Source organism: Physcomitrium patens, chromosome 7, assembly GCF_059467195.1.
Source record: "Physcomitrium patens ecotype Gransden chromosome 7, ASM5946719v1, whole genome shotgun sequence".
Classification (NCBI taxonomy): domain Eukaryota; kingdom Viridiplantae; phylum Streptophyta; class Bryopsida; order Funariales; family Funariaceae; genus Physcomitrium; species Physcomitrium patens.
In genome coordinates this window covers 16,096,358-16,155,272 of record NC_143416.1, presented here as the reverse complement: position 1 = coordinate 16,155,272, position 58,915 = coordinate 16,096,358, and the positions used below count along the sequence as shown (strand labels likewise).

At 38.0% G+C, this 58,915-nt stretch overlaps 9 protein-coding genes across 31 annotated transcripts; 3 read left to right on the top strand and 6 right to left on the bottom strand.

Moving 5' to 3' along the window:
• Positions 1-20,014: 20,014 nt before the first annotated feature.
• LOC112284230 (protein YIP4a) lies at positions 20,015-22,646 on the bottom strand. 4 transcript variants are annotated; one of them, XM_024523860.3, is made up of 4 exons: positions 22,496-22,646; positions 22,213-22,292; positions 21,001-21,330; positions 20,015-20,828 (listed from the first exon to the last, which is right to left on the bottom strand). In XM_024523860.3, the coding sequence occupies exons 3-4, from the start codon at positions 21,245-21,247 to the stop codon at positions 20,272-20,274; spliced, it is 804 nt and encodes a 267-aa protein (XP_024379628.1). In that variant the 5' UTR covers positions 21,248-21,330; positions 22,213-22,292; positions 22,496-22,646; the 3' UTR covers positions 20,015-20,271. The 4 variants fall into 4 exon arrangements, with proteins under 4 accessions (XP_024379628.1, XP_024379630.1, XP_090108293.1 ...); XM_024523862.2 differs by having other exon boundaries at positions 22,213-22,275; positions 22,496-22,600; XM_090252167.1 differs by having other exon boundaries at positions 22,213-22,314; positions 22,496-22,598.
• A 3,549-nt stretch (positions 22,647-26,195) lies between these two features.
• Positions 26,196-30,820, top strand: LOC112284564 (serine carboxypeptidase 24). Its single transcript, XM_024524462.3, has 13 exons — positions 26,196-26,636; positions 26,869-26,976; positions 27,247-27,339; positions 27,676-27,768; positions 27,978-28,063; positions 28,253-28,360; positions 28,445-28,588; positions 28,824-28,907; positions 29,114-29,179; positions 29,329-29,414; positions 29,541-29,636; positions 29,924-30,029; positions 30,322-30,820. Exons 1-13 carry the CDS (start codon positions 26,297-26,299, stop codon positions 30,454-30,456), a joined length of 1,545 nt encoding a protein of 514 aa, XP_024380230.1. The 5' UTR covers positions 26,196-26,296; the 3' UTR covers positions 30,457-30,820.
• Positions 30,821-31,737: 917 nt separating this feature from the next.
• LOC112284565 (ubiquitin-like modifier-activating enzyme 5) lies at positions 31,738-36,322 on the bottom strand. The gene is made up of 14 exons (XM_024524463.3): positions 36,190-36,322; positions 35,822-35,896; positions 35,380-35,493; positions 35,011-35,139; positions 34,769-34,837; positions 34,364-34,519; positions 34,065-34,101; positions 33,720-33,802; positions 33,494-33,568; positions 33,167-33,241; positions 32,916-33,002; positions 32,519-32,643; positions 32,194-32,255; positions 31,738-32,092 (listed from the first exon to the last, which is right to left on the bottom strand). Exons 1-14 carry the CDS (start codon positions 36,277-36,279, stop codon positions 31,938-31,940), a joined length of 1,332 nt encoding a protein of 443 aa, XP_024380231.1. The 5' UTR covers positions 36,280-36,322; the 3' UTR covers positions 31,738-31,937.
• An 800-nt stretch (positions 36,323-37,122) lies between these two features.
• On the bottom strand, positions 37,123-42,015 carry LOC112284563 (uncharacterized). Of its 11 annotated transcripts, none has more exons than XM_073535529.2 (8): positions 41,877-42,015; positions 40,734-40,955; positions 40,532-40,568; positions 40,061-40,400; positions 39,795-39,929; positions 38,773-39,411; positions 38,114-38,630; positions 37,123-37,796 (listed from the first exon to the last, which is right to left on the bottom strand). In XM_073535529.2, the coding sequence occupies exons 5-8, from the start codon at positions 39,897-39,899 to the stop codon at positions 37,381-37,383; spliced, it is 1,677 nt and encodes a 558-aa protein (XP_073391630.1). In that variant the 5' UTR covers positions 39,900-39,929; positions 40,061-40,400; positions 40,532-40,568; positions 40,734-40,955; positions 41,877-42,015; the 3' UTR covers positions 37,123-37,380. The 11 variants fall into 11 exon arrangements, with proteins under 11 accessions (XP_073391630.1, XP_024380228.1, XP_090108288.1 ...); XM_024524460.3 differs by having other exon boundaries at positions 39,822-39,929; XM_090252162.1 differs by having other exon boundaries at positions 40,117-40,400.
• Positions 42,000-44,785, bottom strand: LOC141045660 (uncharacterized). Its single transcript, XM_090252160.1, has 4 exons — positions 43,572-44,785; positions 42,567-43,439; positions 42,253-42,326; positions 42,000-42,060 (listed from the first exon to the last, which is right to left on the bottom strand). The coding sequence occupies exons 1-2, from the start codon at positions 44,424-44,426 to the stop codon at positions 42,585-42,587; spliced, it is 1,710 nt and encodes a 569-aa protein (XP_090108286.1). The 5' UTR covers positions 44,427-44,785; the 3' UTR covers positions 42,000-42,060; positions 42,253-42,326; positions 42,567-42,584.
• Positions 44,786-44,948: 163 nt separating this feature from the next.
• Positions 44,949-47,478, top strand: LOC112284567 (uncharacterized). Its single transcript, XM_024524464.3, has 2 exons — positions 44,949-45,651; positions 46,054-47,478. Exons 1-2 carry the CDS (start codon positions 45,582-45,584, stop codon positions 46,923-46,925), a joined length of 942 nt encoding a protein of 313 aa, XP_024380232.1. The 5' UTR covers positions 44,949-45,581; the 3' UTR covers positions 46,926-47,478.
• Positions 47,479-48,909: 1,431 nt separating this feature from the next.
• LOC112284754 (methionine gamma-lyase) lies at positions 48,910-52,786 on the bottom strand. 7 transcript variants are annotated; one of them, XM_024524927.3, is made up of 4 exons: positions 52,651-52,786; positions 50,912-51,326; positions 50,272-50,612; positions 48,910-50,104 (listed from the first exon to the last, which is right to left on the bottom strand). In XM_024524927.3, exons 2-4 carry the CDS (start codon positions 51,199-51,201, stop codon positions 49,380-49,382), a joined length of 1,356 nt encoding a protein of 451 aa, XP_024380695.1. In that variant the 5' UTR covers positions 51,202-51,326; positions 52,651-52,786; the 3' UTR covers positions 48,910-49,379. The 7 variants fall into 7 exon arrangements, with proteins under 7 accessions (XP_024380695.1, XP_090108284.1, XP_090108283.1 ...); XM_090252158.1 differs by having other exon boundaries at positions 50,912-51,331; positions 52,651-52,778; XM_090252157.1 differs by lacking the exon at positions 52,651-52,786 and adding an exon at positions 52,482-52,643 and having other exon boundaries at positions 50,912-51,331.
• Positions 52,787-53,672: 886 nt separating this feature from the next.
• LOC112284755 (uncharacterized) lies at positions 53,673-57,189 on the top strand. Of its 4 annotated transcripts, none has more exons than XM_024524933.3 (6): positions 53,674-55,106; positions 55,291-55,396; positions 55,508-55,674; positions 55,869-55,896; positions 56,009-56,131; positions 56,358-57,189. In XM_024524933.3, exons 1-5 carry the CDS (start codon positions 54,846-54,848, stop codon positions 56,128-56,130), a joined length of 684 nt encoding a protein of 227 aa, XP_024380701.1. In that variant the 5' UTR covers positions 53,674-54,845; the 3' UTR covers position 56,131; positions 56,358-57,189. The 4 variants fall into 4 exon arrangements, with proteins under 4 accessions (XP_024380702.1, XP_024380701.1, XP_024380700.1 ...); XM_024524932.3 differs by having other exon boundaries at positions 53,678-55,106; positions 56,044-56,131; XM_024524930.3 differs by having other exon boundaries at positions 53,678-55,106; positions 56,023-56,131.
• On the bottom strand, positions 56,294-58,422 carry LOC112284756 (uncharacterized). The gene is made up of 4 exons (XM_024524935.3): positions 57,523-58,422; positions 57,236-57,272; positions 56,907-56,990; positions 56,294-56,721 (listed from the first exon to the last, which is right to left on the bottom strand). The coding sequence occupies exons 1-4, from the start codon at positions 57,949-57,951 to the stop codon at positions 56,669-56,671; spliced, it is 603 nt and encodes a 200-aa protein (XP_024380703.1). The 5' UTR covers positions 57,952-58,422; the 3' UTR covers positions 56,294-56,668.
• Positions 58,423-58,915: the final 493 nt, after the last annotated feature.

Genomic DNA, 58,915 nt, shown 5'->3' with positions numbered 1-58,915 from the left:
CATCTCTAACTATTTTTGAAATCTTTTAATCTAAGATAGTCTGAATCTTCTTAAGATCCATCATAAGGCCATTTTTTGAAATGATATATCCTAAGAAGTCAACTTGAGTAATGTAAATTCATACTTTTTTAGCTTGTTGTATAATCTTGCATCTCTTAGTTTTCATAACATATAAAAAACATGAATTTCATACTCTTTGTATTTTTAGAATAGATTAGAATGTTGTTTAAATAATAGATGATAAAATCATCAAAAAAAACTCACAAAAGATATTATTCATTAGATATTAAATAGTAATTGGTACATTTGTAAGTTCAATAGGTATTACATTCTATTCAAAATATCCATACTTGGTTAAAAATATAGTCTTCCATTTATCTCCTTCTTTAATGTGTATTAGGTTGTATATTCTTTGAAGGTCTATTTTTGTATAGATCTTTATTTGATTTAATTCATTAAGTCTTGAAATTAAAATTAGAAGATACCTATTTTTAATAGTGATCTTAATGAGTCTTCAATAGTCTATATGTATTTATAGAGATCTATCTTTTTTTTTCACAAATAAGATAGGAACTCCAATTAAAGATTTAGAATGGCATATAAAGTTTTTAGCTAAATTCTTATCAATGTATTCTTTGAGCTTAGCCAATTCATTTTTTGATAAGCTTTAAATTCGTTCAAATGGTGAACTTGATTTGATTGCTTCTCTTAATTGCACAATTGTTTAGTGTAGACTTTGAACTTCATTGTTAATTTCTTCTATGGACATAGGAACAATGTTTCTATAATTCATGTTGGAAATATGAGAGATTTTTATTCTTAAAGTGTTGACAAACTTGTAAAGATTTATAATTATGGCAAATATATTTTTATTTTTGCTAAAAGTAGCATCCATGATCTTTTTTTCTATAGGCAATTCAAAAAAAATAAAAATAAATAAATTAGAAGAGGATAATCCACATCTTCTAATATTAAATAAAAATAAAATTAGAAGTAGGTACAAATATACTTTAAGAATAGTCTTACATAAAAGTATAATATAAATATATATATATATATATATATATATATATATAAGCACTTATTTAATATCAATTATTTTTTAAGTAAATTTTTTATTTTTATTTTTATTTTTTTATATTTTATTTTTAAAAAAATATATTTTAATATCACATATTTTGCAATTTATGGCCATTAACTATAAGGGGGTGCTGATTGCTTTGATTCTTTTTTGATTATTACTTATGTATTGTTGGAGATAAAGATTTAATGAGGATTTTTGGATTTTGTTTTTGGTATCTTCTCTTAGGTGCGGAGACTTAGGTTTCAACCATTATTGTGTAAAAATATAACTACATGGTAAAAAATAAAAACATGGATGTTATTATAAAAGAGCCTAGTAGAAAGATGAGATAGAAAAATAAGGATAAATTATAGGAAGATAATAAAAAGTTTAGTTTTAATATTATCTTTTAAAAAAAGAACTTTTATTTTCTTTGTAGGAATATAAATGCTTCAAATTAAAATAAATAAGATAAATAATTAATATATAAATATTTAGAAAGAAATTACAATTAGATACAAGTAAAAAATACCTCAAATTATCAAAAATTAATATCCAAAGAGATGTGATTGTCAACTTGAATTGAAATCATACCTTGAGACACAAAAAACCACATACCTATGGCAATTTTGAGATTCTATAATAGATTTAAAAGTGAGATATGAGAGTAGACTGGCAAAGAGATTTTTAAGCATTGACTTTATATCAAAAAAGTTAATATTCAATTTTTTGGAAGATTTTTAAAGTTAATAATATTCTTAATTGAATTAGATTTTAGAAAATAAAATTATATTTATAAAATTAAGGATTTCTTGAATTTTGTAATATGTGTGTAGGTGAATTTTAGGCAATTTGTTGGTATTTTAGTTATTCGTATGTATAAAGACTCTGTAGTCAATAAAATAGTTAGATCAAAGCATGTAAAGGTTTTAATAGATTGTGGTCTTAGAAATTAGAATTTGAGGATAAGTGAGTATTTTTAAGATCTTTAGCAATTGATTAATTGGATTGAAGTAAATTTTTTTTATATAGAAACTAAACTTGATTTTCTACAATTTGAATATATTTTGAAGGAAATTCAATGGTTTAAGAAGGAAATATTGACAATAGAAGTTCAACATTTAGATTGGAGTAGGAGGCTAACAAATACTTGAGTGGAATTTAAGGTTGATCTTCTATTTGGTAATTTGATCTTCTTCAAATTTTATTTTCTTATTGCTAATTTAGTTGTTGAAAGGTGTCTAAAATCTTAAGCAAGATTAATGATACAATTGATAGATATTGAGGTTTTAAACTATTCAAAGGTTAGATTAATTGTTTAGAATTTGATTTATGATTTAATTAGGATTTGACTTGGAATTTAATTAAAAACTATTAGGATTTTAACTAGAATTAAAATAAGATTTTATTAGAATTTATTTAAGATATATTTTAGATATTATTTTAATACATCCTTTGAATTTCTTTAGGATTTGTTTATGTTTCTTTTGTAATTTTTTTGAGTTTTTTTTGGATTGATTAAATTTTAATTAGTATTTTTAAGATTTAATTAGAATTATTTAAGATTCTATTAGAATTAGAATCTTGATTTTGAAATACTCCTTCTACCTTCTACAGCCAAGTGTTCAGTGCATTCTCAAGCAAGGCTTCACATAATATGACAACATGTTATATCTTACTATATATTCAAGGAAGAACATGTCATTCTTGAAAGTCTTCATTCCTGTTACATTCTCTTGAAGGCTATGATAATTAGAATGTCTCATCCAATAAATTAGTAAATGATGGCTTTTTAGTTGAATCCACTAGCTATTGGTTCTCCATCTCTTTAATACTACAATTATACAAAAACTACAAACAAGGATAGAAGATAGAATGCAATCTTTCCTAAATTGTATTTCTTTTATAGCAAAGATTTGTTATCCTTCATCTTAGTTTTGATAAATGTTGCTGATGAAAAGCTTTGATCTTCTTTGTTATATTTACAAGATTTTTTGCTTGCTCCTATATACGTTTACGAATATTGTATCCATGCCAATGAATAAGATATTCTAATCTATGTTGACACCATATTGAGTCTAAGACTTCTTCCTCCTCGAATTCTTCATTATTATCGACTTCTGTAGGAGGCAGTGGTATTTGTCTTCTTCTCGAGATATTTATTATATTCTATGGTTCTAAAAGAGACACATAAAATACAAGATGGATTTTCATAGATTCTAGTAGATATAATCAATAAGCGACTGAATTGACTTGTTCACAAATAGAAATGGTCAAATTTTACAATAATCTAACTTCTTTTAAAGACAAATAGTTTTAATATTACAACAAAGTAACTATATTTTATTATCAATATAAAAATGAGGTTATTCCTTGTGATAAGCATCCGTGTTGTACTATTGTTGTATTTGAGCTTCTTTTAGTTGCACCTTCATTATTGTATATAACTCAAAAAAATGATTTATCAAATCTTTTACTATAGAATTATGAACTTTTAAAAAATCAAAAACATCAAATCATAAATAATTGTCAAGGACAAGAACATGATAAAGACAAATAAACAAGTGAGACTTCTCTCATAGAAAGATGAAAAAATAGAAATAACTTGATATATATATATTAAGAAAGAAATTGGAATAGCTATTGCCAAAAGTCAAGAAAATTAGAGACCCTTGAAACTAGACTAGAAGCAAGAAAGGAGTTGACAAGAGTGAAGAAGGCTTCACTCTTGTCTCTAAATATACTATCTAACTAAGGGCTATGTGGCGACGTTCTATAGGACCTTCAATATGTATTGACTTTGTAGGACACATGTCTTGACTTACAAGACAAGTTTTTTTACATGTGGGCTACATAGTTAGCTTGATCTTCAAGCTAACAACATGTGTGGTACATGGCCAACTTGTTGACCACGTTTCTAATCCCAAAAGGTCAATTAAAGACACCTATAAAGTCAAAGCAGCATTTATGAAGCTTCCATACCAAATACTATAGAATTAACTTATTTTTATGTATTTTTACTTACTTCTAGCTATTTATACATGTAATTATTGGCTTACATGCTTATGTCCATGATATTACCCCCCCTTCTAGGGACGAGTTCCACAAGGAGTGATAATCATATGTTGAAGAAATATATGATGTGACAAATTGTATTTGCCACATACTCTGATCTTTGTTCTCTTTGAAGATGATTGATAGGGCCTCTCAACCATCGGTAGTGTCCTATACTAGGGCAGAAAGATCATCCAGTTATTTGATCGTTCCTGAAGCTTTCATAACTTCCTTGAAATAAAATATTTCGAACACCATCAAGAGTTGTTCCTATCTCTAGTAAAATCACCAAACATCGAGAGTCACTTCCAAGCTTGTGATATCAAATGTATTGTATCTCGCCATCTATTCGAGGAAGAACATGTCATTCTTGAAGATCTTCATCTCGATTGCGTCATCTTAAAGGTTGTGACAATTGTAATGTCTTGTCCGATAGATCAACAAACGAAGGCTCTTGAGTCGAATATGTTGGTTGTTGGTTCTCCATTTCTTGAGCATCACAACTACAAAGAAGCTACAAACAAGGATTGGAAGTAAAATGTTATCTTGCATAGATCTTGTTTTTTTTATAAAGAAGATTTTCATCTTCATTTTGATGGATGTCATTGATGAAAAGCCTCCATCACCTTTGCTGTATTTGCAAGATTTTTTATTGGCTCCTATGTATGTTCACTAATATCATATCTGTGCCAATGGACAAGATATTCTAATTTATTTTGGCATCGCCTTGAATCTAAGATTTCTTCTACTTCAAACTCTTCATTATTGTCCACTTCTATAGGAAGAGGTGGAGCTTGTCTTCTTCTTGATATGTCTACTATCTTGTATGGTTCAAGAAGAGACACGTAGAATACTGGATGGATTTTCATTGACTCCGATAGATATAAATGATATGCAACTAGATTGATTTGTACAAAAATAAAAAAAATAGTCCAAACCTTCGATTGTCTAACTTGTCATAAGAACAAGTAGTCTTGATATTGCGACAAAGTAACCATACCTTATCACCCATATAAAATGGTGGTTGTTCCTTTCGATAGACATCCGCATTGATCTTTTGTTGTTCTTGAGCTTCTTTTAACTATGCCTTCATCGTTGCATGTAGCTCTGACAAATGAATTACTAAATCTTTCGTGGCATGATTATCAACTTTTGAAAAGTCAAAAGTACCAAGTCGTGGATGATAACCATAATTAATAAAGAAAGGTGTTTGTTTTGTAGAAGAATGTACCGTGTTATTGTAAGCAAACTTTGCCAATGGCAAAAGAGTTGTACAATCATCTTGTTGATAATTAATGATATATCTTAAATATTGCTCCAAAACTTGATTAACATGCTCCGTTTGTCCATCAGTTTGAGGATAGAATGTCGAAGATAGTTTTATATCCACTTTTAGAATCTTGAAAAGAGTCCACTAAAATCTTGATACAAATTGAGTTCTCCTATCTAATATAATATCCTTGTCTAATCCATGATAGTGATAGATATTACCAAGAAAGAGCTTAGCTATTTCTTCACTTGTGATAGATTTTGTACATGGTACAAAATGTGCCATCTTGGTAAAACGATCTACTATCACGAATATAGAGTCATAAGAACATGAGATTGGAAGATCCGTGATGAAATCCATAGAAATAGAAGACTATGGTTGTTCTGGAATGGATAATGGCTGAAGAAGTCCATAAGGTCGATGACGAGGAGTTTTTGATCTTGAACAAACATCATAAGTTTGTACAAAATCTTTGACTACTTTCCACATTTGTGGCCATCAAAAGTCCCTAGATATTAGTTCCAAAGTTTTATTGTACCCAAAATGTCCTGTTGCTGGAAAGTCATAACAAGCTTGAAGAACACATAATCGAGCTTCACCTTCTCTAACATATACGTGTCTCTCAAAATATACTAGATTCTTCTTGAATTCAAACTTGTAAGTATCATGAGACTTTGAAGGATTTCTCTTCATATCACGAATAAGAGGATCAGAAGACATACTTGAGTGAACTTGCTTAATGAAAGTTCAATCAACAATTAGTATTGATTTCATTGCTTGATGATAAAGATGCTTTGGCTTCAAGAGAATTATTCATTGTTGATCAAAAGCAGCATTTCTTTCCTTTGGTATAAGATAAGATTGTCTAGAGAGTGCATCTGACAAACCCTGTTGTTTTCCTGGTCAATAAGTGATCTTGAATTCGAATCTTGACAAAGACATACTCCAACAGGCTTCGCGACGATTCAAAATACATATTCATATAAAATATTCAAGATTCTTATAATCTATATACATTGTGATTGGGCTAGAAGTACCTTATAGATAATGGCACCATTCTTGAAATGAATCCACGATTGCAAGAAGTTCTTTATCTTGGATCTCGTAGTTGATCTCGGCTGCTAAAAAATTTTTGGAATGAAAAGCTATTAAGTGAAGTTTATCATCTGTTCCCATTTCTGACAATATGGCACCCAAAGCAAATTTTAATGCATCTGTTTCCATAAAAAATGGCTTAGAAAAATCGACGCAATACAAGATTGGTACAGAAACAAAGGCTGTCTTCAAAGCTTCAAATGCTACTTCTACTTCTTAATTCCATTGAAGTTTGTCTTTGTAAGTCAAACATGTAAGTGGAGCTGCAACTTGAGAGAATTCTTTGATGAAGATCCGATAGTAGTTGGCAAATCTCAAAAAGCATTGGACATCTCTTATCGTTTTTGGAATCTTCCAATCCATAATAATTTGAACTTTCTTAGGATCCATCATAAGTCCATTATTTAAAATGATATATCCTAAGAAGTCGACTTGAGTAGTATGAAATACACACTTTTCTATCTTGGCATAAAGTCCTGTATCGCTTAGTTTTTGTAATACTTGGTGAACATAAAGTTTATGTTCTTCTGGGTTCTTAGAATAGATTAAGATGTCGTTTTGGTAACAGACAACAAAATCATCTAAAAACTCTGGAAAGATATCATTCATTAGATGTTGAAATGTTGCTGGTGCATTTGTAAGTCCAAAAGGCATGACGTTATATTCAAAATGTCCATACCTTGTTCGAAACGTAATCTTCCAATCATCTCCTTCTTTGATGTATACCAAATTGTATGCTCTGTATAGATCTATTTTTGTATAGATCTTAGCTTGATTCAACTGATCAAGGAGTCTAGATATCAAAGGTAGCGGATACTTGTTTTTAATAGTGATTTTTTTGAGTCCTCGATAATCAACACACATCTGCAATGATCCATCTTTTTTCTTTACAAATAAAATTGGACCTCCTACTGGAGATTTGGAATGGCGTATGAAGTTCTTGGCCAAATTCTCTTCAATATACTCCTTGAGTTTAGCTAACTCATTTTGAGATAAATTGTAGATTGGTCCAAATGGCGATTGTGCTCCTTTTTGAAGGTGAATTGAACAGTCATAGGAATGATGTTCTAGAAGAGTATCCGCATTCTTTTTTTCAAATACATCTTGAAAATCTTGATATTGGCTTGAAATGCCACTTGAAGTCTTTCCACTAATAGAAACAAGTGTGGCATAAATGGCACAAGGTGATCCTTCTTTTGTAGCATACAAGAAAGCACTTGCACCTACAAATATAGGTTTAATTATACTAGACTTATGACTTTCTACTTGATTAACTACACTCTTAGTTATACTTTTAGAAAAGTCAAGACTACGAGAAGTTTAATCTATTTTAGGATTATATTTTTTTAGCCATGATAAACCTAAAATGATTGGATTAGAAGGAGATCTAATGATATTAAATATTATAAAGCTACTATGATCATTAGTTGCTATTTCTATAGGAAGGATTTCATGAGTAACATCTCCTAAAGACAATGGACGACCATCTATGACTTCTACATGAACAGGTTTAGTTTTCTTTACTAAAAATATGTTATGTCTTTTAGCAAATTTTTCATCTAAAAAATATGTTGAGGCTCCTGAATCTAACAAGACAGAGGCTTTGAGATATTTAGGTCCTAGAATAACATTTATTGTAAAACATAGAAAGGGTTCTGATGAGAGGATAGGATCTTCATTAGGCGTTGTGTAAGGTTCCAGCCCCGCGGTCCCTATTGTAGCTGGACAAATTCGTTTTGTGACATGCTATCTTCTTTGATCGCCATACTCCTCATTTTATGGTTGCGTCGCTTCTTTGAAAAATGTTGAGGATTGTACTTAGATTCTCTACAATATAAGCATAATCCTTCTTAACGAGGACGCGACTTTTCTGGTTCACTAAGAGGTTTGAAATGTACTTCATCAATTTGCATATCCTCTACTTCCGAATGTATGTGTTGAAGAGGTGTTGGTATTGCCATTGAATTATTATAATGTTGAGGTCCACTTGTATGGTTCTCAAATCGAAATTCAAAAAGGTGATTGTCACACTTCACAAAAAAGTCAATTGCTTGACTCAATGTTTGAGGATCAAGTAAGTTGGGCATTAATTTTTTTTACCTCATATTATAATCCGTAGAAAAATTGGCTGATAAGTGCAGCATCATCCCACTTGATATGAGTTGCAAGTTGTCAAAATTATGAAGCATACAACGTTATTGATCGATTATCTTGTCGTAAAATATGAATCTTATTGGTTGTAATACGAAAGCATCATGTTCTCCATATATTGATAGAAACTTCACCAGAAAAGCCTCTAGATTATCCAATATTGGATCTCGTCATTTAAGAAAAGATGAAAACTATGATAGTACTGAATCTGAAAGAAGTATACCAATGCATTTAACTTGCGATCTTGGAGTTGGATAGCTTTGGGGTTGAAGTTCAATCACAAGTTGCACTTGATTGATAAATCCTCAAAACTTGGATTTGATGCCATCAAACTTCTTGGATAGGATAATTCTTGGTTCTCTAATACTGGAAGGGTGTTCCACCATAGGAGAAGGGACATGATTTGGTGCAGATATTAAAGGAGCTCCAATCATTTCTATATCTTCACTTCCTGCCAATCTTGTTGCTCCCTGTGGTGGTAAATTGAGTTGATGCATCATAAGCATTAACTTCCTCAATTGCTCTTGCATTTAAGCCATTGCACTCTTCATTTCAGTAAGTTTTGCCATGATAATACTTAAAAAAAAAAAGATGTCAAATATCGCTCAAGACAAATAAAAGAGAAGACTTAAAAACAAACAAAATACTAAGGACAATATCAGATTAGAAGAGGGTAATCCGCAACTTCTAATATGCTTTTGTCTTATCAAGAAAAAGGATTAATCCACTCTTAATCAAGATTAGACAAAGCTCTGATACTGTAGGTGTATTCTTGTCAATCTCTCAAGGACAAGACCATAATAAAGACAAATAAACAAGTGAGACTTCTCTCATAGAAAGATGAAAAAATAGAAATAACTTGATATATATATATTAAGAAAGAAATTGGAATAGCTATTGCCAAAAGCCAAGAAAATTAGAGACCCTTGAAACTAGACTAGAAGCAAGAAAGGAGTTGACAAGAGTGAAGAAGGCTTCACTCTTGTCTCTAAATATACTATCTAACTAAGGGCTATGTGGCGACGTTCTATAGGACCTTCAATATGTATTGACTTTGTAGGACACATGTCTTGACTTACAAGACAAGTTTTTTTACATGTGGGCTACATAGTTAGCTTGATCTTCAAGCTAACAACATTTGTGGTACATGGCCAACTTGTTGACCACGTTTCTAATCCCAAAAGGTCAATTAAAGACATCTATAAAGTCAAAGCAACGTCTATGAAGCTTCTAAAAAGCTTCCATATCAAATATTATAGAATTAACTTATTTTTATCTATTTTTATCTATTTTTACTTATTTCTACTTATTTATACATGTAATTATTGGCTTACATGCATATATTCATGATAATAATAACTACAATTAATAAAAAAAGATATTTATTATATAGAAGAATATATTATATTATTATAAGAAAACTTTGCCAATGGCAAAAGAGTTATTCAATCATCTTATTGGTAATTGTTGGTAAACCTCAAATACTACTTCAAATTTTGATTTACATGCTCTATTTGTTCATCAGTTTGAAGTTGAAAAATTGAAGATAATTTTATGTCGACTTTTAGAATCTTAAAAAACATTCTCCAAAATCTTGATACAAACTGAATTCTTCTATTTGATATAATATCCTTAAGCAATCTATGATAGCAATAAATATTACCAAGAAAAAGCTTGGTTATTTTTTCACTTGTAATAGCTTTTATACATGGTACAAAATGTGCCATCTTAGTAAAAAAAATCTACTATCATGAATATAAAATCATAAGAACCTGAGTGTAGAAGATCTATGATAAAATCCATAGAAACAATAGACTACGATTGTTTTGGAATAGGTAATGGTTGAAGAAGTCCATAGGATCGATAACAAAGAGTTTTTTTATTTTGAACAAACATCACATGATTGGACAAAGTCTTTCACTGCCTTCTACATTTGTGACTACCAAAAATCTCTAGATATAAGTTCTAAAGTCTTACTATATCCAAAATATCCAACCATTAGAAAGTAATTACGTACTTGAAGAATACATAAACGTGCTTCTTCTTTTGAAATATATAAGTGTGCTTTGAAATAGAGTAGGCTGTTTTTTAACTCAAACTTGAAAGCATTATGAGACTTAAAAAAAAGATTCTTGATATCATAAATAAGAAGATCAATATATTTGATTGAATTTGTTTAACTAAAGTTGATTCAATAGTCAATGTTGATTTTATTGCTCAAAGATAGAAATGCTTCAAATTTAAGAAAATTATTCTTTGTTGATCAAAAGATGTATTTTCTTCTTTTAATACAAAATAAAAATATCGAGAAAGGACATCTAACAAACTTTGTTATTTTTTGAATTGATAAGTGATCTTTAAATCAAATTGAGATAAAAACATGCTCTAACGGGCTTGGCAATGATTTAAAACATATATTGACATAAAGTATTTAAGAAACTTATATTTGATACAAAATAATGACTAGATTAGAAGTATTTTTTAGATAATAGCGCCATTCTTGAAACAAATCCACAATTGCAAGAAGTTCTTTGTTGTAAATCTCATAGTTGGTCTTAGCTAATGAAAATTTTCTTGAATAAAAAGCTATTAGATGAAGTTTATTATTTTTTTCCATTTGTGATAATATAACATGTAAAATAAAATTTGATACTTTATTTTCATAAAAAATGACTTAAAAAAATTAATATAATATAATATTAGTATAAAAATAAAGAATGTCTTTACAACTTCAAGTGTTGGTTCCTCTTCTTGATTCTATTGAAGTTTGTCTTCATAAGTCAAATGTATAAATAGAACTGCAACTTGAAAGTAGTCTTTGATGAAGATCCAATAGTAGTTGGCAAATCCTAAAAAAAATTAGACATCTCTTATTGTTTTTAAGATCTTTGAATCTATAATAATTTGAACTTTTTTAAGATCCATCATAAGTTCATCATTTGAAATGATATATTTTAAGAAGTTAACCCAAATAGTATAGAATATATATTTTTTTATCTTGGTATAGAATCTTACATCTCTTAATTTTTATAATACATGATGTACATGAAATTCATATTCTTCTATGTTTTTAGAATAGATTAAGATGTTGTCTAAGTAATAAACAAAAAAATCATTTAAAAATTCTAAAAATAAATCATTTATTAGATGTTAAAATTTTTTTGATGTATTTGTAAGTCCAAAAGGCATGACATTGTATTCAAAATGTCCATACTTTGTGCAAAACGTAGTCTTTCATTCATCTCTTTTTTTGATGCATACTAAATTCTATGTTCTTTGTAGATCAATTTCTGTATAGATCTTAGCTTGATTCAATTAATCAAGAAGTCTAGATAATAAAAGTAAAAGGTACTTATTCTTGATGGTGATTTTATTAAGCCCTTAATAATCAATACTCATCTATAATAATCTATTTTTTTTCTTTACAAATAAAATTGGAGCTCATGTTGGAAATTTGGAATGGTGTATGAAGTTCTTAGCCAAATTTTCTTCAATATACTCCTTGAATTTAGCCAACTCAATTTGTGATAAATTCTAAATTGGTTAAAATGGCGATTGAGCTCTTTCTTGAAGGTCAATTAAGCAGTCATAGGAACTATTTTGTATTAAAATATTTATATTTTTTTTCTCAAATATATCTTTAAAATCTTGATATTGACTTAAAATGTTACTTGAAGTCTTTTCACTATTAAAAACAAGTGCAATATAAATGACACAAGATAATTTTTCTTTTGTACCATAGAAGAAAGTTCTTATATCTATAAATATAAGTTTAATTATACTAGATTTATGACTTTTTATTTAATCAACTATATTCTTAGTTATACTTTTAAAAAATTCAAGACTATAAGAAACCAATCTATTTATGGATTATATTTTTTTAGCCATGATAAACATTTTTTATTAGTGATAATAAACATTTTGTTACCATCTATGACTTCTACATGAATAAGTTTAATTTTCTTTACTAAAAGAATGGTATATTTTTTAACAAACTATTCATCTAAAAAACATGCTAAGACTCCTAAATCTAATGAGACTAAGGTGTTGTGATATTTAGATCCTAAAATGACATCTATTATAAAACAAAGAAAGGATTGTGAAGAGAAAATAGGACCTTCACTAGATGTTGTACATGGTTTTAGTTGTATGGTCTTTAATGTAGCTAAATAAACTTATTTTCTAACATTCTATCTTTTTTGACGATCGTATTCTTCTTTTTGTAGTTGCATTTTTTTTTTGGATAATGTTGAACAATGTGTTTAGGTTCTCTATAATACAAGCATAATCCTTTTTCACGATGACAAATCTTTTCTTACTTAGTAAGAAGCTTAAAACATATCACATCAATTTGCATACTTTCTAGTTCCAAATGTATGTGTTGAGAAGACGTTGGTATTACCATTAAATTATAATAATGTTGGGATACACTTGTGTGACATTCAGCTCAAAATTCAAAAAATTGATTGTCACACTTCATAGCAAAGTCAATTTTTTGAGTCAATATTTGAAGATCAAGTAAGTTGAATATCAATTTCTTTACTTCATATTATAATCCGTAGAAAAATTGGCTAACAATTGTAACATCATCCTAATTGATATCAGTTACAAGTTGTGAAAATTGTGAAACATATAATATTATTAAATAATTATCTTGTTGAAAAATACAAATCTTATTGGTTGCAATACAAATTGGATCATATTCTCCATATATGGATCAAATTTGTGCCAAAAAAATCTCTAGATTATCCAAAATTAGATCTTAACATTCAAAAAAAGATAAATACTATATTAATGTTGAATCTAAAAAGAGCATATTAATGAATCTAACTTGCAATCTTGAAGTTGAATAGCTTTAGGATTGAAGTTCAATCACAAATTTTACGTGATTGATAAATCCTTAAAACTTAAATCTTATACTATCAAACTTCTCGAGCAGTGTAATTCTTAGTTTTCTAATAGTAAAAGGATATTCTACCATAGGAGAAGAAATAGGATTTGGTACAGATGTTGAAGCAGCTTCAATCATCTCTATATCTTCACTCTCTACTATTCTTGTTGCTCTTTTTGGTGGCAAATTGATTTCATGCATCGTAAGTATTAACTTCTTCAATTGTTTTTTTATTTATGCCATTGTATTCTTTATTTTGAAAAGTTGTGCCATGATAATATATAAAAAATAGAAGATGTTTGATATTTCTCAAGACAAATAAAAAAGAAGACTTGAAAACAAAGAAAAAAAATGCTAAGGACAATATCAATTTACAAGAGGATAATTTGGAACTCCAAGTATGCTTAAGTCTTATAAAAAAAAAAGGAATAATCTATTTTTAATCAAAAATAAATAAAGCTCTAATATTGTAACTATACTCTTGTCAATCTGTTAAAGATAAGAATTTAATGAAAGCAAATAAACAAATGAGGCTCTCTCAAAGATATATAAAAAAATAGAAATAATAAAGTATATATATTAAAAAAAAAAATTGGAATGGCTATTGCCAAAAGACAAGGAAACTAAAGACTCTTAAAACTAGACTAGAAGCAAGAAAGGAATTGACAAGAGTAAAGAAGGCTTCACTCTTGTTTCTATATATACTGTCTATAGGATATATGTAACAACATTCTATAAGACTTCCAAAAATGTGTTGACTTTACATGGCTTATATCTTAACTTGCAAAGCAAGTTTTCTATATGGATGCTACATAGTTAGCTTGTTTTGTAAGCTACAAATACATGTGGCATGTGGTTAGCTTATTAACTAAGTTTCTAACCTATCTATCAAGTATAAATACATGTAAAGTCAAAACGGTGTCTTAGAAGCTTTTAAGAAGCTTTTCTATAAGATATTATAAAATTAATCTATTTTTATCTACTTTTACCTATTCATATTACTTACATAATATTTATAGTAAATATATATCTATGACAATAGCCACATACTTGATTTTAATATGTGCTTCTACAATCAAGGTTCTTGATTAGAATTCAAATGAGAAATTGCACAAGAATCAAGTCATAGTGATTTGTTAGAAGATCTTATAATCTTATACAAACTTCAACAAAGAACATTTCTTTCAACTATCTCTTAAATAGAAAGAGATTGGATTAGTCACCAAATAATAAGATATTATTGAAAAAATAATTTTTTATTTTGTATGTGGCTTAATGGAAGTAGATACATAGTTCCAAGGCCAAATCAAAGAGTCTCCTTAATATATCAAGTAGATGAAGAATTTGGACATTTTGAGGAGTATAAGTTACATTCTATGTTGCATAATTAATATTCGTGGAATGGCATGTATCAACATGTGGCTATATATGTTTCTTAGTATAAAGTGTGTGATTGCATTAGATCAAGCTTTAATACCTTATCACCTTAATTGAAGCCATTACCTATCATGAGTTTTTATTATCATTGATCTTTCAACTTTGTTTGACCACTTATTATTATTTCATATAGAATTAAATATACATTGGTGATGGTAGAAGATTTTAGCAAGTAAATTGAACTTGTGGCTTTACCAAAAATCTCTTTAGAATTGGTAACTACAACTTTTTTTGTTTGAATACTAGTTTATTTTGGAATACTTGTTGAAGTCTTAATGGATTAAAGAAAAAAGTTTTTTTGGATATTTGAAGCTTTATATACTAAAGCTTTGATAGATCATTATATCATATCTAAAAAACATCTTGAGGCAGATGGCCTAGTTGAGCAGATTATTCATAGTATCAAATATGATTTATGGATGTATGAATTACTTCATGGCAACTATCGTAGTTGAAATTTGATATTGCAATGGATTGCAATGGCTTATCGCTTTAGTAGATAAGCATCTTTGGCATCTTATTATCTTCATCAATTATTATAAGGATGACAATTAATTCTATATAATATAATACATGAGAAGTTAGTTCTAATTGTAGACATAGATGAACTTGAAGTTTGAGCTCAACATCTACATAATCAAACAAAGTTCTTTAAATAAGTTATATTCATGGTTGTAGAGAACTTATCTATTCTTCAACATTGTGACACTTTATAATATGCTTACATTTATAGTAGAGCTTATTGACTTCAGTTGTGAAAATTTTCTAAAAAAACTTATGTGTATTTTCAACTTGAAGTACCTAGAGCACTTGATGTTAAGGCAAGGTTCACAATTATACATATAAAAGATGTGTTGTCTAGTGATATTTTGTTGTTGGAAGACAAGGATGGAAAAGAATGTTAGAAGAATTCAAAGAATTGTGCTCCTTGTCATCTCTCTATTGATGATTCTATACATCATGAATTCGCAATTGTGCCAATTGGTCTTTTTTGTTTTATATGTGGTGAAAAGAAAGAAATCGCTATCCTGCTTTTATGTGATCAATGCCAATATAGGTAATATATGGCATATTTGACACCTTCTATTTTGACTCTCCCTTAAGGAGATTAGATTTGTCCTTGTTGTAAGAAGTCTTTTGGCTATGCCTCATCTCTTAATAAGGATTGAAGATTTCTTCTATTGTGTTTGTCACACACTTTGGTAGTCTAGCTAATATAATATAAGTTTGGACGAGTATAATTTGGCAATAACATCATTGTGGCATTTATCTTCAATGATGTATATTTTGTGATCCTAGTTGATTAGAGAGACTCCTAATCAACTAAGGGAAGGGAAGAGGGTCACTTGAAAGTAATTTGGATGTGCATTTGTATTTGGTTTAAATTACATACTTTGTGATTGGTTTGTAGCATTTAATGTGTTATATATAATGATCTTTGTTTATATGACAATTATCATGTGATATGGCATTGGGTGCCAAATCTTGTTGAATGTATGTAGTTTAGTTTGGTTAATAGTTTTTTATCCATTGATAGTTTTTTTGTTAGTTGATTTTATTCATATTAAATAGGGTTTGAATACTTAAGTAGAGAAAAATGCTGAACTTAATATTCTTATCTAGTCAAGTCTTATGAGTGATTTTGAGAGTGAAAAAACTTGTTATAAGGGTTTGTTTGGCTATGGTGATTTAGCCATTTTAGTAAAGCTTTAGGATTTCTCTTATTTTTACACTTGTACTCTTCAATTTCTCCTTTGTGGTATGAAAGCTTACTTGATTTAGTTTTTTGTAGATTTCTAATTTTTCACTTGAGAGTGTGTTGGATGTGCATTTGTATTTGGTTTAAATTACATTCTTTGTGATTGGTTTGTAATGATGGAAGCATTCAAAGAATTGGTTTGCCTAATTGTCGTTGTCTAATTGTAGTTGTCTTGATTGATCTATTTACAGATGGGAAATTAATGCATGCACCTCTAATTGTTAATTCTGCCCCATCAAGTCTCTTACAGAACTGCGATTGTTGCTTGCTCCTGCTCTCACACCAATCAACTCATTCTTTCGCTCCCTGCAAAGCAGCCAATAATCACTAAACGCTTCACAAAATGAACAATAAAAAAGAGACGTCTCTACTTGGCACTCAATCCTCCTCCCAATTTTCTCAAAACTTTTGCTCAAATGTTTGATAGAGTTGTTGCACTTGAAGCACGACCTACCCCAGTTCAGCTTCTTGCTTGAATAGTTCCTATGAGATGCCGAAACATTTAACTAACTCTCACAAAAATTGTACTGCTATGCAAAGATGGTCAATGTTAGAGGTGTATTTGTGAAGTTCAATAGCTAGAGGCGGTTGAGTGCAAATCGTCAAAAAATTATACATGAGCTATCTATGCCTCCTAACAATGACTTCAAGAACCGAGTCCCTCTCATGAACATTAGGAAAAAACTCAGAGCTTCCAATTTGAGCTCGACGTCCACCAAGAACCCATGCGACAATCCTCATCTTAATTTTTTTGACCCTTTTGCGCCTCACCGCAAGCCTCTGCGATTACTGGTCATGCCCGACTATAACCGCCCTTGCAATGGAGGAAGTATCCTGGTGTGGTGGCAACTTACCCGCGCATCCAACTACAGACTGCATATAAGCCCTATCTGGTCGAATTCAATGTTCTAATCCCTCAAGAATTATTTGTCTTGGATTTCAGTTAGCTAGGTCTAGCTCTCTGCAGAGGCATTCAGCTGAAACTCCGCCTCTTGGGTTACCAAAACACAAAAGCTTGAAAAACGAATTTAAAACAGGAATCAGTAGGTGGATACAATTGTGATTGTTGATTGGATCGGGTGAAAGAAGCTGTGTTTTTCTTTCTGCGAATTGGGTAGAGAGGAATCGGTAGCTAGATTCATTCGCATCGTAGTGGTAGTTGCTGAGTGACGATAGGAAGTAATTGGAGATTTGTTGGGACAAGTGGATTTTCTGTTTTGGATTTAAACAGGTTTGGTGATATTTGAGTGTGAAAGATTGAATTGAATTGTTGGTGGGTTTTTAATGGAAATTGAGAATTTCGAGTCTATGTTCTTGGTTGCACTTGCGATCAGTTGTGAGTGAATTGTGAGAGACACGCTAGTTGGCAAAGAACTGCTTGTGAGTTTGCTAAGGGGTGTAGATTTGTTCAAAGAGTTAGTTGATTCTCGGTGGAGATGAAGTTTTGAGACAATTGAGAGGAGGATTGAGTGCCAAATAGCGCCGTCTCTTTTTTATTGTTCATTTACAAGATTTTGTGAAGCGTTTTGTAATTACTGTCTAATTTGCGGGGAACGAAAGAACGCGCCGATTGGTGCAAGAGCAGGAGCAAGCAAAAATCGCAGGTCTGTAACTTAGAGACTTGATGGAAGCAGAATTATCAATTAGAGAACCAAGCATTAATTTCACATATGTAAACAGGGAGGCAATCAAGATGACGACAATTAGGCGAATCAACATGCATTAGGGCAACCAGGGGAATGCCAGGCTGAGTCCAAGTTTCGGCCACATCAAGAATCCTCCTTGTAAACTCGGAAAGAAATGGAAGGGACCAAAAAGTCGTAAACCCGGAAAGAGATGGAAGAAAGGGCCGAAAAGTGGGCCACACTTTATGCAAATTGGGCCCATTTGAACCTAGAAACAGAGCATTGGTGATAACATTTCAGAGTGAAGGGTTAATTTGATATTATCACAAAAGTGAGGTATGTGTGCTAATGTCAAAAATACACGGGTATTCTTGATATTTCAGCAAATTACAGGGGCGATATTTTCCCTATATATAATTGAAAAACAGAAACAAAAAAACATATTTACATCAAATAATGTGTACCAATACTCCATTTTCTGTATTATTTTACCAAGTCACTTTTGTGGTGGTGTGTATGTTATTTTAACCAGAATTGGGACCAAGTGTCAAGCTTTCCTCACTGCTCAAAGATTTGGTCTGTATTCATACCTTCATAAATGCCTTCCAACATGGAACCTTGTTCAGTTCTTATCACAAAATATCAATCATCTAATCCAATGTCATGATTCTTCAAGTTTGTTGTATGTTTGAATTTGATAGAAGAGTCGCTTCAGGAACTTATCCCCTTTGAGTACACCACCACAAGTTTGTAGGTTCAGCAAATCATACCTTGAACTTTTGCAACAAATTCCAACAACTTTTCACAAACAAAAGGAAGAGACAACGAGGGACAAGAAGCAGAAAAAAAATTGAGTAAATCCAACCAAAACTCTTCGTTTTCTTCGTCAATGCATGGCCCGTGGCCTGGTGCATCAATTCGGTAACTGTCTCACATTCATCAATGTTTCATCAAAATCAGGTTGGCAATTCAGATTCTTCTCTGAGGGATCGGCACTAAATCAGGAATTCTCACGTTTTTCATTGACTAGTTACACAAACTTGCTGGTTCAGCCCCATTAATATGCCGGGAGCTGGGATGAAATTTGTCGCGTGAGCGCCATTCACAAACACGCAACCCATGAACCACGTCAGAGGAGTTGCTGCATGATGACAGTGGTCATGAAATTTGCAGGGGCATGGCAGAGACCTCACGAGCTATTCGCAGGAACAGATCCAATTGTATCATCTCGCATTGCCGTTTTTGTGACTCAGACCTGACACGAGACGCGCAGCGTGCTGCAAACAAGCTAGAAATTTTGCCAAGAGGAAGAGTGTTGGGTTGTACACACTTCATCACAGACCAGCGAAACGAGGAGACTAAAGCCTAGTAAGCAGGTGGATGTATGTCGACAGTGGCTCCCCATGAAACTCTAATCCTCGCTGAAAATGCGAACTGTCTCGTGCGCAGCATTGTTGCCACTATTTGAGCTGAACACTAATGTCAGGCATTTGAGAGTCTACGAATCCTTGGTACTCCGACAATTTTTGGGACACTTTTGAGAGCAGCATGCAGCTACGGAAAAACAAATTCGTCCGCGAAAAACAGGCTCGCCAGTAGAATACACGTTGCAATGTATCCGAAAACACCAGACAGGAACAGATTCTGCTCAGTACCGCAGATCACGGGATACTCTCAGCGAAAAGGTGAATGTCACCATAAAATTAAAATTAAAAAATTAAAAAAATTAAAAAAATCGAGGATTAGTGCGTAAATGTGCCCTCAAGAATGCCATACGCTGAATTCCACTCTACATTACCCGATCAAGCTAAAGCTGAAACCGAACGTACATTAAATACCTCCCATGCTCCCTATCACCAACCGCTACACAATGTCCTACGTCTCTGCTCCAACTCCTGCACACCACCCAAAATGTCCCCTCCTCTTTCAGTTGTTCGCCAACACAAGAAACCCCACTGTGATGTACAGCAACAGCACCGGGTACACGGCCAGCGCCTTCCGACTCGACGGTACTGCTGTGCTCACGAACGGGTATGCCGCCCACGAGCTCCACGCCAACGCCACAAGCACCACCAGGCTCCGAAACAACTTTGTGTTGTTCACCTGGCACACCAGCGCGCTTACGTCCAGCGGAAACAGGCAGTACCCCAACACGCTCAAGCTCTGGAAGAAGATGATGCTCCCTCCCAGAAGCTGCACATTCAGCGTCAGCACTATCGCCCCCGCCGACAGTGTCGCAAACACCACCGCGAACACCTTCGACTTGTTCTCCGACGCCGAGTACGACAGCGTCAATGCTAGAAATATGATGAAGAAGAACGGGCCCCACAGATCCCAGTCCCTCAACGCTTTCCCGGGGTCCTCACGGTACGGGTTCGGAAGCACCACGTCCTTCAGGTTGTTCGACACCCTCACCAAGTCTCTCTTCAGCGTCTCCCATACTGGTTCCGTCAGCGTGTTGTACTGAGGGCCTCCGCCGAAACCTGCACCCACAACCGCTCAGCCTCAGCACCACCACACTCACCAATAATCTCCCAAAACCATCTTCTCCCAACACTTCCTGCCCCGCTTTCCTACGTACCCACTTCAACTCTTCCTCCCCACCCACACCACCATCCCATCCTCTCTCACCACCTCCTCATCCCTTTCACGCACCTGTAGAAAGCGTAGGCCCAGCCGGTGCTGGGGTGGAGAATGCCTGGCTGCTGCTGGAAACCGACGAAGGAGGCAGCAGAGGTGCGGACACAGGAATCGTCGGGGGACTGGACGGCTTTCGAGCGGGAGGAACCGACTGGGGCACCTCTAGGGTTGCAGGCTGCACGCTAATGTTGAACAAACTCTCGATCTCATCGATATCCGATTGCGATGACGTGTTCAGATTCATCCTGTCAATTCCGGACATTGTAACATGCAACACCCCCCACCTACTTCACCAGAGGAAGCAGGAAACAGCTATTCAGATGCTTGAGATCACTCCATCAACCCCTGAGAACACCAAAACAACAGAACAGGACGTGTGTCAATCTACAGAGAGTCATTAACATGGAAGAATCTATGAATAGTTTTTCAGGTAACGCATACAAATAAGTTATTAGTATATTCACTAGGTCACGGCCTGCAATAGTACTTTTTCATTCGTAGTAAGCAGGGTTTTCTGCTCTCCAAGGATAGGAAAACGTGGAGTGTATTCAGAACAGGGGATTATGTGAACCATTGCGAAGTTCAACACTAAGATACATGAAGTTGCCATTAACGGGCCTCTCCCAGTGGTAATGGCAATCGAGGATTTTCGACCAGGGTCATGCAGCTAAAAAACATCACAGAAGAAACCCCCATGCTTTTACTAAACCAGTACATCCAATGATTCCACAGGATGTGCGTCGTGCGGTAAGCTCAAAAACCCCGTGTGGAAACCATACCGACAGCTTAATCATGCCATAGGTGGAAGAAATATAATCTTAAAAATTAATACGAACTTCCGCATAAGAACCGGTGCAGTGTCAGAATCTGACATGGCTCAGGACAATTGGCACCCACATTGCCCCATTGGACAGCGGAGGATCTTGATCCTAAAAAGCTTTCGTGGTCGATAGTCAAGCACCTCCATGAGCAACATAGTCTTAAAATGGATATGTGTTGGATGTTGCACCAGGGCAACAGTGGATCGAGCGGAAGCGAGATTTCCCCTACCTTACGCAACTGAGAATAGCCACACTAGGACCTAAAACCTAACGAACATCATCACCTAGAGTACCCACTTCGACGACAGCCATCACAAATTTGAGGGAAAGTCTTTCAGCTCCTTGGAGACAAAACGAGTCAGAAGAAACAATGACAAAATCTCAAAAGTGTTCCTGAATGACATACCAGGTTGAAAATAAGTTCACGACTTCCCACCGTACCACGCTTCACGATTGCCACCACCAAGACCTGGATTTCACCTAAGACTGTACAAATATCAAGAAGCCACTACAGAAACCCAAAATACTCACTCTCAATGCACTTGTTGTCCAAATCCGAAACCTAAAATATGTAATCCGTTAAGAAGAGCAGATCCAAGGCAAATCAGAACCAAATGAGACAAAGAAAAAATAAATATATATATATATATATATATCAACCAGGGGCCAGTGCGAGGAATTCAACTTACAGAACCCGCATCACCGATTTCGCGATCCAATGCGAAAGCTGCTAGACGTGGCTGTAGCGCCCACGTCTGAGAAAACACAACAAAGCATTAGCGCGGCGACGATGTTGACGAAGCATTCGCTTGGCCTGAAGCTCCAGAGGCGCTAGGGGCTCTCAAACTGACGATCATCATCCAACTTTGACGAATGTGGTCAAGTATTAACATCCATAAAGGACCCCAGCATCGCACAAGTCAATCATTTGAGTTCATGGGCACCCGCCCGATCACCGACTTCCCCGATTGTTGTGCCATCCGTTCCCAACTCGTTCCCTATGGCTATCTTACGACTTAAAACATGAATTATGTAGGTAACGAATTTGCAAGGCAAGATGAGAAATATATGAATAGTATTATTATGTTATATATAAGAGAATGTTAAATAGATCCATGCTTTAAATCAACCCACCGTTGATGAAGAATATGGTAATCATGATGAATGTAGTTAGTTTTTGTTGGTTGCAGATCCAATAGTGGAGAAATGAAACTAAAGGTTGCTTATTTTATTCATGATACATAGGATAAATAGGTCAATTTAGTGGAAACTTGGGTTCATTTAAAAATATCATATATATATATATATATATATATATATTTTTTGTTTCAAAACTTTATTATTTAAAATATAATGGAATATGGTTATTATTAAGCTTGATTTCTATAAATTTTATAATAAAATGTATAAATGTGTGTTTTAAAAAATTAATTAGTATTATTTTAAAAATATATAATATTATAGAATTATGTCTATTTGGTAAAACACTTCAGAATGAAAGAGTAGTTCTAATTAAGTGACTTAACTACAATATTTATGTACAATTCAAACAAGTAAGTAATTCTTATTATAAAACTTATTTGTAATTCAATTGAGAAGGCAGTTCTAATTATGTTTTAATTATATTCTAATTGTGTAACTCAATTGCAATATTAAAGTTATTATAAGATTTGTACAAAAAAAACCTTGCTCAATACCATCTCTTCACTTTCTACACTTCAACATGAGAATGCAAACTCTTTGTTGTTATGACAATACAATGGTTTTTACTAGTTTATTATATAAAAAAGATCACTTCAAATAAATCAATCTCTAGACCAACATAATATATATATATATATATATATATATATATAATATTAATATTAAACATAAAAAATATTTTATTTAAGTTCAATAAGTTTTATACTTAACTTTAAGTATGTATTTTGATGATATGTTTATGTGTTATAAATTATGAGAATGATATAATATATATATATATATTCTATCAAAAAAATATTTTAAAATATTCTATACATGTGATTAATATTTCCTAATCTTTATTTCATAATTTTAGTTAAATTTTACCATATATAATACTAATAATAGTTCCATAAGTTTTACTATTATTTATAAGTAAAAAATAATAAATTATAAAATACATATCATTAAATATATTTTTATTTTTTATTTTTTTGTATTAAATATTTTTCATAGTTTCTTCATAATTTTTTATTGTTACTAAGTAAATCCTCATTTAATTTGATTGCAAATTTTACTTCTTTATATGAAATAGAAAAAGAAAAAAAAATTAAGTATAATTTATCTTTGTATCTTGTTAAATTCTTCAATATGTCATATCCTCATGTTAGATAAGTATTCTTTAATTTAAAAGAGAAATTTGATACAAATTCTCTATTTTTTGAATTATTATTATTAAAAATTAAAATAATAAAAAATTAAAATACTTATATAAAAAATATATAAATATTTATATAAAATATATACTTTACAATAGTTAATTTGAATATATTGAGTATGTTTTTACATGATGTTAATACTATAATATATATAACTATATATATAGTTATACAATATCATCTTGTTACATTTGATTATAAAAATAAATAAATACACATACATGTATTTTCTTTGTTGTTTTGAACTCCTTCATTTCTTTTTCTTTTTATTTATTTTAAAAAGAAAATAGTGGAAATTATAAAAATATATGTATTAAGCTTACTACTTCACACATTACTACTATTTAAATTTTGTTTCAGATTAACTAGATTAAGATGCTCTTGTTAATATACAACTATCAAATTGTAAAATAAATAACTTATAATGTCTACATTTTTTGCTAATGAAGATATTGAATAATTCATATGATTTCATTATCTAATATAACACATTCAAGATTAATAGTTAATATGTTACCTTAAAACATATAACTTTTACAATACATTAGATTTGTACAAGGCAATTTCAATCAATGAAGAATGACAAAAAATTAATAATATTTCTTATATTAAACACTCTTACCAACAAATAATATAATATGAGTGTCATATTTTTAAAAATTCATTACTTTATAAATTTATTTTCTAAAGATTTAACAACATCTTATTTTTCTAAAATTATCTAATTCTAAAAGCTTTGGTAATACTGACACTTAATATATATATATATATATATATATATAGTGTTCTGATACATCATTACATTTTCAAATTGCAATTCAACTTCTTTTTTCTTTTTTTTTTTCTTTTTTTTTTTCCCTTTTAATTCCTAGAATAATCTTCAATCTAACGTCTTAAAACTTACAACCATTTTATCTAATCATTCTTGCAACTAAGTGTAATTAAAAAAAAAAAAAATTATTTAGCCAATAAACAATATATTTCATAGTTGTACACTAACTTTTACTTTGTTAAAGATGAAGCTTTAAAATAAGATTCACTTAAATAATTCTTGATGTTTATAAACTTAATTTAAAACATACCCATATTATCACTTTGTAGTCTCCACACATAGATACACATACATACATACACATACATAGACATATATATATATATATATATATATATATCCAAGCAGAAGCCTATGTTGTTGGGCATTATAATCTCTTGCATTGCCATCCATCCATTCTTTCAATCATCCATGTTTCCATGTTTGACCAATGAGATGGCTTCTTTGTCTCTTTATCTTATATCTAAGTTGCTCATGTTTCATTCTTCATGACCAATCAAAAACCTTCTTTATCTCTTTTATGTTATATGCAAGCTGGCTTATATAATAAATTTATTACAATTAATATGTTACATTTTTTCTTTTAAATCATCTTTGGACAATAAAAATAGCATAAATATTAAAACTTTTGTTACACAAATTCTACAATACATTTTTAATGTTAATAAAGTGTTGGATTTCAATTCTATTGATAAATATAGAATATTAGAAACATCTTTGATTTAGATATATTTGTGTCAAATATTTTTATTTACTCTTAGATCTATATATGGACATTATGTTTTATTATTAATATTATAAAATAAAGATTGTTACATCTATATATGGACCTTGATACTAAAATGCAATCCTCTATCTAATAACACTTCATTAAATGCCCAACACATGTTGGAAATTTCTTTAACAAATAAGGGTAAAATTGATAAATCATATTTATACAACTATTGAAGTTATTTTCCATAGCCCACGACATGATACCACTTGATGCGACGCAAACCAACCCACGTTTGAAATTCTCCAAGAAAAAAGCAACTCTGCTAATTACCCATATCCTATGACCGAGTAGCGTGCAAGACCGTGAACCGATCAGCGTGGTAGCCGCGAGACGGTCTTAGGGTGTGGCCGTGCTAAGGTCCGTGAGCTGCACACGGACGTTACGGCATAGCGTGAAGCTCGCTTGAGGACGGAGACAAACACTTCACCACCCTGCTTAAATTTCCACTCTCGCCTTCCCGATTGCAGCGCAGTTTGGAGAAATGGCGACAATTCCCATGAGAGTTGGTGGGTTTTTGGCAATTTGGGCTTTTCTCTGCAGTGGGGTGTTTGTGGGTGTTGATGGGTTTCAGTGGAGGGACGGGGATTCTTCCTCGTTAATTCGACCTGCGACAGAGAGGCAGGGAGAATTAGCCGAAGGGAAGCTGGATGTCGACCCGCATTTCATTGAGAGCCTGCCTGGGGCGCCCCCAGTGCCATTCGCCATGCGCTCGGGGTACATTACAGTGGACGAGAAGGCGGGACGTGCCTTGTTTTATTGGTTTGTGGAAGCGGATGTGGCGGATTCTGCCTCGGCGCCCCTCACCTTGTGGCTTAATGGAGGTGGGGAGAGGTGTTTTGAATAATTCTGATTGCCTTGTCGCACATTGTAATGTCAGTATTGTGTTGATTGTGGGTTACCAGGCACTGTTGGAATCAGTCTCCGAGCTGCAGCCTCTCCTCTCCGAAACTGCTGGGTTGCTAGATTCATTTCTATGTCTATTTGACGTCCAGCATTTTTTGATTGTCGAAAAAGAACCTGCGTGGGTGTTGATCAGTGGTGAAACTTGTACAGGCCCTGGATGCTCGTCTGTCGGTGGAGGAATGCTGAGTGAGCTGGGACCGTTTTATCCAACGCCCAATGGACGTCATCTGCTTAAGAATCCGTATTCATGGAATAAAGGTAGGTGCTTCATTTTTCTCAGGGTTATTTCAATTGTCCTTGTTTCTGATCATGATGGGTCGTTGTTTCGAAGCTTGATGCTAGCTGTTGTGGATTTTAGTCCTTTTTACCAATTCGTAAATAGGAGACTGTTCACATCTTCAATTCAAGAGTTATCCCTCTTTGTTAGGTGCACCCCGCTGTTCTAGAGAGAGAAGGCATATATGATGTTTAATCAACTCGTTAACGCTGAAGTTCGTGTTGGATGGTGCTTTATTCGCTTGTTTGCAGTTTCGAACATGCTTTTTCTGGAGTCTCCAGCCGGAGTAGGGTTTTCTTATTCAAATACCACAGATGATTATCGTACTGGTGACCAGCAGACTGGTATGATTCGTGTGGTCTTTGGTTTACCAATCTCTATTACACGTCTAAATCCTTAGAAAACCTACTAGATCCTCAATTAAATCTGTCAGTACCTTAGTTTATGCCAATTCTTTTTAATGTGCAACAAAGCACTGGTAATGAACTCAGATGCCTAAGGTGCACGAGATTCTCACACTGCAGTTTGGATAGGTGGTTTTTGGTTTTCACTTGAGAGCCGTTCGGATTTATGAACTATAGCTGCTTAGATGGGTTAATATGTATCAACTCTTGCATGCAACGAATTCCACCTGTTTTGGTGCCTAACGATACATCTTGTGCTCTTTGGTAATTTCCCAGCTCAGGATTCCTACATTTTCTTGCTTCGTTTTTTTGAGCAGTATCCTCAATATTCCTCGAATAAGTTCTACATCTCAGGCGAAAGCTATGCAGGTAACGAAATTTTTGAGAGGATGTAGATGCGTTAGAAATTACTTCACTCTACATGCAATGCTCTTTAGTTTTAGAGAAACACCTCATTTCATGCAGCGCTCTATTCAGCATCCCCTTAAGTTCTTTTCTAAGTGCTGATAATGGAATCAAGCTCTTAGAATTTTGTGTCGAACGTGTGTTCTTTTGCTAAGAGAAAGTGCGTTGCGTAGGTCATTACGTTCCCCAGCTGGCTGTTGCTATTTTGGAGGGCAACAAGGTTGTCTCAAACAAGAAGATCAACTTTAGGGGGATGGCAGTAAGTGGACTTGAACTGAATTTTAACATCTTCGTATTTTCATTAAAATCAAGCGTGTTGGTACTAGAATGACGTGTTCTAAACACTGATAAGGTACAGACTTGACGATGCTTGTCGCCTACGTACACATCAGCCATTGTTTGTTTTAGAGATTTGTGCTTCAGCTAATATGTCAAGACTTCGTCGCAGGTTGGCAATGCATGGACAGATGCAGCTGCAGATAACTTTGGAGCAATATTTTACCAGTGGACGCATGCTCTAATTTCTGATGCGTCATTCAACGGCGTCGTAAACAAAGTGAGTGTTATCTCTTTCTTTGCCACGTTCTTAGTCTGGTTGCTTCCACTGCCCATGCCATTAAAACAAGTTTGACGTTTGCAGTGCAATCTTTCGGCTATGCTAGTTGATGATGACGCATTTCATGGCGTTTTAAAAACTGTGGGCACTGGTTCATCTGTCGAACCCCTTGGAAGTAACTCAGTCGATGAGTGTAACAAATATGTGAGAGATGCGAACAATGATATGGTAAGTTTTCTGAATTTAGATAATGTAATTATGGTACATGTTTAAGTTTTTGTTGCTCACCTGTTTCATACATTGCCACAAAAGCCTGACATTTTGAACTAAGTTTGTCTATAAGCTGGAGTTATTGATGCAGGGTTGGATGTTTTGGGTGTGATGAATAAGGTTCGTTATATTCCTAGTTTCACATGTACTCAGTCTTTGAAGTAATTCTTATGTCAACGCTTGTGACCTGTAGGGTGACATCAACATCTACGACATATATGCAGATATTTGTGTATCTGCTCATGCTCAGGCTGAAATACGTCAACTTGCCAAAAAGGTAAATCATTAACGACTGGTGATGTGATTTTCTTTGTTCAACACCTTTTCTGTTGTCAGTTTTGAGAATGTAAACGCTTTCGGCAAAGCTTGAGTTCTATTTTTTCACTTGAATGTAGATAAGCATTTTGTTCTGGAGCAAATTGGTCGAGAATCTGAACGGTATCTATCATAGAATGTCTGAAGAATTGCCTGTTTGATTTGCAGTTGAGCCAAAGTCCTTCTAGTAGACCTCTACTGAAGACCTCATATGACCCATGTGTTGATGATGAGGTGGGCATTCTTGTTAAGTTAAGAAAGAAAAGTAGCGAATTTGACTCCTTGCCCATGTGCTGTGGTCCAATGAAATTGGCCTATTCTTTTACATTTTCTTTCGCTTTACCATTTATTATTCCCTTATGATTGTTGGTTATGTATGATAGGTGGAGGTTTATTTAAACAGACCGGAAGTACAGAAGGCCTTGCATGCCAACACTACACTACTTCCTTGGCGGTGGACTGACTGCAGGTGTACCTCAAATTCATTCAGTGTTGTTTTTACCATCGTTGCACGTGGCCCTAGAGCTCAGCGCGATCAATTGGAATTTAAATAACGAACATATGTTCAATAATGGGTTTCTGTTTCCTGTTGCAGTGACGTATTGAATTACTCGGATGACGACGTTTTGTTGAGTATCCTCCCCCTTTACCATACTTTGCTGGAATCTGGCATTGAAATATTGATCTTCAGGTACTGCTCCTTACCTTCATATCCATACTCTGACCACCAGGTGGAAGTTGGAGTTCTCCACTAGAGTTTGGGTCTTGAAGGCCTTATGTGTGAACTTGTACTTCCTTTGCTTTATCAGGATACCGACTAGATTGTATGTATGCTTATAAAGAAGAATCTGTTGGTTGACAGAATTCGCTTCTCCTTTGGTAGTTGATAGCTGTAGCTGTGGGCTTGACCTCTACTCAGTGTGTTCACGTGTCAGCCTACCAGTGATATTTCTGACCTTATGAGTTCTTTGCATTCAGTGGCGATATTGACGCCATTGTACCCGTCGCTGGCACCCGCGTCTGGATCAACACGCTGCCATTGAACATCACGGAGGTTTGGAGACCATGGACTTTCGAAAATCAGGTATGCTGTTTTTCCACGAGGCTTCTATCTTCTCATTTTGTTTTGACATGTTTTTCAATAGAAGAACGGAGCGGGCAACTGATACCATTTCCGGAGACGATTTGCACTTACTTGTAGGCTTTTGTTATTTTTTCTCCTGATTATTTTGACGCTCAGTAGGCACTTGGTGATTTCACTAGCTATGAGGTGTAACTCCCATGCTTCACCGTTTCTGCTTGGTATAGCCTAAGTTGACCTCAAGTTTCGTTCTCTTTCAGAATAATTTCTGATAGTCGATTTCGTGGCTCTACAGGTCGGAGGTTACGTTACTGTATATGATAAACTTACATTTTCGACGGTTAGAGGCGCAGGGCATATGGTGCCGTACACACAACCAGCCCGTGCTCTGCATCTGTTCCAGTCTTTTATCAACAACAAGCCCTTATAAATTCAAGATTATGAATATCTCTATAAAGATGTAGATGACCTCAGGTTTGGCGTCACGCCAAGTTTGTGCTTGTGTAGAAAGGACTAGTATGCTGACGGTGAAAAGGTTTTTTCATCTCCGCTGGGAGCCTGGTCGTTCGTTTTTGTTGTAGAAATATTCTATAGTTGCATATCATTTGACGACAGACCAAGCATCCCAGCTAAGAATTGGTTTTCTGTAGTTTCAGCTCTCTTCGCTTTCCACCGAAGAATTGCTAAGATTAATGATAGATGACGCAGATAATCTTAATTGTGTAGTGGATGCCTGCCATTGTATCCGATTCTCCAAAAACAAATTAACCAAGAAAGCAAGTTGATTTTGATAATGATTACTTTATACTGCCCTAACATACAGTAGTTGGGTACCTCGTATGAATGGCTACTAGTCCCAGAAGCAATCTGGTGAGCGGAAGCAAATTCTTAAGTGCATTCAGTACAAAGATGTGTAGATGAAAAATCGGACCTACTATGTCTATGAATTGAATGTGCTCTACTGTAAGAGTATCATACCAAATGGAACATGTTCGTGGCTATTTTAACTTCCAGGATACTTACAAGGAAACATCTAGGAACAAATTTCACAACAGAAAGAAATTAAAAAAATCAAACCTCAATTCGATCAATTTTTGAGGTTGAAAAGGGCCAAATCAAAGAATTATTAGCTAAGTTGATTGTGCTCTTCAAGACAAGGTATAACACGCAAACTGAAAGAAAAGTCTCAAACATCTGTTTAACTAGAAATCACCATCCACTATCACTTCGATATCGCTGAACAGGTACCCAGCGCGCATTCTGACCTTTTTGCTTAAAACACCCACCATCCATGCATGTCGGTAGATATGGATGCCGGGTGCTGCCACAGATTTTGGGCAGCTGGGCAACCAATTATTGGCCTGTCTTAAAATATTGGCAGCAAGGGTTCAGGGTTCCTAAATAAAAACATAAAATAATTTTTGGGCAATCAAACAGGATTAAAGGTTTAGGATTTATTAAAATGTTAAGGGGAGCCATTTAGATTTTCAGAACAGTACCAGGTACCAGCTGGGTACCTATCACTTTGGAATAAAGTAGACGGTGGAAATTACTGAGATTTAATCCAGAATGTATGACTGGTAAATGATAGCAAGCAGGGACCGCTACTTTCCAATGTTACTTCGTTTTCTACCATGAAATCTGATGGAAACAGCCAAATCCTTCAGAAATAGCATCAGCAACTACCAAACATTACCTTTACAAACATACATTAGATGAAATGCGCACTACAATTGCCACACTATTGTGTGGAATTGCACGGGATCTTTAAAAACGTGTAATTTTTCGCAGACATATTCCTAGTACGATTGTAACACACATGGACACTGAATTTCTGGATTAACAATCGTTCAAGCACCTCACCAGAGGAGCAGAGAAGTTGAGGATTATCATAAGGAAAAATAATTCCTTCTACATTGCATTAAGTGCTTCAAGCTGTTTTTGAAGCTCATCTAAGTCATCCAAGTCACCTCCAGATTGCACGAAGTCATTCCCTGTAATCTCGGTATTGTGCAAGTGGTCCGACTCTGGAAGCTCCCGCCGCAATCCATCAGGCAAACTGTTTGCTGGGAACTCAGAAACACCCAGTTAGGATTGCTAAGATACAACAAACCAGTCGACAATTAGCAGATTGCTCAGAAGCTGAAAATGTAAAGCAATTTCTTACCTACTGATGAAGTTCCACCGGCCGACTCGCTGAAAATCACTGGATCATCGTCATCCACTAAACTGTTGGAAAAAAGAGTAAGCACTTCTTAGTCATCTGCCCGGTTGTGAGGACACCTCAAACCAAGAACGTGAGAACTGGCGGCTACAGAAACCACGTGCATCAGTTGCCAAAGAAAGTGAATTTAGATAATCACAACGATTCAAAAATGTGAATTGTGTCCTTCCTAACGATGCAAAGTGCATTATGAAATTCGACATCGCTTCACTTAATTTCTGTTGTTCCAACTTGGCACGTGAAATGAAGAGGGTCATTTGCAACTGACCAGATATTCCACTCATTCTCTGTATGTAGTGGCACTTGCGCTGCAAGACTTGCCTCTTCAGCTTCTGCTTCAGCCTTGGCCTTTGCAGCAGCATCTCGTACTGGTTTTTTTGCTGCATATTCACGCTGCAAACTCAGGCAAGTCACGAATCAATATTATGCGATTAAACAAATGCTTGATATAACAGATGAAATGTTCGTCATGTGTAGGGGAGAGCATTCACAACTGAATAGGACCACGCAACCGCTGCAACCTACTTCAGAACTGAAGAAAGTCATGCCAAATAGGATTTGAAACGGCAAAGTACATGAATGCATATAACTTGCCAGATTCTCAATGATGTAGAAATAGAGGCGATTCTAGCCACTAATGCATTCTTTGATAACATGGTGCTTACCTGACATTCTAAACAAGCTGTATTAGAACACTGAGGGTTAGGCCTCATCTCCATAGTTGGAAAAAAGTCCTTCAGCGCGCTGTAACCCTGTTATGAAGAGCAAATGAAACAGACTGAGTCAACAGCCAATGTAAATATACTTATGAACAAAGATATCCACATTCATTCGACTAACCTTATGAATAAAATAATTGAATTTGCAGTTGAGTATGCCAAAGAAGATATGAAAAGCATGAATGATGAAAATATACCAAGTATCTAGAGACAAGCCCAAACTGAAGTAGATACTTCAGAGTGTTCTGTACTAACAGTCCTGCAACAATGCCCTGCCCCACGTTCAACGTCAGCGGAATGCTGTGCAATAACAACAAAAATGTCTTCTCTTACTACATTACAGACAAGAACACAGTCAATTACGGCTGATTTTTAATCTCAAACTACTCTTCAGCTGGTACAAAGTCTAATGTCCAAGCCGGACCCAGTTCCTCGATCTTGCAGTCCTTATTCTGTGACCTTTCGATCAACCGAAATAAACTAGGATCAGTCCATTAGAGTCCATATTAAGAGGTGATTCATACCATCGTAGTTGGTAAAGATGCTGCACATACTCCTTCCCGCTTGAGTGTCTTCTCATCAACTCCCGATGCCACCACCTGCCATGTACCATCAATCAGAGATTTATATTGCATTACTGTTCGAAGATGATGAGAGTACGTTACGGGTTTTCTAGTATAACATAATGAGCGCTCAAAGGGCATAGTAAGGTCCATTTAACACGATTAAACAGGTTTGGAGTAATCGTACCAGGGGTGGAGCACACGCAAAACAAGCAGTTTCTCCAGGAATCAATAACTGAATGTGACCAGACACTGCATCCTCAGATACACCTGCAAGATTGATGGAAGCAGTTACATGTTATATTCTCATTAGTTCACGAAGATCTTGCGTGTGCTTTTCCAACTAAATCCAAATGGAAACGTACTGGCATTCATATGTGAACTAGATTCAGCTAACGCTCAAGCATAAGACATCACATTGTCCATAGATGCCATCATATGAAATTGAACTTACACACAGTTTAACAACAAAGTTATCCACGTACACTACAATAGTGTCGACTTGAAACAAAGCACATCAATATGCATGTACCTGATTCCATCCAAGTTTGGCGTAGTTCATTGCAAGCCTGCATGACAACAACACAAGAGCATGAAATATTTGGAACTCAAAACTTGGTTCTGTATATTCTGAGGAATTAAGGAATCAAATCTATCAGGGCATGTCATTGTCACCGAAACGTTCCAAGCCCGATTTAATATGGAACCAATGCCTCCATATGAGGGTTGCCAATTAGAACGAACTCATCGACAGCACAACCCACTCATTAGCAAGCTACAAAATATGAGTTTGATTCCAATAAAGATTGAGAATCACAAGATATAATGTACCTGATTAACAACCATACGGGCTTCGTAGTTATCGACACAGCTAAGTACTAGATCGACTCCGCTTTTACCTCCAGTGCTGTTTCCTTTCATATCTCGAGTCAAGCTGTCGGTAAATTTTTTGAAACCATCCACGGTAGTTATATTCTGTGTGTAACTCTGCGCAGAAGATCATACCCCATAAAACATCAGAATATTTGCTAAAGATCTTGTGGCACTAATATAACACACACTAAAACGTTGATAGGTGATGTGCTGAGGTAATGGTAAGCCATACCTCCCAACAAAAATAATTACAGCTAATTAGCCCTTGTAGCTCACTTTTCTAAGTGGCACTGTAGTAGGACAGGGTTCCATTTCGATAACCAAATAAAAGATGGAAACTTTCACAGACACGGTGATGCCCACCTCAAGAATGACGTCAGGGTTGATTTCTGCTAGGGTTTGTACAGCTGCATCTGTCTTAGTCATGCCAGCCTGTAGACGCACGAACCATATTGAGCAAGTCAATTACATCATAAACAGTTAACAAAGACAACATTGGTTTAAAACTCTTATCTACTCTGATCCTTTCGTAAAATTGTTGATCCCAATAATCTCGTAAACAAGACTAAATTAAATAACTCGAAAGGCGAAATTGCAGTACATGCCTGATCGGGCTTGAAGAAAAGTCGGTTCATGTTAGCCAACTCAACAGTGTCGTAGTCGTAAAGCAGCAACCTACCAATGCCGCATCGTGTGAGCATCTCTGCTGCAACACTACCCACGCCTCCAATACCCTACCACAACCACCGGTATTTATCAAGCCTACAGGTTCACAGTGCTATTTTTACATTGGATTTGCATGGTTAACTTCCACTAAGAAAACTTAGTTGTTCCTGAAGAGGGTTATTGAGGGAGTAATGTGAATACTTATCTCTTGCAAGATCTTATGACTATTTCACTGCAACAACATTCACAACTGACTCTTGTTAATGCAACGTGCATACGCAGAATTAGAAAGTGGTATGAGGGATCACCACAATTGCAACAGAAAACTTGCGAATCTCTTCATAATTGTTCACAATGCCCATACGCTTCAGAGCCATGAGACGGCTGTAAGGGTTGCTATCCACAACCTCTCCACTCATTTCCTGTAATATTTTGATCACTTCCAACATGAGACTCACAGCAGCATTTCGTGCAGGCAAAAACAAAAAAAAAATGTAGAGTCGATTGTGCCAAGATGAAGCTAGGATGCAGAGAAGCTTGAACTAGAGCTTCAAATGCGGCGGAAAGCAGAAACTATATATCAGAAACAACACTCAGCTGCACCGATTATGTAAAAGTCTATTAAAAAAATGCTCCAATTTTAACATCGACGATCTATATACAATCCATCGAAAGATAACAACGACATCATGCTTTTCCCAAAATTTGACTGGTCGTGATAGCGAAACTGCATAGGATGTTGGTGAATACCTTGATTTTAGGGCGTACATTGGATCCCGTGTGTGAATTTGTCAAAGCTGCAATCCTCTCAGCATGATCCTTCAGCTGCACGGCGGATCACCCAGGAAAAGTCCAAGAGATCAAACCCCGAAAACAAAAACCAAAAGAAACACTGTCATAGAAAACCATGCGTCTCCCCGTAAGCTCATCGCAATTTCGATTTAACGAAATCCACAAAAAGCAAGCTGCAGCTGGAGATAGCGCAAACTAGAACTAAGTGGGTCATGATTTTCTAGAGAACGACAGATATCTTATCAATGCCAAAAGCCCTAATCAGCACCCACAAGCCAGAAACGGCATGATATCAACAACCAAAGACGAATCATACAAAAACTCACCTTTTTGAACTGTGAAGAGTGCACAGGATCCGCGACGGACGGCTGCAACTTGTTAACGAGGTCCAAGAGTGCCTTTACCTCGTCCTCCATGGTGGTCCGAACGCACAAAACCTGCGACGAAACACAAAATGGAAGCTATGGCAATGAAATGGAGAAGTCAATTACGAGCTCGAAGAAGGAGCAATAGACATTTGCGAACAGGTCTACGTATTCGTAGACGAGTAAAACTCTGTTCACGCATTCACATAACATACGATCTTCGTGAATCGTGGCTTGAACTACTTTTCGCTGACGTCAAACCCCACAAGATGCGGTGATTTCACCCATTTTCAACAAACTTGGTTTTTCTCTTCAATGAAAGGCGATTGTGGTGTATTTGGTTTCCGAATAGCTTTGAATTTTGCCCATCTACTCTGCACCCTTCATTCAAGTGGCCAACACGCATGTCGCATTATTCCTACACTTCTGTGATCAGGGTATGATTTTGATAGCAACGAATTTAACATTCTCTGTGTCAAGTGGTAAATATACCTTCCGTGTTTTCGTTTTTAGAGGTGTAGAAGGAGAAAATTTCGTGGTAAATTCGTAGGGCTGGTGTACTTTGATGCATTAAAACCTCCGTTTATCACAACCCACATTTACTTTTTTATGGATTTTCCTTAATGTTTTTAATCGATGGAAGGTATTAAATTTTGGGCATGGTTAGCAGAATTGTAACAGGTTGGGTATGCAATCCATTGTCATGGAGCAATACCAACTTAGTAAAATATGACGATTCCATCGCCTTCTTCCGATTCTCACAAGTCAGTGTTGAGAAGATGCATTCTCTTCATTAAAGATCAATGGTATGCATCTGCATAAACCATGCTCTGTCTCCAAGATTTCATGTCTAAGGAAAGAGAGACGGTGCTAATCGAATTTCTGCACATGATGGATTGTTGGAAAGATTGTATTTATCAATAAAGGGTGTTTCACTTCTTGCGCTGGTTATATTATTAACAATCCTCACTATTCACCAATGCTTTGTCCTGCTATATTGCAGAGCATACACAGTTTCACAATGTGGGTTAGCAACAAGTTATTGAACTCTAGTCCTACTTCTTTTTACCGCCATTATCATTCCTCCACATTAGAGTCTTCGTTCATTAAAACTGCTGCCTTTCAACGGCAAAAACTGGATATATTCACACGTCAACCACTCTTGTCCTTCTTCAAAGACTCTCCAATGGCTTTCAAGGCATCTGCAATGCTCAGCATGGCAGCAATGTACCCTTGACCTAGGGCTGCGCTTTGTTGAAGCCGTTCCTTCTCAATGATTAACTTGTCCTGGTGTATCCTTGCTTTGAGCTCCAACGTCTCGCGGTGTTTCTTTGCATTCATCTCTAACAGCAACTTGTGGCGAGCGTCTTCACGGTCTTGTACCACGAACATGGAGTTAACGTTTAAGCTTTCTTTTTGGTTGTTCGCAATGGTTGAGAATGCACCTTCGGAAGCTTTAGTGGAGAGCCGACGCCGCTTGGTCAAATGAGGGCTGTTTGAGTCACCTATACCATCTTCTTGTACAGGTCGGTGTTCTTCTGAAGCCGGGGCATCATTTGTAAGATTTCCTAGATACATGTGGGAGAGGATTTATTAGACCACCAGCAGCAGCAATATTTTCTTTATTTGTTCCCACACATAGCACAGCTATAATCTACATCGCCAATAAGGTCGATGAATCTGGTGATCTATCAACACAATGTAGAATGCGGAAGTAGCCATGTATTAGAGTAGTTGGGAGTTCTGACATGACTTTAGAAATGAGAACCAGATGAGTTAACTCAAAGTCTCAGGATCAGATACTGACAGCCAACAGATAATCAAGAGACGAGAAGGAATACAAACCAATACAAGAGTAAAAGAGGACTAAAATTAAGTCAGCCACCTCTGGATACTGCTGCAACATCATCGGAAATGTTGTCTGGAAGCTCTCCGAGGCTTGAGACTTGGGAGCTTCTAGGGTACCATTCGCACAGTGCGTTGTACACGGCCTCGTCAAGCTGAGCTTTGGGAAATCTTAGCATGCGCTCTTTCCTCTCTGCTGAATTCATTTGGAAGTAACCTGGCTCGCCCAAAGGAACATGGTTCCGCTGGTGGTCATAGACTTTTCTGAAATCAGAAGCCAGCTGCTCCCACTTCTCTTGGCACTGGGACTTGGACCTCATAATGTTCCGCTTGAACATCTCGTCCTCCACCTCACTCCACCGTTCTGCTGCAGAGGCTCTCACGTTTCTTCGGTTAGCCTGGCCCGGATACTTCACGAAATGGTCGCGCCTCAAATGTACTAAAATAAGGGTCTCAGCTGGTGTCCATTTTCCAGTCTTGTAAGTACGCTCAGTCACTGGGTCCTGTTGGAGACCATACTCCCAGCAGTCTTCATTAATTCCTTGGGACTCAAATATATGTGACCAGAAATGAAAAGAATCAGTCATTCTGTACATTCCCACTGATCAAATCCCGACACAATGTCATGCAATTGTAATTTCAAAACACTTCTGAATGCTGTTTACTGATTCACAAGAAGGATAATTCTCAGAGATGTACCTTGGAAATGGAACGAGCATCCACATTTCTGTCGGATTGTGGTGTAACGCCCTTCTCTGCTCCGTCGACGTCCATGGCGCTACGACATGAGGAGGCTGGTTGGGTCCCTGCCTTGAAAGAAACATGCTCAACATGATTCCATGGCGGACGAGAATAGGACATTGTACGGTGTCCTACAAGGGGTGCGATCCGCTCAGCCTGATCCCAAGGGAGACGGGAAGTGAGGCCGGGTGACTGGGTTGATGGAGGGGGCTCCCCGCAATTGCCCCCAAAGCAAACGTCAGGGGCTGATTGTGATCCCGCTAACGATGCAATATTCTGGTTGCCATGACTTTTAGTGGGGAGAGAGCTAGGGATTGTCTGTGCAGCTTGCGAGGCTGGAATGTGCTCCTCTACTGGTCCAGCACTCGAGATCGGATTAGCTCCTCTTACGCAAGACCCGTCCTCAAACTTTTCACCTTTCAAGCGATTGCTGGAAATAGGCTGGCCTCTGCCGCCCTCAAAAGGCTCTCCTATTCTGCGATTGCCAGGGCTTGGACGAGCCCTCACTACGCTCTCCCTTTGTCCCCCGGATGCCTGGCCATTGGGTACAAACTGAAATCCAGCCAATGCGGTGATGTGATCAACTTGTTCTCTCAGCTGTTTCAAAATTTGCCGACCACAATTCGCATGAGTACTATTGATAACCTTGCAAACCACGTACAAGAAATTCCCAAACCAGAAGGCAATCATATGAAATTAAGGAACGATCAAACGACGAAAAGTTCATAATCGTTATGCAGGCAGGAAAATCTAACTCGATGAACCCAGATATTGAAGCTCTGGAAAGGAAAGTACCACATGCTTGACATTAACCAAGTCAAATCCCTAGTTATCCTCCATAGTATCATCGGAGGCATCGACACTTAGACGCCGAGACATACAGCTTACTCGCAATGAAGCGCACATGACATCAAGTCCCACAAAGTTCCTGTAGTATTCTGCTAACCTAGTGTTCCAAGCCAAAAGAAAGGAGCCCTAGCCTGCAAGATTTCAAGATGATGAGGTACCGCCTTCTTTGAAAAGTCAAATTCATGTTTCTTGAAGTCACCATGGGGTATCCGTGCGACTTGATCCTCAAATCGCATCTACTTGAGATTTCTAACACTGTACCGAATCTTGGCATGACAAAACGAATTCCGAAAATTAAATCCAAAAGCACAATTCAACCTCTTTCAAAAACCCACATGCCAAGACCATCAGCTCAAGCTTCAACAAAAGAGATATAAGCGGCAACTTGGAGCAATACTCATCCTGAAGCATAGACTTGTGACCGTCCGAAGAATCGCCCTTGAGATAGCGCACCAGCTTCAATTCGGAAAAATGAGTTGGGTCGGCGAGAAGAGGCTGCAGCTTGGTGACTGCTTCCAGAAGCGCCTTAAGCTCATCTCCCATAGCGGTAATCGCAGAAGAAAGCGAGAGGATCAGCAGCATAAGCGCGCATTGAATTGGGGATTTTGGTGATCAGCAGTGTCAGGGAGGCCGATCACAACCCTTCCGGCATGGAGCATATGGTCGCAGGCGAAAAATACTACGTATGTATGCTGCATATCATGAGCTTCTATTATACGCTGCAATTGACCAACTCGCTGCATCGGGCACCATCAACGAGGGTTGAGCAGGCATTAGATTGGAAAGAAGCCAGAAATTTTCATGGTTTTGGATAAGGATATCGTACCAACATTGAAATCCTAGCTTGGAAAATTATAGTTTTACTCACCGAGGATTCGTCAAAGTCGTCAATCGATTTGCTCAACCTGATATCCAGCACAGACAATATATGTATCGGACGAAGATAGATGAAAATCTGGACGTATGTCTATGATATATCTTCATTTTATTTTCAATAGATTTTTCAATAATTTTTAAAACTATTGTTGCTTTTCTCGGGGTACCGACGTGAGAGGGTGTCTTGTCCGCACCAGCAAGCTAGAAATTGCATCATGCCTTGTATTTTTGTTGTTGGCGCCTTGCATTGTAGAGAAAATTACTAACCGAGCTTGGTCCAGACTGATGAGAGCTCCTCGTGCCAGCAGCCTGACTTTTCTTCGCTAAAGCATGTCGGATACCGCTTTGACAGGACACCCAGTACCCTCGTCTTTGAGAGTATCTTGTCGACGAACTTCCCATGTGGATTGGATGTCCTGTCTCACCCGTCAGATTCAAGGAGTTTGAGAGAGGCTGAAAAGTAGCAGAGAGTAAGTAGGATTTTTACAGAGCTGGCCGAAAGTTAGTCCAGGGAAGCAAAGAGTCAGGGTGGAAGGCAGTTTGAAGGCACTGAACTGAAATTGATATCCATGCGGTAAATCGACATATATTCACTACATTTCTTCTAAGAACTATTGTCTGCTAAAATACAGCAAGTCAGACGGTCATGTTTCGTGGACAATTCTTCATAATTCCACAAACGTTGCTGGAAATAGCACATGTGTGTGGGGAAGAGGATAGACAGAGGTGGGTTGATCCACTAACTCTCTCTAACGATCTCATATTGAATTGTCAATTCAGATGTAGCTCATCTCCTTCGTGATTCTACATATCGCAGGTTCTACAATCCATGAGCAGAGTTTCCATACTGTAAAAGCCTCCACCCAAGCCCCCGTTTAGCGGTTCTCCAAAATTTCCACTTTTCAATGGACACCGACTAGAATCTCTCTTATGTCCTTTGAATGGTTATTTATGGTAGGATGCGAAGAAAATTGAGAAAGCAGAAAAGTTCTTTTGACCCAACTCTTGATTTGTACGTGTCAACTTTTTCAGAGGCCATGCTAATCTTATTTGTGTCGTTCCAATTATGTCCAGAGTCGCCGACAAGTCAAAATTGCATGAGTACTACATCCTGATAAACGCTGTCATCTGACATGTCCCAACCCTTGAATAACTGCTCTAGTGCCTCACCAAATTCTAGTGCTCGGACTAATTTGCAGTAGAAATGGTGATGTTTAGCTTTTAATTACACTATGCCTGCAATTAGCACCTCAAGCTCTTCCAAAATTAAGTGGTGCACCCTTGTGGCATCTCTGGGCAGCAGAATTCATGAAGATTTTAGATCACTGTGTACATACCACGTTGGATGTGCTGTGGACTTGGAGATGGTTCATTTTTTCATTCGCTTCTCAACCCCCAGAGTTAAACCAAAATTTAATCTAGAATTTGGTTGGTAAATGAAGGATTACTCGCTATTGAGACTCCTTCCTTGACCCCATTGAGAGCTTCGGAGCAAGCATCCAGAACAGGTGGTTTTATAGCCTGCAAAAAACAAGTCTCATACTTGTTGCAATATTCAATTCGTGATGCAAAAGTGGAGATGCTTGTCAATCAATCTTGAAAGTGGAGATGCTTGTCAATCAATACTTACGCTTAACTTAGTACAGTGACGGCAACGAGCGGAAGCGTTAGTGTCAAGGTTAATCGTCAAGACGTCACAGTAAAGAAACTCACATTCAGCTTAGAAACCAGCGACTACGAAACTCTTGTCCTCCATCAGGGGTTTCAAAAGCTCCGAAATAACAGCCCTAGTACATCGCATTGCACATTCGAGCAAGATTAGAGGAAGCCTTGACTCAATGTAACGGTTTCCCTGCACTTCAGTTGTTCAGACCCTACACCTTCCATACCTCTACACTCACATGGAACATACGCGCAGGTCAATGCACCATCTAGAATACAATCTTGCAAAACTTGGATGTCAAGACTTGGAAGTCAACGCCACTGCACAGCAAGTGATGAGAGGGCTATTATGGAATGTAGCTTACTTGTTTTCGGCGCGAATTCTAGCAAGAGTCCCTGTCACAATTTCGTTCACTTCCATGAGCCTGCACCTCATGATTAAAGACTTGTGGGTGATGCAGTAACACACACACAAAAAAAAAAAAAAAGTTCTTCAGAGGGACCGACGTTGGAATAGTTGTAAATTTCAATTCGAAATGCTCTCTCAATTTAAAACACGGTGACAAAAATTTGGAGGGCTGTGCATACTTCTTCATCTTGTACAAGGCGCTCTGAGGATCACTTTCTTCTTTGTTCCTTAGGGCTACTTTATGGTTTCTAATTTCAGGCTTCTTCTCAGGAGTGAACACAAACACTGGCTGTCTCAACAAACCAACCGCCATGTTCTTGGCGTATTGCCATGAGGTATCATTCTCTTTGTGAGGATTCACATCGTCTTTCGACATAGTTCGCTTGAAAGATTCAGAAAGTGCGGATAGTCCCGACGAGGATGTCCCTCCCTCCACATCTTGTTCACAGGCTGTCAGTTTTAGTTTTAGGTGTTCTATGGCGGGGAGGAGATCTGCTTCTGTGACACCAATCAGGTCGACGGTGGGCGGCTCTTCGCGCGAACACTTAGATTGTGGTTTCTCAGCCAGCTCTTCAAGAGCAACGCTTTCCATCCACTGCCAAAACAAATATTCGTGATGCTCGCACGCTTCCTTCTCATCTGCAATTGCTTTAGCGGCTGCGATCGCCTGGCAATGAATGTCCAGCTTTTCTCTGTGCTGCAACAGATGCAATTGGTAAGGAGTATGGAGTACTTTCACCCCGGCCGCCAGTTGCGCAAGCTGTAGCTCGTGCAGTTTGTTCACCTTGGTCACCTGAAGTGCTTCAATTGCGTTCAAGCCCACCTGCACCTATGACAACCAATACTCATGTCAACACAATGCCTGCCCTCGTCAATGATGAACGAATCCTTTACTCTCTACCTCTTTCCTCTCCGATGGTCAATAGCTATGATAAACATAAACCCTATCATTACTTTTCACCTGCCCGTGCAACATTAGGACTTGGTCTGTTCGCATCTCCGTGCGCAGGACCTCATCATCCACTCGCTCAGTCGCAGCAAGCATCCGCCGCACATAGTCAACCGAGGCGCACTCCGCCTTCCTAGCCCTGCATAAGCCTTCAGGGCTGCAGGCCATGTCAAGTGGGTAATCGTGAGGCAGAGTTGCCATGCTTCGATCAGCTTGAAGGGGCTGCAGTCGGCGCTTCAATCCCCTCTCAATCAAATTACACTCCGAGATTAACCAGCCCAGGGCGAGCAAGAAATGCCTACTATTACTGGTGTCAGCGTGCAGCAAGAAAAACGGTGAGTGCGGGGAATAACCCCAGAGCGCCAAATGAAATTTCACAACTGCTAAGTTGTTGTCACCATCGTATTCATCCTCACAAACGATCCTCGATATCGATGATGCTACTTCTTTCAACCGCAGTTCTTTCTGTGACTTCGCAGTGGTCGATGCATTCGAGCACCTAAGGATTATGGAACTCGATTGCGACCGAGCTATTTTCTTTGCAACATCCTTCTCGGCAGGGAAACCTGCAATGCGTAGAGTGATAATGTCGTGCAACGCGCGCAGCAAGTATCCGGGCGACTCCAATTTGTTGAACTTTGCCAACCTCAGATTCTCGGGAGCGATGCCCCTCACTCCCAAATCTGTAATCAATTCGGAAACATATCTCATGCTCTTTTTGACCGAAACTTTCCGCTCATTCTGTACCTTGCTCTCCATGTTCGCGAGGACAGTGTTCTTTCCCCTGCTAATTTCACAAGCATGGATTTCAAGATTGAAAATAGACGAACGTGTTGCAGCCCAGAATTCATGCTCAATACGTGGCATAAAAGTGAAGATTCACGATTTTCCATCTTGGCAGTTGTGATCCGGTTGGATTTTCTTGTCGAGTGAATCATTTCACTTCCATATCCGACGAAGAGACATGCAATTTCTTCATCGTTGAGAAGACGGGGCGGAGCTCCTAAGTTCATTCTGAGACTATCTCATCCATGAGTACTCGGGCCGTAGGGAGAAAATCCTCAACAAACGAGCTCTAGTGTTCAACGATCCTCAAACATGATACAGCTGACGTGATGACAACATAGTCTGCGGGGAAGTTTTGGACTCTGCAATAGCGTTCTACAAGACTGCCCCCTTTTACATGCAATCCTTCTTTTCCACTGCTTTTCCAGGGCTACTCTTTCACTGCTGCAATCTCACACCCCCGAGACGAAGCGCCCATATTCTGCATTGTCAGTGAGCAGAGGATCTGATGGTGTGTGCGCTTCTCGTGAAAACTCCATCGAATGCAGGATTTACTTGTCCGACTGACGAGTTTTGATTTCTGACTATTTAGGTAGCAATCGAAAGGAGGGGGTTAAGTTAGGTTAATCCAGACAACTTACAATATTCTCAGTTCAACTGGAATGGTGATCACCGTAAGTTGCGAAGTTCCTTACATTGATTGCGACGATACTATACACACTAGAGCCATGACATCACCGCCAGCAGCACTAACTCGAGAACCGCTTTCCAGGCTTTGCTTCCGCCAGTCGCCTCAAATGTCGCTCTCATTCGCTCGAGGATTAGATTCGTATCTGTTTAATTTATCCATTGTAAGATGCGCTTCACGGGGAAGGTGCGCCTACGAGTGTGAAAGCGTCTTATCTTGGGTTCCTTCGACTAATATGACGTTCAGAAGCTGGCGACTGTGCTGTAAATGTGATGTAATCCTGTCTCACGTGCATTCAAATTGTGCATTGAGTTTAGTAGATTCAATTCGGCTCCAGTAACCGTTCGACGAAATAGGGTCTCTTGTGTTTTGAACGCATAACATGCAAGAGAACCCGTCAATTGGGTTCGTAAAGTCTCTGCTTCGTCTGATGAGTAAATGTACGTGATTATTGTAAGTTAATGCAACCATGTCCAGCCCAGGAAGAAAAATCTCGCAGGCGTTCCTACAAGATCTAATACTGCACCTATTCGAATGTTTAAGTAATTATGGTTCCAAAAGGGGCAATGCGACAGCATGGAGCCGCCCCAGTGACCTCCACCACCTTCGCAACGCCAGGTATCTGTCGCCCTGACTCTTCCATTCTTTCCATCTCCACTTTTCCAGGTCAAAGTGATTCTCCTTGAAATTTTCGGAACTGTCGCCATTCTCGTCACCTTTGGGAGACAGAGTTGCAGTCATCATGGGCTTCTCGTATAGTTCTTTTCTGTGACCATGATGGGAGGAACTGTCACAATGGAGTGCCCGCATTAATGCTGTGTATTCGGTACATAGTTGTTGGGTTGAGTTCGCTATCGAACCTTGAGATGTTCCATTCAGAAAGGCCAGGATTCTTAGGCATGTGCGTGGTGATCCGAGTGCTTCAGAATCCCGTGAATTCATTGTTTCAGCGTTGTTAAGAACAATGCTTCAAGAGCTTGATTCCCCTCGGGACTGACAAATCTTTTCGCAATTCTGTAGCATTCATAACATTCCCTAGTCTTATTCTTCGTCAACTAGGGGATAGCATAAGCTTCCATCCCAACATGGATACCTCGTCTGGCAATGGCAATGGCCCTGAGAAGCAAGAGACTACCCCCCAGGTCCCAACACTGCAGAGCTTGGAAGAGCCGCGACGACTCGCTAAACCTGCTAAACCCTCAACCGGCTTGACAGACACTCTAGTGTGGTGGGATATCGAGAATTGCCCTCATCATTCTGCACCTTCACCATCCACCGGCGAGGTAGTCAAAACCAATTGCTTGATACGAGAGCTCCAGAGCCACCAAAATTGCGACCAAATTCGTGTCACAATCAACATTTACGGAAACGACGGACCAGACTTGAAGTCCGGGCTGGGCTCCCTCGTTGCCAGCGGCATCACCTTGCAGCACCGCATCTTGCCCTGCAAACTCCCAAGATCAGAGACAGCAGCTCTGAAGACAATGATGGTGGACATCGCCTTGTGGGCACTCAGCAATCCCGCCTCCTCCAATATCTTCCTCATCTTCGCTGCCCGAGACACTTTCTTCCGAGACCTCGTCACCGGATTGCACATCAGAGAATACAATATCCATCTCGCTACCAAGTTCTTCTGGAGTACAACTGCCAACACAATCTTCGAGTTAAATGGGTTCAATCCCATCCCCTGCCATTGGAGTGCGTCCCGGGAGCACCTCTTCGTGGTCCGAACTGCCCCATCTCGCCGATCCCATTCCTTCAGAGGCTTTTCCTCTGAACAAGCCCAGGAATCTTCATGTCAGCTGAACAACAGAAAAAAAGATGGGTTGGATATGCGGCTTCACAGCTTCTTCTTCTCCTTCTTCTACATCTTCTGCTTCGTGATGGTTTAGAGTTAAGATTCCAGTGACTCGCAGCTTGCTTGCATTTCCTACCTTGGCAAAAGATTTTCAACATCTTAGACTGAAAACTCTGAAACACCTAGACTCTGAAAACTCTGTGAAAGCTGTGCTTTTTCGACCTCATGCTGAATCGGGTCGCATTTTGGTGGGTATCCTCGTGTAGCCTGTTTGTACCGGAACAACTTGTCGTGGTTATGCTGTTGATCAGATGAAGGGAATGATTATTTACCTGGTAGTTTGTTGCTCAGCGTTTGTGCTTGCTCACAATTTTGCCAGCGAAGGAATCAAATGTGGACGGAGTTTCCGATGCAACGCAGCTTTGAATTCAGTATTTTACCCATGTGAGGATTTAGTTTTGAAGTGGTGATAAGGGTAAAACCATGATCAGATGTGGTTGAATTGATGCATTGCTACAAGGTTTGTTTCTTTCTGGATGTGTCGATTATGTTTGATTTGCAAGGTCATGTTTGAATTGAGAGAATAGTTGTTGTGTGATATTAAAGAGATGTATATAAGAGCAAACATAATATGAACTTTTTGTGAATTCTTTTTCATCTTTTCAGCGTGAAATTTCACTTGGTATTATGTGTCTAACAATAACTCAAGCATTTGTTGGTTTTGTAATAAAGTGTTTGTTGGTTTATTTCTCAAACCTTTGCAAAATCCTTCAAATTCAATTTCAAAACCTGCACCTTCTACGATATAAATTTCCAGTAACATTATCAAATGTTCAATATTGGACCTGATTGTGGTAGTTAAATACTTTGCACTAAGAATGATTGTTAGTTAGTCTCACATAAGCTTAAACTTTATTCTGAAAATGTCGAAATCTTTCATTAAAAATAAAAAAATGTCTTTAACCATTCTATATATATGAATATAAGTATTTACAAGATTAATATTAAAATATATATATATATATATATATATATACCAGAAGTTGACTTATATTTTGATTGTTCATAATATAAATGCTGTATGGAAGTTAGATTTATGCATACCTATTAAATTTTAGTAAGAATTGGTGTTTCTTTTATTAATATTTGAAGCTTTATATTTTGGTCAATTAGTTTGTTTTAGAAGATAAGTTATTATTAAAAAATTATTTTTCACATTAAGACTCTATGATAAACCAAAAAAAATTAGAAAGTTGCTGATGAGATACAAATTGTAATAAATAAAAACTTTGAGGAAAGATACAAGAACAAAAGAAGTAACCTTAATATGAAAAATATGGTTAGTGTGTCAAAAGAATTTCCAATTGAAAATTCCAAAACACACATATTTAAAGAAAAGAAAAGGAAAGATGTCATATGTCATGCATGTAGACTTATTACTTTTAAACAATTTTGTGTTGATTATTTACATGTAATTAGGCAAAAATATTTTGAGATTTTCTTTTTCTTTTTCTATAAACATGTTTTACATCTTTAAGAAGCACTAGAATTGTGACTAAGTTTCTCATAGCAACAAACTATCTTTATTATTTATACTTAAAGATCTTTTACATCATTTAAATAATGATTAAAAGAATTTAAAGATGAATAATTTGAATCTAAATAAATCAAATTATTCTCAATAAAATTATGTGGTAAAAATCTAGTGCTTAAAAGATGTAGAAAATTATATTGGATTATAATACAAAGTATAATTTATATTGAATTTTTTTTCTTCATAAATTGATCAATCTTTCACAAAGATAAATCTTTTCAAGAAGAATCTAAGCAGAAAGCGGAGCTTGTCGGTTACTCTGATGTATTAGAGTCCTCGTGACGAAGCTTTTTCTCCAAGGCAAACATGTGTGATGTATGTGAATCCTGGTCACCTATTTCCACAGTATAGTTCTCTGAGGAGTCGATACTAGTAGGCCCTGCAGGGTAAAGGGTTGGTGGATACGTCGTTTAAAGCATTGCCCACTTTGCATTAAAAACCACGAGCACACAAAATTGCATTAACGACGAGATCCTCAAGCTCGTTTACATCACGATCAGAAATTTATTATTGGCATGGTGCAAAGTATGTACAATTGTTTTGTATGGTTCTGTTCACAGTTAACCCAAGTCTACACTTGAAAGTTACCACGAGCTGCACATGACACAAGAAGGCGGACTGTTGGGTTGCTAGTATCCTTGATAAGTATTGAAAAGATGGGTATCATTCTAACTGCACACAAACTCTTTCCACCGGATCTACGAAATCCTTCTCTAATACTTTGAAATCAGAATCATTCTTAGTAGTATGAGACTGATACTCGGGTATAGCCTTCATGTCTTCCCACTGGATTCGGCGAGCCATATACAACAATGCCTTACAGCAGAAAAGTACAGAAGGGATCAGGCCTGAGATTTAATGCTCCTCAATGAGATTGACGCCCAGTAATGTACCATGAGCAGCAAGTCCTTTGGACCGACAGAGATACTTACACCACCCGGTTTTGATATTACCTCAATCAAGCCATTTGGCACTATCTGGAACTAGCTTTAGGCTTGTGAGGGCATCCAGAAGCTGTGACCATCTTTTCTCCACAGAACCTGTAAACCCAATGGACATCCGTACAAGTCCTGCTGAAATGCCTGCGGAATTCTGCTCCTCTTTGCTGAGCTCGCTGCTGGTACTCGAACCCGAGCACGACATTAATGTATCATGGTATCCAAGACTAACTGCCATCAATCCAAACAAAGACACATTCTGCAAATGTCGCAATAGGTCGTTCGCTATTTCTGTGCTTTCCAAATCCAGGCAAAGCATTCCACCGAATCCATAGCCTTCGTTCAGCAACTTCTTCATCAAGTTGTGTTGAGGATGCTCCTCCAGACCTGGATATATGACCTTCATGCCAAGCTTTTTCAGCCTCCTGGAATATATTAGTGCCCGATCACAATGTTCCTTCATGCGCAATTCCAAATGCGGAAGACGCATGGCAAGTTGGAATGCAATTTGAGGATTCATTGTTGGACCTTGAAGCATAAGGGCACCTTGAGTCAAACCCATCATGGAGGAGATAAGGTCAGCGGGACCACAAACTGCACCTGCAATGATGTCGCTGGAACCGCTGATAAATTTCGTCAAGCTGTGCACAACTACATCCGCGCCATAACGGATCGGAGACATAATAATCGGTGCAAATGTGTTGTCCACCACGACCTTAACACCCTTCTCGTGAGCTACGCCTGTGGGGAGAATGACATCGAAGACGTTAAGCGAAAAACAAATTACTAAAATTCAGAAAATAAGAGTTGGCCTTGAGTAGAAATCAGCCCACTAACATTGCAGACAGTATATTGAAAAGTATGGAACACATTACAGATGAAAATGAACAGATTGAGCCATATCATACCCGCCAGAACTGGGATGTTGGCGACAACCAACTGCGGATTTGACACAGATTCAAAGTACAACACCTTGGTGGAAGGCCTGATAGCTTCCTTGACAGCACTCACATCAGCAACATCGACGAAAGTGGTTGTGATATTGTTTTTCCGTGGGAAAAAATGGGCCAAGAGGGCATGTGTGCCACCGTATAAGCGATTTGAGGCAACAATATGGTCGCCAGAGTTGCATAATTGCGTTAGCACCGAGGATATAGCTGACATCCCACTGGCTGTACAATAGGCGGCCTGCGTCCCTTCCATTGCTGCCATCTGCCTTGACAAGTTGAGCACCGTTGGGTTGTAATGCCTACATTATAAATTCCATTTATCTTAGCAAGGTGTAACACTAAAGGTAGACGATTAGAACCCACACGTATCAAATGCCAGAGAAAAAAATGTTCAAACGAGAGGCAGACTGAATACCTCAACCAGAAACCAAAACTATATATATATATATATATATATATATAACAATAAACGCAACAGATGATTAAGTCCTCCGTTCTTAGCTACGATTGTCATTTAAAATTCGGCAATGACAGATTATACCTACTGACTCAACGCGTCTTGGATAAACTAATAACTGAAGCACATTCATAAACACACCTGCTGTAAATGTAGAAATCTCGATCCGGACCAAGCTTCCCTTCAAACAACTTGCTCATTGTCTCCGGTTCCATCACTGTGAAAGTGGTTGAGGCCTCGATGGACATGTTGACGCCACCATGTTCCCCGAACTCGCGTCTCATGTTTGCCAACCCTTGCACGGGATCCATCCATTTCCTCAGCACCTCGCAATCTAATTTCATGTCCTCATCGTCCGAATCTTCTCGTGTGCGTTTCTGCCCAACAACCCCATTCACCACTATCCCCGCTTTCGCATCTTTGCTGCTCATATTGGCTACGGATGAAGATCAGCCACGAAGAAAAGTGGTCGCAGAGAGAGGTTGTAACTAAAGTTGTAAATTCTAAACACGCTGTTTCATAACCTCCTTGTTTAAATTGGAAGCTGTGGTAGTCCCTGCACTAAAGAGATGCACAAAGTCTCAGCCACTAGAAAGTAAATAAATACAATTTGAATAAAATCGAATTCAAAACTCTAATAACTATCTCTCCTAAAAAAAATCCAGGTCAATACCTCGGTACGACAGGGATGCCAGAAACAATTCATCAAACATTGGCATGCCAGAAAAGTATGGGAACTCTTCGGCACAGATTTAATGCAGTAAGAGTATCAGAGACAAAGATAACAAACCAAGAAACAGAGGTTGAGGGGGCCAAGCTAAAAAATAGCAGTGAGGGGTTAAACTAGTGGGACTCTCAATTCCAACTCGCTTGGCATGAAGCATAACTTAAACCACTCATGATACTATTCATCCTGGAACGGGGAAAGGATGGAGATTGACGTTGAAGAACTTGTGTTGGGTCAAACATTGCCACTCACAGGGGATAACACAAGATTTCTCTTCAATTCCATTGGGTAAACGACTAATCTCAATAAGTGTGCTGATGGAAGGTAACGCCACGAATGTCCAATTCTCTTTCATTGGAGTACTAATTCGGGTTCTGTCATAAAGAAAAAAAGCAGCAGGAACACGAATACAGTGGTCTGCACTGCACCTTCCTGCATAACAATTATTATATCTACTCATGGACCGATACGGTTGAAATTGGCTCAAACTTCAACACATTATTTTCCCCAGCAACAATCGCAACCAACGACATGACGTGCGCTATTACCGACGCATCCACCCTCAATCTCATTCAGACATCCCTCGGGTCATCTCACCCTTGCGCTCAATGCAACAGCGAGCACCTCCAATTTCCAACCCAAGATTCAAAACTACATGAAACCTACCACCTCGCAACCTATAAAATACCTCAAACTCAGTAGAAGCCGCCGTCTTCAATAACCCGCAACTACACCCATCAGCAACAAACTGAAGCCTCTACCGTTCCAACTCATCACATCACGGCACCTCAACCCAAGTTGAAAACCAAACTCTTCTCCTTTTCTCTTTAAGTTCTGCTCCAACGACCACAAAAAATCCAGAAAAAGAAAAAAGAATAGAGAACTCCCTCCTTGCACTGAAAAGATTCCAAAAACCAAAATTCAAGACTCGGAACTATCAGCCACTCAGCACCACCGCTCTAAACACAAAGTGCAAAGTGCAACCTCTCAGCGCTTACTCGAAGGGTATTCAGCGACAAAAAGGACACAGCAACGGTGTAACCGAGGCTCGATTCCGCCAGGAGGATGACCCCCTCTGCATGCAGCACCAAGAATGGCACAGAAAAGAAAATGCTTCTGCGTGATAAAAAGCGCGAGAGACTGCTCACAATACCTCCTCACATTCTCCGGCTCGACGACATTCTATATGTAAGGCGGCCGACTGCCGATCACTGACTGTGGACGATCTGCGAGCGTGGCCGCAAGCACACAATAAATCTCAGCCGCTTAGTATTCTCGCTTCGCCTCCGGGCCATGGCTCCATCACCGTCGTCGTCGTCGTCATCTCCTGCTCGACGAACTACGTCGAGTCTCGACCGCCGGTCGGCGAAGTCTCATCCATCTTGCCACGTTTCGGGCGGAGTCTGCGCGGAGGGGTGCTTTGGCAACTCCTGATTTCCACATCGATCTGACGTGGACTTCCGTTCCGGCCCTGCCCGGTATTCTCCTCATGCCTACGAACTTACCGATTTACTATCCCTACAGTACTCTGTAATTGGTGGGTAATAAAATGACACTGCCGTAAAAAAGTAAAGATCAAGGTATTCATTAGGATTTTACAGGAGTGTAATTTTATTATCCTAGTGAAGGGGGAGGGGTGAAAACAGAAGTACTGATTTCAGCAACACCTGCTGTGTGCTGAGGCAAGCCCATGATGAAGATGACTTGGCCGGGCTGCTGCCACCATACCTTGCCACATCAGCGCAAGGCTTTTCCAGCTCAGCTCCATGAAAGAGGTCACAATCCCTGACTCCTCTTCATTGTTCTTGCATCAGCTCTCCACGTAAGCTCTCCATGTGGCTCCTTCTCATGCAAACCTAGGTCTCTCTCATTGTCAGGGATATGAGATAAAAAGTAAAAGTAAAAATTAAAGCTAAAGGTGGGTGGTGTAAGTAAAGGGCAGGAGGCATGTTCTAAGGCAATTCCATCATGGGCAGTGTGAGAATGAGCACGGGTCTGAATGTGTATTCTATGAGCTGTCATGATTCCTGGAAGGTTCCTACAAGCTTTTGCTCAACATGGGCATGGCTGGAGAGGGAATAGGCCGACAGTTGGGCCAACTGGGTCACCAATCTGGACTGAAAATGTTGTCCTTCTTCACTTGCCCTTTTACGAAGGATACCTGGAATGTTCAATTGCCTCCAAAAGAATCTCCCCCTTTTTTATGGTACAACAAAGAGAGCAAAAAACAGTTGAGTGTCACATGATCAACTCAGCACTGAGCAGAAGAGTACTCGGTTTGTGAAGGATGTAACGGCGGAGAGATGTGAGGAAATCTCGCAGTGAAGGCAATCGCCGATCTCGACGCCACCTCGCAGTGGATATGCTCATGTCACTCTCACCGATCTAATCGTCTTTTATGTTCCTTCAAACAACGTACAACTGCAATAGCTCCATTGACAAGACTTTTACTGCAAGATACTGTCCATCAACAGTCCTTCGGTACTTTGTTGCTGTAAAAATAGAACTTTCCTGTCGTCTTGAGCTTAAATCAAAATTGCAGTGATGTACAGAGTGCTTTTACAGGCGCTGATCTTGTTAGGGTTGATTAGATTCTGGAGGCTTGTTCGAAGAGTGCATCTGATAGCTACAGAGCCACCGGAAGGTGGCAGGATCGCTCACGGACGGTGGCGGTTGCAGTCTAAGAGTAGGTTATGTTGTGGAATCGTGAAGAAGTGCCGTAATGTCATCAGTTTGAGCACTGGAACTGTTTGGATTCGGGAATGTACACGTTCGCGTACTGTACGTGGATCCGATGAGCATCATGCGCGAGAATTGAGGAGTGCGTTGAAGATTGAGATGAATCACAGCGGATGGCCCACTTGATCGGCTGCAACTACATACTAATCGTTGCTTAGGGATCCAGAATCGCCTCACTTGTTGGAATTTTATACTAAGTAACTACTGTAGGAAGACAAACGTATGTAGACACTCTCCAAGCGCCACTTTAAAAAAAAAAAATTAAAAACAGAAATTGAGAATGAAATGATGGTCCGAATTCTTAGAATGCAGTTCGCAACACCTTCTTAGGAATCTCATATAATTCTTCATTTGACCGTCTCGCCCCTGACTCTTGCCAAACCCTCGATGAAGCGTTACAGGAGCTGAGAGCAGTGAACTTGATGTTATGAGGCTCTCCAATGTGATGTCTCGTTGGTTTTGAAGTTGATGTTCTCGACCGAGTGGCGATGGTGAGACATCATCGGCATGGATAACATTTGAATCACGGCATAGTTGATTGATCTGGTGATCTTTAAAGATGAGGAAATTGTGAGAAGAAAGGAGTGATTCATGCTTCTAGAGTAAGTGATGGAGGTCAACGACGTGTCAGGGGCAATAGTTGAGGCAGCCTGGGCTGCTCTTAATACACACCAGCAGGAGACGGAATTAAAGGATCTTCTTGCTGCCGAGATGCTTGACAATGATAAGTTGCGTAAGCGTTTAGGGATTTACAAGAAAGTAATCGAGAATCTGGAACTGACTGAAGCAGCAGCTGCAGAAGCTAACATTGACAATCTCGGCTCCAATTCTGCAAGAATGGCATCATACCAAGAGCAACACACCCCAGATGTACGCGCCCGAGGTCAACAATAACGCGTATATCCGTTTCCTAATCTAATCGATTCATGGAACTCAAAACTCTCGCAATGAGAAGACGATGTATCAGTGTGATTATGTTGGGGCTTTCCATAGCAAGACGCCTTTTCAGTGCCTACTATGAATCACATATTTGTTAGATGTCTGATGGTGCCAGATTTGTGATGAACTGCAAGACAAACTGTCCTCGCCAGGGTTTCTTCATCAATTGATGCACAAAGAGGGTGGCAAACCACTGTACCCCTCGGCAACAACAGTCGGAGGTAAATGGCCGATGCTTGGAGACCTACTCTAAGCCAGCATGCACTTCCACACTGTGTTCAATAATTTCCCGTCAGACTAGCTCTGGGCTAATCGGCGTTTATATGAGACAGAGGAAGAAGGAGCATGGTTGTTTGAATCGGACGACACCATCTCGCCAAAGGAGGAAAGAGATGAACTCGGGACCAACGAAGGCTATGTGATAATAACACAGCAAGATATTGTGGATGGTGTAGCGTGCTTCGTTGCCCGCTCTATTACTTCTCTTCCTCAAAGCAAGGTGCACACTACAGATGCCTCTTCATAGGAACTTAGGTCCTAGACATCTATTCCCTCTCTATCTCAGGATTCAGAACCAAACTGATAAAATGAAAGTGACCAAAACCCTAAAACTAATGCTGGATATTCCATCGTGTTGAATGCAACTGCTTGTGGTTGATACAACTCTGGCAACTGAACATCTTGAACGTGAAGAATATGAACCCTGAAGAACTCCAACAAGGTAATATAATTTCATTTGAATTCTGACTAAAGTTCAACTTTTCTGTTTTTGAAACCCCCACATTGTTAGACTTACTTTCGATAGCATGTTGATTCAACTCACTCACGTAAAGTGCGTGAGAGGCAGCTATTATTTTGGCATTTTCAGAATTGCGGAAGAATGGAAAATTGCGGAGCCTGTGGAATTGTGCGCATTTGCTGTACGCTGCAACATCGTGGGGGTCCACAGCCTTAGTGTAAGAAACCATCATCCTACGTTCAAGAGAGCGTGTGGCATCGAACACTGTAGCCTCAGAACATATTTAGAGAATCACATGGTGTTTCATCTCTTTGCAATGGAAAGCTGACAATCATCACCGTCTGTAGATAGGGTAGGTGGTTTGCTAAGACTAATGAGATTAGATGAAAACATCAGCTTCTGTTAATTGATTGGACTGAAGAATGATCTGCTGAATGCACCAGGCTGTGCAAAAACCCAGTGATCAAGCGAGCAGCGTGGATGGCAGTGTATACCTCGTGTTCTATCATCTTGGGCCTCTTCTCGTGATTTGCAACTACAAGGACTTAGTTGTGATTCGAGCATTCTACAAGGACTTAGTTGTGATTCGAGCATTCTACAAGGACTTAGTTGAGATTGAATGTTGCACATTCAAATAATTCTGGTTGAATACTGGACAAAGATAAACGCAACTACAGTACAATCGTCAAGACCTCGGCCTATTCATCGATTCTGGAAAACCGAGTGAAATGCGGGCTCTACATTGTGGATATCATCACATACGCCGTGAGTACCCCGATCCTTTGCATGTTTTGCAAAGGATTAGGCCTGCCAACACCACAACACACAGTTGCATCAGTTTGCTGAAATGACAAGAACGGTTTTGCAGATTGGTATCCAGCTTTAAAAAAACTTCCATGAGCGTTGTCCACCGCAGAGTTCACGTGGACCTTTTAAAAGCAATCAAAGATTTCCTATTTCTGATGTGTGAGGACTTGTGTAGGAAGAAATACCTGCTCCTTTGCAGACACGGCAATCCGTCAGCCCAGCTTCTGTCTTCATTTTCCCGTCCACGCAGAATACACATTTTGTCCCTCCTGATTCAGAAAACCATGCAAAATTTTAGATACGATGGTTGCTTTCAGAGGCATCAATTGGATTGACATTACCAACGTACGTAGAGGCTCAAATCAGATAGACGTCCATTGAGGATTTACAATGCTGAATTAGTTAGGGCGAACAAAGGCTGTGCTGTACTTGGGAAATACATTACAATTGGCCATTGCTTGTGGACTACTACGCTGTTGCGCGAGCAAAATATACGAGTAAACACGGAGCTCACCATTGCCTCCACATTTCGCACACGTTACAGGTTCACCCTGCATTGAATTCCCGTTCATTCCGCCACACAAATTAAAAAATAAATCTAGTTCAATTCCAAAAGAAACACTCTTCCACTAGCTCAAAAATTCCTTGAACGTAGACTATGAACCAAAGAAGAAGCGAGAGGGAAAACTCCTCCGCATCACTAGTTCAAACTCAAACACCTCGAGTGAGTGGTCAGTACTTCAGCTTCTACTTTTTTGCTCAATTTCGACAATCCATTGCAAGTCGATACTGCGGAATTACCTTGAGTCCATAATAGAGAGAAGCAGACGTAGCAGCTAACACGCTGGCTCCAATGATCAAATTCTGCAAATTTTCGGGATCCATATCCGCCAACACCAGGCGCACCGCAGGCTCAATCAGGCCAGCGCGGCACGCCAATTTCGAACCCCTCATTCGACCCCTCCGTCTCCATCCCCAGCTACTCACAGACTCGCCGAGCCCACTCGCATCATTCCCAGCGACAGCCTTCCATTGCGAGACTTTGTTACACAACAAGAGCGGCACACTTCGAGGACATGCCGATGCCACAACACGCAACCAAGTCTGATAATTCAGGTATGTGTGGAGAGAGGAGGAAGCGACGGAGACGACAGGCGAGGAACGAGACGACGGTCGGCCACAGTGCAGAAGCGGAGGACGCGAAACAGAGAGAGGGTGGCAAGACGCCATAGCTGCGGCCCAGGAGAGCTCAAATTCAACGGATTCGCAATCCGCACAACGATATCCGGAACGTCGGTTGAGGATGTCGCTTGGGACCTTGGTCCCTTTTTCGCCCTCGTGCCACTCCCCCCTTCCCTTCTACCATTCAAAACGTGGACATCGCCACAACACTTGCATCTCCCCGAATAAATCATCAACGTCAATGTCGAGTTATCCCTGGACCCCAATCCCAACGCATAAAAACAAAAACAAAAACCAAGAACATGCCGACAATGGCAATGCTGAGATGGACGCTCAAACCGCAACATCACGCCTCCGCTTACAATGATCGATGCAGAAGAGCTCATCGGTGTGGAATTGCCGTAACAATGTGCTGGCACTTGCTAAGCCGGCATCGATCTCTTATTGGTGCAGGAAATCCTGAGACTGATGCCTGCGACGCAGCTGAAATTCTTCGCGGCGAGAGAGTGCGAAAACTTCGTGCGTGACCTCGTCGGATCCACTTCGAAGAACGGCCACAATTGTGTACCAATTCGAGGGGTGGAATAGACAAAAATGCCGTATCGACTTTTTCCCTTGAATTGTCAATGACTTTTGCTTGATGTTTTGTTAATGTGATTGTTGTTATTGATATTCGAATGCCATTTGACAGTGATCAAAGAGATTTAGGATAGAATACAAGTTTGTTGACATTTCTTCTTATTTACAAGAATATTTTCCTAGAATTCTTTATATCGATATATGAGCATTAAAAGAATTAGTGTTTGTATATGTATGTGTATATGAAAAGGTAATTAATGAATCACAAAAGGATACTATGTTTGCAACAACATTAATACAATTTTTGTTATATGGCAAACAATCACTCTATCAAAAACTTTTTATACAACAATTTTTTAAAGTCCTATACGTAGAAGAAAAAATATTGGCACAAAATTATTTGTCATAGAGACTAAGTTATTAGAAAATTGTA

Excerpts from the sequence above, each read along its gene's own strand:
- LOC112284230 (XM_024523860.3), bottom strand. The coding sequence starts at position 21,247 with ATGTCCGGAATTGACAGGATGAATCTGAACACGTCATCGCAATCGGAT. Across the intron at positions 20,829-21,000 it reads TGGGCCTACGCTTTCTACAG|GTTTCGGCGGAGGCCCTCAG; the intron begins GTGCGTGAAAGG and ends TTGTGGGTGCAG.
- LOC112284563 (XM_024524455.3), bottom strand. The coding sequence starts at position 40,245 with ATGCTGCTGATCCTCTCGCTTTCTTCTGCGATTACCGCTATGGGAGAT. Across the intron at positions 39,412-40,116 it reads ATTTTTCCGAATTGAAGCTG|CTGAGAGAACAAGTTGATCA; the intron begins GTGCGCTATCTC and ends ATTTTGAAACAG. Across the intron at positions 37,797-38,113 it reads TGTTGCAGCAGTATCCAGAG|GAAATCTTACAAATGATGCC; the intron begins GTGGCTGACTTA and ends ACATGTATCTAG.
- LOC112284564 (XM_024524462.3), top strand. The coding sequence starts at position 26,297 with ATGGCGACAATTCCCATGAGAGTTGGTGGGTTTTTGGCAATTTGGGCT. Across the intron at positions 27,340-27,675 it reads TACTGGTGACCAGCAGACTG|CTCAGGATTCCTACATTTTC; the intron begins GTATGATTCGTG and ends GTAATTTCCCAG. Across the intron at positions 28,064-28,252 it reads TCAACTTTAGGGGGATGGCA|GTTGGCAATGCATGGACAGA; the intron begins GTAAGTGGACTT and ends ACTTCGTCGCAG.
- LOC141045660 (XM_090252160.1), bottom strand. The coding sequence starts at position 44,426 with ATGCCACGTATTGAGCATGAATTCTGGGCTGCAACACGTTCGTCTATT. Across the intron at positions 43,440-43,571 it reads TCCTAATGTTGCACGGGCAG|GTGCAGGTGGGCTTGAACGC; the intron begins GTGAAAAGTAAT and ends TGGTTGTCATAG.
- LOC112284756 (XM_024524935.3), bottom strand. The coding sequence starts at position 57,951 with ATGGCGTCTTGCCACCCTCTCTCTGTTTCGCGTCCTCCGCTTCTGCAC. Across the intron at positions 57,273-57,522 it reads CTCTCTATTATGGACTCAAG|GGTGAACCTGTAACGTGTGC; the intron begins GTAATTCCGCAG and ends AATTCAATGCAG. Across the intron at positions 56,722-56,906 it reads CCGTGTCTGCAAAGGAGCAG|GCCTAATCCTTTGCAAAACA; the intron begins GTATTTCTTCCT and ends TGGTGTTGGCAG.
- LOC112284565 (XM_024524463.3), bottom strand. The coding sequence starts at position 36,279 with ATGGAGGACGAGGTAAAGGCACTCTTGGACCTCGTTAACAAGTTGCAG. Across the intron at positions 34,838-35,010 it reads TTTTCTTCAAGCCCGATCAG|GCTGGCATGACTAAGACAGA; the intron begins GCATGTACTGCA and ends GTGCGTCTACAG. Across the intron at positions 33,569-33,719 it reads TTGCGTGTGCTCCACCCCTG|GTGGTGGCATCGGGAGTTGA; the intron begins GTACGATTACTC and ends GGTACATGGCAG.
- LOC112284754 (XM_024524927.3), bottom strand. The coding sequence starts at position 51,201 with ATGAGCAGCAAAGATGCGAAAGCGGGGATAGTGGTGAATGGGGTTGTT. Across the intron at positions 50,613-50,911 it reads GATTTCTACATTTACAGCAG|GCATTACAACCCAACGGTGC; the intron begins GTGTGTTTATGA and ends TTTATAATGTAG. Across the intron at positions 50,105-50,271 it reads CAACATCCCAGTTCTGGCGG|GCGTAGCTCACGAGAAGGGT; the intron begins GTATGATATGGC and ends TTCTCCCCACAG.
- LOC112284755 (XM_024524930.3), top strand. The coding sequence starts at position 54,846 with ATGGAGGTCAACGACGTGTCAGGGGCAATAGTTGAGGCAGCCTGGGCT. Across the intron at positions 55,107-55,290 it reads AAGAGCAACACACCCCAGAT|ATTTGTGATGAACTGCAAGA; the intron begins GTACGCGCCCGA and ends TGATGGTGCCAG. Across the intron at positions 55,675-55,868 it reads CTTCTCTTCCTCAAAGCAAG|AATATGAACCCTGAAGAACT; the intron begins GTGCACACTACA and ends TTGAACGTGAAG.
- LOC112284567 (XM_024524464.3), top strand. The coding sequence starts at position 45,582 with ATGGTTCCAAAAGGGGCAATGCGACAGCATGGAGCCGCCCCAGTGACC. Across the intron at positions 45,652-46,053 it reads CACCACCTTCGCAACGCCAG|CATTCATAACATTCCCTAGT; the intron begins GTATCTGTCGCC and ends GCAATTCTGTAG.